The 72089-nt window shown below is 42.6% G+C and overlaps 3 protein-coding genes across 3 annotated transcripts in view; 2 read left to right on the top strand and 1 right to left on the bottom strand.

Moving 5' to 3' along the window:
- The window catches only part of LOC306927192 (E3 ubiquitin/ISG15 ligase TRIM25-like), a 9795-nt gene extending 2283 nt beyond the window's left edge, over positions 1–7512 (bottom strand). The window contains exons 1-5 of the mRNA XM_079506879.1: positions 7182–7512; positions 3166–3543; positions 2312–2407; positions 1692–1925; positions 554–713 (exon numbers count right to left, since the gene is read on the bottom strand). Coding sequence (XP_079363005.1) covers positions 554–713; positions 1692–1925; positions 2312–2407; positions 3166–3543; positions 7182–7406 — 1093 coding nt within the window. The 5' untranslated portion in view covers positions 7407–7512. The remainder of the gene's footprint in view (positions 1–553; positions 714–1691; positions 1926–2311; positions 2408–3165; positions 3544–7181) is intronic.
- A 3711-nt stretch (positions 7513–11223) lies between these two features.
- Positions 11224–12660, top strand: LOC306926306 (asparaginyl-tRNA synthetase-like; the record flags this gene model as incomplete). Its single annotated transcript, XM_079505574.1, has 1 exon — positions 11224–12660. The coding sequence occupies one exon, from the start codon at positions 11224–11226 to the stop codon at positions 12658–12660; it is 1437 nt and encodes a 478-aa protein (XP_079361700.1).
- Positions 12661–15898: 3238 nt separating this feature from the next.
- LOC306927124 (uncharacterized protein) lies at positions 15899–45137 on the top strand. Its single transcript, XM_079506789.1, has 13 exons — positions 15899–16546; positions 21904–22089; positions 24885–24947; positions 26382–26501; positions 29624–29703; positions 30356–30510; positions 32281–32624; positions 33255–33328; positions 35327–35540; positions 36397–36519; positions 37968–38098; positions 42040–42154; positions 44637–45137. The coding sequence occupies exons 1-12, from the start codon at positions 16468–16470 to the stop codon at positions 42118–42120; spliced, it is 1650 nt and encodes a 549-aa protein (XP_079362915.1). The 5' UTR covers positions 15899–16467; the 3' UTR covers positions 42121–42154; positions 44637–45137.
- The last annotated feature ends 26952 nt before the right edge of the window (positions 45138–72089 follow it).

Below are 72089 nucleotides of genomic sequence, written 5' to 3'. Positions count from 1 at the left end.
CAAAGCCAACAGCCCAGTTGACAAATCATGACAATAAACACATTTTTTGGGCGGAACAGAACATTAGAAAGACGAAAAAAGGGCAAGGTACAACACTTTTTTTGTTGTTTTTCTTCTTTCTAATTATTTGTTCGTCCCAAAAATATGTGTTTATTGTCATGATTTGTCAACTTGGCTGTTAGCTTTGTATGAGGCTTTTAAGGTTACGAGGCTTTTAAGGTTTTTAAATAAATACTTTTTGAAATGTCTATGGGGAAAATGAATGGGGAACTATTTCTGCGACGCTCTATAGACATACTTCCACCTTTATAAAATCCATTCAACCCTTAGAAATGTACTGCACAGTAGAGGGTGCTTAGAAACACTATAAACCCATTTAAATCTCATCTCTCCTTTGAGTAATATTCTTGCTTAATTCTTATTTTACTGTCCAATCTGACAGACAGCCTACTGTGTACCATCGGTCTGTTTCTAGTTCAAACATCTCCAGTTGCCTTCTGGCTTCATCCATCCATGTTTACTATGAAAAACAATAAACACTTTTAAATCTCACCTCGGTTTGATATCTGTGGCCAAGTTGTCGTCAGGAGGTTGTCTAGTTGGTCTCTCAGACCAGACACGACATCAGTCACATCTGTGAAGGACCTCAGAGGACAGACGACCACACTGGGTGAGACTGGAGATCCAGTGGAACTGGAGAGAGACTGGAAACTCTGGAGAGAGACAAGCAGAGAGACCAGTAAACCACTTTAGACAGGGATGATCAATGATGATCAATAGATCAGTGCATTGATCACAATATTGTAGAGTTGAGCTGATGTCCTTGTTGTTCAACCAGTTACTTAATGTACGGATTGCACACACACGCACGCACGCACGCACGCACGCACGCACAATAGTGGAAATAAGCTCACATGCTGATCATTTAGCAACTAAATGGTGGCGGTGGCTCAGGGGTAGAGTTTCCGGATGGTAACCACAAGGTCGCCAGTTCAAACCCGGGCTCCCCCAGAGTTAGTGTCGAAGTGTCCTTGAGCAAGACACTGAACCACTAATTGCTCCTGATGTGCCGAAACGCACCAGCGTTCTCAAATAAACATGAGAAATTGCATCAGTCTTGCATCTTTTATTTTGGGGTGCTGGTTTTACCATTTAGTTGGTTTATGAGTTATAAGTTATTTTAAAGCTGAGCTCCCACTGCCTTAAACAAAGGACAGTCTCCAGAGGAAGCACACCTGTTTTTTCTTTCTTTTAGGTCTGCTATTTTTGGAAAATAGTTTTTTTCAAAATGGAAACAATTATGCACTTATTGTGATTCTCATACATAAGAATAGTAATTAACAATATAATTTTACAAAAATTACATTTATGTTTTAATCTACAAACAACAATTGCTCAAAATTGCAATTATTTCATAATTCTACAATGCTAACATATACAAATTGAAATGTATAGTGGAAATAATAAGCTCACATGCTGATCATTTAGGTCTGCTATTTTTGGAAAATGTTTGATTTTATTTTTTATTTGTATTGTTAATTATTTAAATGTCAATTACTGTATACTAGAACTATATTATTATTAGTAACCACCAGCATGAATAATGTAATGTTATGTCATGTCATGTAATCTACTATAATGTAGCGATTTGTTCTTTCAAAACCAAAGTGTCAAAAAGCCATGTGTGGAACCTGAATGAATGTGATGATGTCCTCAGTGTTGGACAGCGCCTCCAGCTCAGCATGTCTCCTCTCCAGCTGATCCAGGGTCTGTTCCTGCTGTCTCAGGAGAGCCTCAGTCTGAGACACTGCATTCTGCTGCTGATCTCTGATCAGTTGTTTGAGCTCACCACGTCTTCTCTCAATGGAGACCTTCATCTCACTCAAGATCCTGTCACTGGCCTCCACTGCTGCATCTGCAGACCTCTGCTTAGAGAGAGAGAGAGCACACACGAGAGCACACACACACACACACACACACACACACACACCACACACCACACACCACACACACACACACACACACACACACACACACACACACACACACACACACACACACACACACACACTTCAAGTTCATATCACTTGGTGCCGCAATATGAGCTTGTAGATCTGCTATTTTCGAAACAATCTTGAAAATGTCTGTAAATCTTTGAATATATTTGTAAAGCAAACATTTTGAACTTAGATCTTTGCTTCTGGAGGTCCCTGGAACAAAATACTTTGAAATGGGGGTCCGGTCAGCGGATATAATATAATAAATCTCATTTTAGGGTCCTTGACATTAAAGAGTTTTGAGAACCACTCACGTTCAGGCCCTCCAAGACCTGTCTCAGGTCTTTCAGCTCCTTCTTTTTCTCCTGGATCTTCTGCTGGACTACCTCCTGACTTGTCACCAGCTGTTTCTGCAAGAAGCAGGAAGAGAGACAGTTTGGTTGGAAACATTGTGGACTTTTTCATGTCGGGACACCAATTCTATCCAATCAGGAGAGAGAACTCATACAGGATACAGGGTAAAACGGGGTGCGTACGCTTTTCCGACATGTCAATAGTCTGACATGCGGAAAACGACCGGATTAAGGTTGGCGAACATGCGCTGCTCCGTGCTTGCAGATATGGTTAGGTTAGGGTTTGAGGTAGGTTGTCGTTGTCGGACCAATGACTATTAATTGTGTAACTTCTCCAAAATACACTTTTGAAGGTCAAGATTAATGGACGTGAAATATGATTCTGTTTTTTAATTGGGTCCAAAATTAGTGTACTTCATCCTATAATTAAAACCGGGAAAGCATCTGTGCCATTTTAGATTTCATAACATACATCTTTTAGAAAACTCTGTTTTAGAACAGTGGTTTGGAACAAGTGGTTCTCAAGCAGATCTACAAGCTCACAGTGCGTCGCTTTGTGCCCTGCTGCGAGCTTGTTAATCTGCTACTTAAATTTTTTTATTTTGATTTACTTTCTTCTTTTCTGGGGGTCCCTGGCCCAAAACATTTTCAGATGGGGGTCCGTGGCCGAAATATATCTGAATTTGGGGGGTCGTTGGCACGGAAAAGTTTGAGAACTAACTACTGACACAGATATTAAGACTATATTTAGTCTTGCTTCCATCTTTAAAACATGATCCATCTTATGATGTGTCTTCAAGTGATGGTGGTGCTACCTGTTTCTCTGCCTTCTCTGCAGCAGCTGACACCGTGTCATGGCCCTTGTGTTCATCCATGGTGCACAGATAGCAGATAGACTGTTGGTCTGTGCGACAGAACACCTCCATCAGCTTGTTATGACTGGAGCACATCTTCTCCTGCAGTTTGTCGGTGGCTGGGACCAGCTTGTGCTTCTTCAACACAGGAACATTGTAGTGAGGCTGGAGGTGAGTCTCACAGCAAGAGGCCAGACATGTCAGACAAGACATGAGAGCTTTCCGACGTTTGGCTCCGGTGCAGAAATCACAGGCCACGTCTGCTGGACCGGCGTACAGCGGAGCAGCGGAGGCAGCAGGAGACTGCTGAACTGCTGTACTGCTCAGCTTCATCACCAGCTGGAAGTAAAGAGAAGGAGAGCTCACTCACTGAGGAGAAATACAACACAGCCATTTTGAGCTTCATGGTGATAAACGCATTGTAACATTATCTTATTTATTTTATTTGGCTTTTCTGCCTTTATTGATAGTATCAAGTGAACATAGACATGAAAGAGGGAGAGAGAGAAGGGGAGAGACACGCAGCAAAGATCATCATGAATGGGACTCGAACACGCAACACACTGTCAGGCCAGAGCCTACAGTATAAGTGTGGCATGCGCCTGCACCACTTGGCCAGCAGGCACCCACATTGTCTTAACATCTAATTATCTTTTTCTGAACTTTGCATTTCATAAAGTTAGAGTTGCCTTGTTAAAAATGTAGCCTACAATGTAAGCATTTAGCAGACATTCTTAACCACTAGGGCTAGAACTTTCCTAAAATTAATGACAACCAAGAATAGGGGCACTTAGGCTGTTGTTGAGAGATTTCGATAGACAGGAACAGCCAGGTATACGGACTCAAAGAACTCAGTTCTAAATGGTAGATCAGATTAGCTTAGTAGAGTTTATTGAAAAGCAATTACAGAGGATGAAGAGATGCAGCCTCCGGTCGCACTACCAAAAAGGAGCCCTGAGCTCTGTTTTTCTCAGAGCTTTTAGGGATGGCCAAACTACGGCCCGCGGGCCAACTGCGGCCCGTGGTCCATTTTTAATTGGCCCTTATCAAATTCTAAAAATATAATGGAATATGGCCCGCAGCCCCGCACATGAAACTTGCACTTGACTGTATTGTATTTCTTAGTTTTAACACTAGGTGGAGCTACTGTCTTCTTCAGTGTCTTGACTCTTGAACAAGGCAGCTCTACACAAAACCACACACGTGACACAAGCGATACCTAAGACACGTTTTCCCCGTTCCCACTCGAGTGACCAAAAATGGAAAAGAAACGCAAAATAGCTAGTGAGTGCAGAAAATATCAGACACGGTGGAAGAATGAATATTTCTTCATAGAAGTCAAGGGGAAGTGTGTCTGTTTGATTTGTAATTAAACTGTTGCCGCGATGAAAGATTATAATGTACGACGACACTACGAAACCAAACATCAGACCTACACATCCTACACTGGTGCCGAGCGAGACGAGAAAGTTAATCAAATGGCAGCTAGCCTGCTCGCTCAACAACAGCATTTTGTCCGTGCTAATAAAACACAAGAAAATGCCACAATAGCCAGCTACGAGGTAGCTCAACTCATTGCCCGACACGGGAAAGCCTTCTCAGATGGTGATTTCATAAAACAGTGCCTCACTACAGTGGCAGGAATAATGTGCCCGGAAAAGCTGCAGAAATTCAACGACGTAAGCATGTCCAGAAACACAGTTGTGCGGCGAATTTAAGACTTGTCAGCTAACTTAAAACATCAAGTGTCAGATAAAGCTTGTGCTTTAGATTTTTACTCGATTGCACTCCTGCAATCCTCCTCTCTCTCCCCTCTCTCTCTCTCCTCCTTCTCCTCCTCATCTCTCTCTCTCTCTCTCCTCCTCCTCTCTCTCCTCCTCCTTTCTCTCTCCTCCTTCTCCTCCTCTCTTTCTCTCCTCCTCTCTCTCTCCTCCTTCTCCTCCTCTCTCTCCTCCTTCTCCTCCTCCTCTCTCTCTCTCTCTCCTCCTTCTCCTCCTCCTCTCTCTCTCCTCCTTCTCCTCTCTCTCTCCTTCTCCTCCTCTCTCTCTCCTCCTTCTCCTCTCTCTCCTCCTTCACCTCCTCCTCTTTCTCTCCTCTCTCTCTCCTCTCTCTCTCTCCTCCTCTCTCTCTCTCTCCTCCTCCTCTCTCTCTCTCCTCCTCCTCTCTCTCTCCTCCTCCTCTCTCTCTCCTCCTTCTCCTCCTCTCTCTCTCCTCTTCATCTCTCTCTCTCCTCCTTCTCCTCCTCCTCTCTCTCTCCTCTCTCTCCTCTCTCTCTCTCTCCTCCTCCTCCTCATCTCTCTCTCCTCCTCTCTCTCTCCTCCTCCTTTCTCTCTCCTCTCTCTCTCCTCCTCTCTCTCTCTCCTCCTCTCTCTCTCCTCCTTCTCCTCTCTCTCTCTCCTCCTTCTCCTCCTCCTCCTCTCCTCCTTCTCCCTCTCCTTCTCCTCCTCTCTCTCCTCTCTCTCTCTCCTCCTTCTCCTCCTCCTCCTCTCTCTCTCTCCTCCTCCTCCTCCTCATTCTCCTCCTCTCTCTCTCCTCCTCTCTCTCTCCTCCTTCTCCTCCTCTTTCTCTCCTCCTCTCTCCTCCTCCTCCTCTCTTTCTCTCCTCCTCTCTCTCCTCTCTCTCTCCTCCTCTCTCTCCTCCTCTCTCTCTCCTCCTTCTCCTCCTCTCTCTCTCTCCTCCTCCTCCTCCTCTCCAGGTGAGGCGATATACCTCATCTCTAGTGGGTGGCCCAGCCCTTCCTATATTTTTCTGTATGTGGCCCTCAGTGAAAAAAGTTTGCCTTGAACTTGAATCAAGTTCAAGGCAAGATGTGGTTCAGAATGGTATAAAATTTATACCATTCTGAACCACATCTTGCCTTGAACTTCACCGAAACCCTTACAACTTTATTAATAAATTGTATCCACTGTTCTTGGTCATTTGTTTGGTAATTTTCCATTCTTTCCATTCTTTTGTGTTATTTTCATATCTGGCAACCTTGTGGTTGCACGATGGCTAGGAAAAAAACATGTCTCATTTTGTCCATCTGGCTCTGGGCTTTGTCCCAAACACTTCTCTATTTTATACATGTTTATTGTTCCGCTGCTCCCAGTTTTGATGATCTGTGTTTTAATAATCTGTGAATTTATGCTTGTGGCCTCAAACTAATTTGGTTGTAGACAGATGAGTGATCGCCTCTCCCTAGCTGTGTATGAGAGATCCCTCACTGTACTAGTGAATCACAGTGCGCGTGCATGTGTTCTCACGTGTGGGACACGACACACATGCATTATTTAGTGGTTGTCTTGCGGGTGTGCCTGGCCTGCTTTGGGAGGAGTTGATCATTTCTCTAGTACACGTATTGGTTGCCATCTTCAGAAGGGAGGAGTTTCAGACGGCCTTACGATGTAGGCCCAGATCATTCTTTTTCACCCCTACAAAGGCTTAATGATTAACCAGTGACTGACAAAGTCAAAGATCAGAGTAAATGACACTAGTCAACAAAATGACAGAATAAAGTACTAGAATACCATCAAACCTTATACCTAGCATCTGTTTAAACCAGTGGTTCTCAAATTAATATGCATTTGTCCACAGACTCCCCTCCCATCTGAAAATATGTTGTGCCACAGTGCCAGGGACACAATATTGCATATCATGTTTAGATGCATTGTGAGCTTGTAGATCTGCAATGTTCAAATAGCTGATGTATACTGTAGGTTTACAGTGGTTAAACAGACTGTGATGCTCTATAAACTATTTTTTATGGACCCCCTTTAACCGCCTCATGGACCTCTGGGGGTCCCCAGGCCCCACTTTGAGAACCTAACACATAATAAATAGTTATTCTTAATGGACAAACAATGTAGCCTATATCATTATCAACACAAACATACAATGTGAACAAATAGCCATATAGCCTACAGCATGTGCATATAGTAGAACTGCTGTGGCACTGGCAGAACATGTAGTTACTAGTTTCATGTGTGGTATCTTACCTCAGCCAGCAATGTGTTTTTCCTCAAAACAGGTTTAGGACTGAAGCTCTCTCTGCACTGGGGACAGCAGTAGACTCCAGTGTCCTCATGGTCCCAGTAACCCTCAATACAGCTGCTACAGTAACTGTGGCCACAGTGTAGAGTCACTGGTTCCTTCAGAATGTCCAGACAGATAGGACAGCAGAACTGGTCCTGGTCCAGCTCACATCCCTGTTGTTCTGACATTTCACTGACAAGCACCACATTCACACCAAAAACACACAACACTTTGGTTTACTCCGAGAACAAACTGGGAGAGAGAAAACACAGCTATGAGTTTCGTTTCTTCTGAACTGGGCGAGGCTGACTTCCTGGATATTTGTAGGAGGCAGGGGTTTTAAAGAGACAGTGCATGAATGTGTATAAGTTCATAAACAGGTTCAGAGAGAGAGAGAGAGAGAGAGAGAGAGAGAGAGTTAATATATAACACAGCTCTGTTTACACGTTTATTGTATTGTTTTATCTTGATTGTTTTGTTCCACTTTTGCTTAGGCAATGTAAACGTATGTTTTCTCATGCCAATAAAGCTCCGTTGAATTGAACTGAGAGAGAGAGAGAGAGAGAGAGAGAGAGAGACAGAGAGAGACAGAGAGAGGGAGGGAGGGAGGGAACGATAAAGAGGTAGAGAGAGAGAGGGAAGGAGAGAGAGAGAGAGAGGGAGGGAAAGCGAATGGGAAGCAGAGAGAGAGAGGGAGGGAATAAGAGCGTGCACTCTCTCTCACACGCGCGGCGCACACACACACCACAATGGAGAGAAGAAAATGACTTTGTTTTTGTTCTCTTGACATAGAATGAGAGTCACATAGTTGTCAGAGACGGAGGGTGTTTTATAATGGTTTTTATTGACTATATATTTGCACACTAACACATCATGAATAATAAAAATACAATATTTTAATATAATCTTTTAAGAATAGAAAACCGTCACTAAATGCTGTGTGAAATAACTCCTTGTTTAGGAACACTAATATGTATTGTTTAGTAAGCATAAAATGTAATAGTTTAGCCTCATAAATCCCTACACTCAGAAGACTACTTCCTGTTCCAGTGAGTCAGCCACAACAGTGATGTATGAAAAAAGAAAAAAAAGAAGAAACACACATGTTTGTTTTCTCCCTTACTTTCACAGTAGACTTAAATGGTCCAGTTGTGGTCATGTGTGTGTGTTGTGTCAATGTGTACGTGAGAGAGAGAGGGAGAAGAGAGGGGGCAGGGGTGAGGTTGGTCAATGTGTGATGGAATGCCTGGTTTTGTCTGACTATTATAAAGGCTGGTATGTTCAACAGGTTACATTTGACTCCCGGTATTTACACTTACAGCTTGTGTTGTCACGGACGGACGGACGGACGGACGGACAGACAGACAGACAGAATCACACGATCAGTAAGTGGTATTAATCGGCAAACACATCAGTATCAGCCGATTCTAGTTGTTTTTAGATGAATCGGCATCGGTTCGATTAATCAATCAGCCCGATTAATGAATCGGTCCGATTAATCGGTCTGTCTTTACAGATAAACAAGCCCAGCTTGAACAGATCTACAAGCTCACAATATTAAATATAAAGGTATTTAAATTAAATCTGACTTGCCTAAGCCTGCAGTGCAGATACCCTGTTACATGTATTTTTCAGAATGGACAACATTATTATAATTCTTTCAATACAGGATGAGATCATATCGACATCGTTAATATCGGTTATCGGCCATAACACCAATTCATTATATCGGATATCGATATCGGCCAAAATGTCTCATCATCCCTGACAACTGTCACACTGCCCATATAGGTTAAAAGATTTTGTGTTAAATATTTTATATGCATTTCCAATTATGTCCAAAGTAAGATAGATGGAGTAACAAGAATTACATCACTTGAGTGGATGAATATTTCTCTCAATTGAACTTTCATGGGAAGGTGAGGACAAAAGGTCTTAATCGTTTCAATATACACAGCTGGATTAGAGATTATTTGTATTGTGTTATCTGTGTAGTCCAAATTAAATTAATGATCTAGCATATTATAGTAATAGCCCATTGAGACAAAGAGTCATTGTTTTGCCTTCATCTCTTATTTATATTTGTGTTTTGTTTTAACTTGTATTCATGTACACATGTCCTCTAGGCCGGAGAAAACATGGTAGGCTACAGTAATGGACTGGTCTATCAACTGTACATTATAATGTTGTAATCACTGTAGCCTACTAGGGCATGTATAGCTACTGTAGGCCTATATGTGGTATGTGGAGAAAACATGGTAGGCTACAGTATTGGACTGGTCTATCAACTGTACATTATAATGTTGTAACCACTGTAGCCTACTAGGGCATGTATAGCTACTGTAGGCCTATATGTGGTATGTGGAGAAAACATGGTAGGCTACAGTATTGGACTGGTCTATACAAGACCATGATGGTAAGAATACATATACATGCAAAATGTATATTTTTATGTTGTAATCACTGTATGTAGCCTAGACTCTTGTTGTAAATACAGCACCCTTAGAGAGAGACAGTTGTTTTTATATACTGTATGTTTTTGTATTAAAAGACGGTGGATTGAGGCTGATATAAGAATGCTGAACAAAGGTCTGTAGATGTAAATATTAATAATGTGTGTGTGTGTGTGTGTGTGTGTGTGTGCGTGCGTGCGTGCGTGCGTGCGTGCGTGTGTGTGAGACAGTGAGAGGGCAGTGCCAATGAATGCACACCTCCTTAAATCTTTTGAAAATAATAGATCTACAAGCTCACAATGCTACAAACAGTATAGTATTGGTGACCCTTTGTCAGTGTGCCTTTGGTGTCAGTGTGTTGGCACAGGAAATATAATGTATTGTAAATTGTGTCTGAATATTCCCATAAGGGATGGGCATGTGAAAGGCAGCCATAAACTACAATAAAATACAATCATCATCATCATCATCATCATCATCGTCATCATCATCATCATCATCATCATCATCATCATCAATCAGATACATGACAGCAATGATGTAGAGTGGCTGACTAAGAGCCCCATATATATGGACATCTTTACTTGCCAAGCAGAGCGCGTAAGTACTGCGATCGGCTCGGTATGTCGGTGTTGTCCACCGGCCAATGGGTGTATGCATTTCGGTGTTGTCCACTGGCCAATAAGGGACCACCATTCTTGATGACGTAACTAAGGTGCGTTTGGTGATTGGCTGGGTATGTAGGCTGTGTGTATAGTCGGGGTAAGAATGGTGGTCCCTTATTGGCTGTTGATGGTGACGTAACTACGGTGCGTTTCAAACTTTCAAGGTTGGTATTTGGTCAATAACGGGTCAGAACAGCAGTTGTATTAGACATTAGTTAGTAGCAGTAGCCACTTGTGCGCTCTGCTTGCGCAGAGTGCAAGGCGCAAGCTGGCAACTCGTGCATTTCTAGTTCAGTCTAATCACTGAAAAAAAAAATCACACCCGTGTGAACTGAGGGGTGTAAGGTCAAAGGTCTTATATAGACTGATCAGCTGTGGTCTGACGTAATGTCTGATGTAATGAAATCACACCCGTGTGAACTGGGTGACCATAGCAACCGTGCTCATTTTTTGAGCACAGACAGACAGACTAACAAAGCCAGTTGTAGGAGTGGTTTACACCACTCAAAAACGGTCGTGCGTCATGCTGACTGTTTGTCAGCATGTCATCAGAACCAAACTTAACCGTGCCCATACGAATCATGACCATATATGGAGGTCGACCATTATGTCCGAATATGGAGTGCGTTTGGGTCTGACATCATAGACTGACACATTCATGGATATTACACATTAATTCTCCCAAATGGGAGAATGAATGACATCACTGAATGTCAATGTCGGCAGTCGTGTTGGACCTAAACAAACTTCTGACAAGCACAACGGGCACAAGAGCTACAATGAGAAAACAGAAAGAAAGAGTATAATACATTGTATTGATATATGGAAGGAAACAATGAGTCTGTTGAGCAGCTTCTTCAGATACAATGTTGCCACGTTTAGTTAAAATGTGCGTCCGTGCACCTAACGTGCCATCGCGTGGTATCATTCGGCATTACTGTAAGACGACGCCGAGAAAGATCAGGGTCGCCGAAGCACTTTCAGGGACAGAACTGGTGGGAACACGGGTCAAAGTGCAAGGCTGGGTTCGGTCTGTCCGGTCGCAAAAGGAAAACCTCTTCCTTCACGTGAACGACGGGAGCACCGTGCAGCCGTTACAGGTTGTTGCCGGTCCTGAGCTGAATGGCGCGCCGCTCACCTTCGGGTGTGCCGTGGACGTCACCGGCAGCCTCGTCAAAAGTCCAAGCCGAAAGCAGCCGGTCGAGCTTCGAGCAGATCACGTTCGAGTGGTGGGCCAGTGTAGCCCTCTGCAATTCCCCTTCAAGATCAAAGAAAGACATGGCCTCGAGTACATTCGCCAGTTTCCTCATCTGAGATGTAGAACAAATGTCTTCAGTGCTTTGCTGAGAATAAGAAGTGAAGCCACTGCGGCCATTCAGTCCTATTTCAGGGGAAATGGCTTTGTGCAAATACACACTCCGGTGATCACATCAAACGACTGTGAAGGGGCAGGGGAGCTTTTTGGAGTCGCGCCCCCTGGCCACGTCGCGGAGGAGGGAGAGGAGAGAGATGGCCACTTCTTCTCCGTCCCGGCCTTTCTGACCGTGTCTGGACAGTTGCATCTGGAGGTGATGTCGGGGGCTTTTCCCGGAGTCTACACATTTGGGCCGACGTTCCGCGCCGAGAACTCCCAAAGCAGACGCCACCTGGCGGAGTTCTACATGGTGGAGGCGGAGCTCTCCTTCACACGTTCCTTGGAGGATCTCACCACCGTCATGGAGGACATGTTCAAGTCCGCCACGGAACACGTCTTGGCTCGCTGTGCGGAGGACGTGGATTTATTTCACAAGCACATAGCCGTCGGACATGGGCGAAACGTGGATGCCATGTTGACCAAGAGATTCAATGTGATTTCCTACACAGAGGCAATAGATGTCCTGAACCGAAGCTCTCAGACATTTACCTTCAAAACAGATTGGGGCTGTGACCTTCAAACGGAACACGAGAAGTATCTGGTGAAACACTGTGGCGACATGCCACTGTTTGTCACCGACTACCCATATGACCTGAAGCCCTTTTATGCAAGAGACAACCAGGATCATCCCCAGCATACAGCTGCTGCCGTGGACCTTCTGGTTCCAGGCGTAGGGGAGCTTTGTGGGGGCACCCTGAGGGAGGAGAGGCTGGATGTGCTTCGAGCCAGGCTGGCACACGGTGGACTAGAAGACACATATGGATGGTATCTGGACCTGAGGCGCTTTGGCTCTGTCCCTCACGGTGGATTCGGGATGGGATTCGAGCGATACCTGCAGTGCATCTTAGGGGTGGACAACATAAAAGACGTTATTCCATTCCCTAGGTTTCCCCATTCATGCCTCCTATAAAACATATAGGCTACTAGCGTGATACAGTGTGATGATGATACACTTGAAATTACCTGAATGATATTAAAGCTGCTATAAGAAATAATATGTCAACATTTTAATGACCTTTTATTTTAATTTTATTTTTTTATTCAGACAGCCAGCAATGGGTAGAACGCTCTCAAACAAAATGTAGTCTCTGTGACGCATCTAGGGGCCACAATCTGCATTGAAAGATTTTCCTAGAAGCTTTGTCGTTGGTCCATTTGCCTGTCTGCTTCCTGATTGGTTAGTAATTGCGACCAGGTTTCTTTTCGACCAATGACAAAGCTTCTAGGAACATCTTTGAATGCAGATTGCGGCCCCTAGATGTGTCACAGAGACTATTTTTTGGGAGCGTTCTACCCATTGATGGCTGTCTGAATACCAAAACAATAAATAAAAATAAAGATCATTAAAATGTTGGCATATTATTGCTTATAGCAGCTTTAACTGTGACATATTTATTATAGCTCTCTTTGCAGAAAGGTTATATCGTTGTGTCGGGCAGAAACCTCTTATCTCCATATTCTAACCTTTTGTGTTTTGTATCAAAAGTAGCACAATTCACACACATGATGCTTGAATGCTTTGTGCCACGTTTCAAACTTGTGGACCTGATACTTTGGCTATTTTGTCATTTGAATCCTGAAAAGTAACAGTTTAGGACATAATGAGATTCACTGACTTACCAAAGAGCACTCTCTGTGTACTGACAGCTTTAACACGCATCCCGGCATAAAGTAAGGGAATAAAGCAATAAAGTTGTTAAAATAAGTGTTAAATAACTATATTCTGATAGCACTCATTGCTGTATAGAATGTTCAATAACAGATATCTCCATGTCCAGCTTTTTAATAAACAGAAAATGCATTTTCAGGTCTAGCCTGGAAACCAGACAAAAATGCCAGTGCAAAAGCACACAGTGAGTCACACACGCACGGCATGCACGCACGCACAAACAAATGGGGAATTAGAAAGTGGATGTGAAATTGTTGGAAGGAAATTGACTATTTATATATCATTGTCCTGTAATGTCATTCATGTCGAATGTCATTATGTTCTGCGTGGACCCCGGGAAGATTAGCTGCTGCTATGCACCAGCTAATGGGGATCCTAATAAAACTCTCTTATGCCAGGCTATTTCAGGACAGGATACCACTTGTATCCAATCAGGAGAAGTCCTACAGGACAGGATAACTAAGTGAAATAAGAAGTGAGGACACACAAACAAATGAGCAGACAAAATTGGAAGTGGAACACACTATAAATTTGAAGCTGATAAAATGGGTATACTCTCTCTTCCCTGATTGTATTTTCATCCATCCAGCCATCTTCAACCGCTTATCCGTAGTCGGGTCGCGGGGGCAACAGCTCCACCGGAGAGCTCCAGACTTCCCTCCCCAGAGCAACATTAGTGACTCCAGACGAAAACATCAGCATTTTAGGAGACGTCTCCTCCCAGTGGAACGTGCCTCGAGGACCGGGCTATAGGGAGACGCCCAAGAGGCAAACCAGATGCCCGAACCACCTAAGCTGGCTCCTTTTCCGCATGCGAAGAAGCAGTGACTCTACTCTGAGTCTCTCTCGCGTGACTGAACTATTTTCTGTTTATTAAAGAGCTGGACTGAATATGGAGACTCATGTTACTGAACACACATCATAGCAATGAGTGCTATCGAAATATAGTGCTTTAAACCATTTTACAAAATATTGATACTCATATCACTTATACCTTTAACGTCTTGATTCTGACCCCCAAGCTTCAAATGGACCTTTATTAGATAACCGACATGCCCAAGGGAAAGTGCATTTGTATGGATGATAGCACAATTAAAATGCTGATGTTCACCACATTTAAATTGAATTAAAGGTGGAGCTGAAAGGGGTGGATTGTGTGTGTGACATGGCTTCTGCAGTTTCAGTGGTAATGAGAGTCACAGGGTGGAGAGAGAGAGAGAGAGAGAGAGAGAGAGAGAGAGAGGGAGAAAGAGTTCTGGTATGGACTGTATGGGAGATACTGAGATACTGTATCTAACAACTTCCCTTATAACCAGTGGTGGAAGAATAATACAAAAAGTAGGCTACTGCTCTGTTATGGTGCATCAGGGTGTCACACCAAAATGTAATTCTGCCTATGCAGGCAAAATGGGCATGATGACGAATTGTTCTAATTCACTGGGAGTTGGAGCCTCCAACTCTCAGTGAATTGTCTTTACCTCCAAGTTACCTCCTCCAACTTGGAGGTAAAGACATTCCACAGAAAAAGGAAGTTCAGATCTCAAGAAGGGGAAGTGTACCAGGTTGCCTGGTGGAGTCATCATTATAGGGAAATACTGTATAGGCCTATATTGCATGTGTGTGTGTGTGTGTGTGTGTGTGTGTGTGTGTGTGTGTGTGTGTGTGTGTGCGTGCGTGTTCGATTCTCATACAATCATGCAGTAAGCAGTTTAATAAAATGTCAGAATTAGGTTAACCGTGAGATAAGAAGTGGTTCTCCATCTTTTTGAGGGCCTATACACACAGGTTTAATGTTTGTCTTTATTTCAATGTATGTTTTGTAAACGCCATTGACAATGAAGGGAAAATTCACGTCATAATGTGCCTCATTACGTCATATTGCCTCTTTATTGTTAATGGCTTTTAATGTTTGTGTTGGTACCGTTTCTTTTATATCACCATTACATCACCTAATCAACATGATTTAGACTTTAATATATTAGTGCCCCTCACTTCACACAGGTGTGATTTTTTAGCTCAGGACCACTAACATATTTCAGTTAAATAATGACTGATAAGGGCCTGATATGAATCTGTTGCACGTACTACATAAATTGTTCATTTTCGAGCTTATTTAAACATAATGTAAATTCATTTAACAAAAATATTTTATTCATTTCCATTTTAAAACATTTCCCCATGGACCAACAATAAAATAAAATAAAATAAAATAAAATAAAATAAAATAAAATAAAATAAAATAAAATAAAATAAAATAAAATAAAATAAAATAAAATAAAATAAAATAAAATAGAATAAAATAGAATAAAATAGAATAGAATAGAATAGAATAGAATAGAATAGAATAAAATAATCTCTCTCCCTCTCTCTCTCTTTCTCTCTCTCCCTCTCTCTCTCTCTCTCTCTCTCTCTGGGACGATTTGCCAACCGGAAGTGATTCCTGGTCGCCTGGCTCCTGCCTGCCTGGGCGGATCGGATGAGCGTGACAGGAGGAGTGTGCATACAGTGCTGTTGTCCGTGCGGTGCGTGCGTGTGTACTGTGTAGTTGGCTTGGCTAGCCTGCAACAGATCTCGTCGCGTCCAGTCCAGTGGCCGTGCCGCCGTTCATTTGCTATTTTGGTTAATACATTCAGCCTCGGACGGTTCTTCTTCCCGAGTTGTTTGTTGAAGGTAAACGCCTTTAAAATATTAGTTGCCGAAGCTGCGGCTGCTGGACATGGTGCACCTTGAGGAATTACAGCAATAATAACACAGGGACAGAAGTGTAGAAGAATGCACAGCGACAGGGACAAACAATTCCTCGCGCGGTGGACTCGTTGAAGATCATCTCTCTAGACATTATAATTTATAAATGATACGAATATAGTTTAAATCAGGACCAGTACGCAGTGTCACGGAGGACTTCTAGCAGCACAAGATGATCCCGCGGTGGGATGTAATTGAACGCACCATTCCCTGGATTAGGTTCTTATCTGCGTTCGCCTGGAGGACATGACAACAACATTATTGTTATTATTGTATATCACAACGCTGTAGGCATCGTCAAATATGGTGGACTATCGAAAGAAAAAGATTTTGACATACTTCACAATTGGACTCATCTTCCTTCTAAGTGGCATCGAGTATGGTGAGATTAGTCAAATCACTCAATACCTTGTTTATGTTATGTAGACTTCTTATGTTAATTGAATGATGACAGGGATTTAATTATCACTAATAAAATGGCCATGCACACCCATGGCATAATCCTTCACTATGCCACAACGGCTTTAAACCCTTAAACAAATTAACCAAGCCACAGCCCACTATTCAGGAGTCTGAATGGAATGAACGATTCATTCATTAGAATCCAGAAGACAGAAGTGGGTTATTATTTAAAGAGCTGACATGCTGTGACTCTCCCATGATCTATCTAACCAGAATCAGCACCCTGTAGGCTAATTGATCTCAATAAGAAATACACTAGTATCAAAACAATTTCAGAGGTGACGTTGTGCCATAAATATTGAGACAAAACTCGGATACAGAACATGATACCTGGAAAAACAAGTTGTTCATTTGTAGGCTACACTGCAGAGTTACAGACCCATAAGGGTCCATTTGGTTCCATTTGTACACTGCAGAGTTACAGACCCATAAGGGTCCATTTGGTTCCATTTGTACACTGCAGACTTGCAGAGTTACAGACCCATAAGGGTCCATTTGGTTCCATTTGTACAATGCAGAGTTACAGACCCATAAGGGTTCATTTGGTTCCATTTGTACACTCTCGATCAGAGTTACAGACCCATATGGGTCAATTTGATTCCATTTGTACACTCTCGATCAGAGTTACAGACCCATAAGGGTCCATTTGGTTCCAAGCTATCATTTAGCTGGGGACCCCTGGAACTCCCTCAAGGACCCCTTGGGGGTCCCCGGACTCCACTTTTTGAACCACTGCCATTGTAAACTCAAATTGACACAGGCCACACATACACTTCTCTTGTTGGCAACTTGCAGTGTCATCATTGACCTGCTGGTTAAAGTAATGGCTCCTACAGTATGTAATGACAGCCTGCTTTATTTCCATAAGTGGGTCTCCATTTATTCCATTTAAAGTTTGTGGCTCAGCAGCACTCTCCTCCTTTGTCCACGAGAAACATTGTCATGTGAGAATCCCCAAATTAATTTGGTCGTGGACCCAAATCTGAAAATTATTTGTAGGCTACCAGGGACCCTCCCAGAAAGAGAAGATTGATGTTAAAGAATGCAAAAACATTTTCAAACTTTTATTTTTTTCCCCTTTTTTTTGAGGGGCGCTAGCCCCTCTTTTTGTCCTCACACGTCTCAATATTTGCCATTGACAATGAAATGACGTAAATTTGTGGCAACACAAACATTAAATGCCATTGACAATGAAGGGAAAATGTACGTCATATGTATACGAGCACATCGGCTAACCAATCGGCTAGAGTTGTTCGTGAGATGATGTATAATGATAAAAGCACCCCTCACTTCACACGGGTGTGATTTTTATTATCAAACTGTAGCAGATGACACAAGCTTGCAGTATGCCCAGCTTTGAGGGTTTGTGTGAACCAGAGTAATCTAGTAAGAGAGTGGCAACACTCCCATTGTAACAATGGAATGCAGAAGTGCTCATTCTATCTCAATGGGATGGTTCCAATGTTTGGAACTATAGCAAGCCCATAGCACCCGCTTTGTGGTGAGATCAAAGCGTGTCGCCACTCTCTTACTAGATTACTCTGGTGTGAACACAAACATTGTCTGATGATTGGCTGATCACCCCATAGCAAATTTAGCAATGATTTGATTGGCTGAGCAGTACATATTGAGGATAAAAGTGAGGGCAGAAAAGTGAAGACATCAAAAGTGATTGGCCGGAATGACATTTGTGATGATTTGATTGGCTGACCACCACGGAATGTGATGTATGATGATGTATAATGATAAGAGTGCCCCTCACTTCACACAAGTGTGATTGTAAAATACGTAGTGACAGTGAAATAAATGTAGATTGATATTTACCAAAGTTACAAACTCCTGAAAAGAAGTTCAGAAGTTCATACTCACTCACAGGACTGGTTTTAAGAGGAGGCTGGGGACCCAGGAGGAGTTTAGAATCTCAATAAAAGACACCGATGCCTAGTATAAATACCACTTTGACAGTGCAATTCTGTACTCTGTCTGATGACCTTATGACCTGTAACCATTGACCCAACATTGTGTACTAGTTTGTCACGTGACATATGTGGTGTCTCGGAAGTCACCTTTTCGTCAATCTACGCTCTTAGCTTCTTAGTTCAGTTTCATGTGTGCTTCTCTGACCACAGACGGTCCGCGTCCTGTCCCACAGAAGCAGGGTGTAGTCCGAAGTTTGTGGCATCATCTTTTGAAGGGCAGAAAGCCAAACTGAGGGGCAATGACTGTCATGGCGTTCATGGCTTGCATGATATTCAATAGCACGCACGCACGCACGCACAGTGCTGTTTTTCCTGTTTTAACCCATTCGGTTAAAACAAAGGTTTTGCCCCTGGGGTCACTGCACCTCCTCTTTTTGTGTAGAAACAGGAACTCTTCTTTGGCTCCTCCCTTTTCTTAGTCCATTTCATCCCGGGTGCGTCTGTGTTTATTCCTACAACAATTCCAACAACAACACAACAAGATTAGGGCAGTGGTGCTGACAGAATCTGCTGTTGTTGCGCAATATGTCTGGAGAGATTTGTTTGCTTGTCATTCACTCACACTTGTCAACAGGTTTGTGCAGTTACTAGTGTACGTTGGAGTGGCATGTTCCACATACTGTGGTAAAAATGACAATACAACAACAAGTTAACTATGCTAAGTACGTGTATACACGTCTTTTCTAATCAAACCGTGGGGGGCCTTGGAAGTGTATACATGTCTTTAGGTCCTTCTAATGATATCAAACGAGATCGCTGTAATTCAATTTATTATTATTTTGTTTTTGGTCCTTTCCTCCTTCAAAACTAAAGAATATTTTGTTATCGTTGGGTAATATTTTGGCCACAATTCGGTGCTGTTATATGATGTGGTAGAAAACAGGCAAACATTGATCAAAATATTATAATTGTGTAGACTTCTTGTAAATTAATTAATGCAGATGTTTAACAATCATTTATGATAATGTAACTCTTGAGTAACCTGACTCATCTGACCATATGCATGGTCTCTCTCTGGCAGAGACGATGCACTCCGAACCAGTGCTGATCGGAGCGATATGTGGCCGCTATGTGTCCGCTAGAGGCACGATCAACGCAAGACTGGTGACATATTGAAACTGTGACACAGCGCACATGTAAACACAACCTAACAAGACTACGACTTTAAATGATTGTGGAGATATCAGATTTTCATCGGATTTATCAGAGTTTTTGTCCCACTGCTTCGGGTTCATCGTTTCTGCCCGAGAGAGACCAGCAGGAGGAGGGAACTTGTGAACTCAATACTGCCGCAATCTGGCGGAGTCGGGCTAACTCTTGAGAGCGTAAAGATGAAATCCAGTGGACCCGCCGTAAGGATCCATTTGGTTTCATTTTACACTCTCAGGAGTTAAAGATGTAGGGTCAATTAGATTACCAACTCTCCATCATTTAGCTGGGGACCTACTGGAACCCCCTCAAGGACCACTGATGGTCCCTGGACCACTGGTTGTAATCCACTGCTTTAAGAGAGTTACCAAATACCATCCATCTTCAACCGCTTATCCGTAGTCGGGTCGTGGGGGCAACAGCTCCACCAGAGTGCTCCAGACTTCCCTCTCCAGAGCAACATTAGTGACTTCCTCCTGGGGAATCCGAGACGTTCCAAGGCCAGTGAGTCGATGTATTTCCTCCAACTGCGCCTTGGTCTGCCCCGGGGTCTCCTCCCAGTGGGACGTGTGTCGAGGACCTCCCTAGGGAGGCGCCCGAGAGGCATCCTAACCAAATACCTCTCAAATGAAATAAATAAATAAACTAATAATAAGACCATTACTATGTCAAAAGTAACCAACATACAATCCTTAAAAAAAAAGAACAAACATTGGCCAAATTGTGAAATACCAGAGCGGTGCCCGTTTGGCACTAGCGATGCAAGTTGGAAATGCATGCCCCACCCAGTCATTATGTCTGTGTCCCTTTTATGCCCATATATGGAGTTCTTTGTCAGGCATGCCCAAATATGGAGTCTATGCAGAAGATGTCGGAATGATGTCAGTACAGGCCAGCTCCATATATGGAGATATAGGGGTGATCTGGGTCCAGAGCCCGGGGAGAGGCTTTTGTGCTGGTTCTGGACTATCCAAGCGGACGCGACACCGGGCACTGCACCCCCTGTGGTGGGGTGGAACGCGCGCGTCGAATTTGAAGTCGGTGGGGCGAACGGTTCTCGAGTTACGTGGTTTACAGTCGTACAGACGTACATAGACTTGGTGCACTAATCGATTACAAAAGAGACGGAGGAAAAACAATTGTGAAAATAGCCGTTTTGACATATATTTATCTGTGGAACCGAGTCAAACTAAAATGTAATGTCTCAACTCCTACAATTCCAAACAAATGTGGTTATTTCGGGGGAAATCGCAGCCTGGAAAGTTTGGGAACCCCTTTTGCTTTTGAGACATTTCTGTCTGGAGTGGAACTTATACTACTGTACAAAGTAGCCAACTGTGTGCTGAATGCCATAGTGGAGTCACAGGGTTGCAATCAACATGATTGCTGCTGCTGACCCAGTGGAACCACTTGGATGCAATAGGGACATTGTGGACAGTGCTGTACTGTGGCTTTCTGTACTAGTGGAGCGCACAATCAAACTAAAATGCAGCTTCCAGGAAGACATTATTAGCCTCTTAACAAAACTAATATGAACCGTGTTCCTGTTTTCCAGTGGGGGAAATTAACTAAACTACTTTTACTTAAGTACTGTACTTAAGTACAATATTTTGAGGTATTTGTACTTTACTTGAGTATTTCCAATTTGCAGTACTTTTACTTCTACTCCACTACTGTACATCTCAGCGGCAATTTTTTTTACACACGCTTGTAGATCTGCTGTTTTCAATAGATTTTGTAAACATTTTGAACTTGTGAAATGGCACATTCTGCACAATGAGTACTTTTACTTTTAGTACTTTAAGTACATTTTGACGCCGATACTTTGGTACTTTTACTCAAGTACATTTTCAATTCCGTACTTTTACTTGTAACGAAGTAGTTCTAAACCCCTTTTGGTGTTAGCATTATGTTATGCTTTAGCTATTGAAAAATAGCAGATCTACAAGCTCATAGCGCGCCACCGAGTGGCGCGCTACGAGCTTGTAGGTCTGCTATTTTTGAAAAATCGAGGAACGACTGACAGAAACATAGCTTTTTCAGAAAACTGTCAGGATGTAGAAGACACTTTTAGAATCTGATCTCAGGTCAAAATGGGTTAAGTAAAACAATTGGTTTTTCCCTGTCTGTCTGTGGTGTGTGTGCACAGCTGTGATCCTGCCCACCATATGGAGGTACCTGCAGACTCTCGGCGCCGCGCCCTACTTCCTGGGTCTGGGCCTATCAGCGTTCAGCCTGACGGGCCTGCTCTCCGGGCCTCTCTTTGGCCACTGGTCCGACAAGACGCGGACCACCAAGAAGATCATTCTCTTTGCCAACATGTTTGAGATAGTGGGTAAGTTTTTAGGCTTCCTAATTAGCCCTGTAACACCCATCGTTGCAATACTATTTGCAACATATTGCATATTTTAATTAATTAATTAATTCAAACTTTTTTTAATGTTCTTTTTTCACCTAAACGTCATCATTGATGTTCATTGCAATGCCATTGGTCCTGATATTTGCATATAAATACCCCCCACAGAGGCTGAAATTCACACAAATTAAAAATCTCTGGACTCAATTTTTAACCTATGACTTTTGACCTTTAACCCTAATAAAAGTAAGTAAAATAACTAATATATGTTTTTTTGTGATCATTAGAATGTCTAGAACATGTTTTATTTATTATTGTGAAAGATATCCCCCAAATGTAAATTATTAATTTATTATTATTTTAATATTTATTATAAATGTGCATACAATTTGCAAAAAATAAATAAATATATATATATATATTTTTTTTACATAATTTCCTCTGATAATTCCTAGTAGTAAAAAGTAGTAGTAAGGTTGAAATCGTTTTTTTGCAAGTAGAAATTAATCCGGGTTTTACAGGGTTAGCCCTTCACTAAATCCCACCCCAAAAAAGCGATTGTCCAATGCCAATCCAAATAGTTTAGCAACGGTTGCTATGCAGGTCAAGCTTTCTTCGCTGCTGACGTGCCTATTGGACAAGGATGGGTTGGGGAGGGACTTAGTGAAGGGCTAATTCCACTCGTTTTGCCAAAAACAATATAATCGTCGCTGTCGGGCAAAAAAAACGGAAAACTACATTTTTGTCTCCACCAACTGAAGGATGCCAACGACGAACCTCTGCCCCGATGTTTCCACAACGTCCTGTAACAGCGCCGCCATGAGGCCGATTTTGGAAAAAACACGTCTTTACATTACTCGTACACATTACATTTTATCCATAAATCACGCACATCGGTATACACTATCTCTATAGTCATGTGATCAACACGGACCTGTCCGCTTCCCATTTTCCATCCCTATTGCCTTCCAAAGTTTGCAGGGTTCGTCCGTTTTGAACACAATGCCTCAAATCGTGATGAACGCAGCGTGTGATTTCCGTGAAATTATGCACATACATTCCCCACTAGGCCGAAGAAGAAATTAAAGTTAAAAATCACACTCATGTGAAGTGAGGAGTGCCTTTGTTTGCTTTTGTATGTCACAGGGGGTATGAATAAGACAAACACTAAAAGTCCATAGACCTAGCTGGCACATGACGTCGCAACAAAAAGCCGGATGTTGGAGGGGGGATAGCACCCCTCAAAAAATATTGAACCAATGAAAAGTATTAAAACCCACAAAACCAGCTAACTCTCCATAACTCGTCCATCTGTCTGCTAAACCAGCTACGTCCTCCACCATATCCAACATAAAACAGGGCAATATACGCGGCCGTGCACAATATAAAAGTTTTCTGGAAATGAAATCACAAGCTTGATTCAGATTTCAGAATTTTATCAACTGTCCAACAAGCGAGTGTTTTTGGGCGGGAACCCCTTTTGGTGTTTTAAAGCATTGTTATACTTTAGCTATTGAAAAAATAGCAGCTCTACAAGCTCATAGCGCGGCACCGAGTGCCGTGCTATGAGCAATCCTGGGCTCTGCACTCCCTCTGCCAACCTGGGGAGATCAGTGAACGGACTGCCCTCATGCTTCCTCTCATGCATGAGTCCAAGCCACTTCTTTATCACCTGGCAGGGGGGGGGGTTCCCTGGTTGGGCTATTGATCTTTGTCAATTTTCCAGTAGATAATGAGGCAAAACAATTAGGTCTAATCAAAAGGTTTATTTGAAGATAATACAAAAATGAGAATAAGTCCAAAAGTACAACGATGAATCCAAAAAGAATAGCTGTGCAAGCAGCCGATGAACCGTACAGAAGTAGAGTCGCACTTGTTCCTCGGTTGTTAGTCTGGCATATTAGCTCCCTTCACTTTGGCTGCCCTCAGATTATATAGAGGATGATTTCACAACACAGATGATTTCACAATATCACCGATACCGAGCCGGCACACGAATATTCCGTAGCCTTTCCCAAGTTTCTACCAAAACACATTAGTCATCCTTTTCTCAGAACCTTCCAGAACATTTGGATACTGCCAGAACATTTGGATACTGCCAAAAGGTCGACTTGACATGACAACAAGTTATCGTACCGCGCAAAGCATCATACCATATTCCCCACCCAACCAGTTCTGATCTTGAGGGAGTAATCAGAATATCTGTGGTGTTGCAACACTGTACTGGTTCAGATGGAAACCACATGTCACACAAAGGACACAGTGCTGGGACCACATGCATACACTCAGTCAGAGAACAAATTGAAGCATACATAGGTCAAAGGGTTAATAGAATATACACCTGTTTATATAGAATGATACGCCTCTATATGTATGATTCCTATACAGGGCGTAGCCCGTGGAAGGAACACGTTATTCTAAAACCAGTTCCTTTCCCCTCTGTCAGCATTATTTTGCACCTCGTTGTTCCATTACGGAGTGTTGTTACAAAATACAAATTGAAATGTATCGTGTAAAAGGGAAACTTAGTAATCATTAATAGCGGGGTAACGTTTAAATCCTCTTATAGACTGCATACTAGAGGTCTTCACGGGTCCAATTTGACCAACCCGTAACTGAATGGAATAGAATTCTAGCTCCGAACCGAAAACCACAGAGAGATGTCGGAACTGGAGCCAAACGGACCCGGCTATTATAATAACTGTACCCATACAAAGCCCAAGGACCCGAAATGACTTGACGTGTTTCTCCTGCCTGTCTCACCCTCCCTCCAGGTAACTTCATGTACTTCATGGGCTACTCCAAGTGGCTGCTGTTGTCCAGTAGGCTGGTAGCAGGTGAGTCCACCATCTGAGGCACAACCAGTGTTGTTTTTGGCAGCAAATTTTGATTTTAGTCCCTGGTAACCTCAGTCGTTCTTCGATTTTTCAAAAAACTTTGACTGAGTGTCGAGGGCCACTATATTTCCACACTCACTGCAGAGGGCCACGTTGCATATTTCTGTCGTAGCAAAAATAGCCAATCTACAAGCTCAAAACTTGTCGCACTGCGACACTTTTGAGCTTGTAGATCGACTATTTTTGCTATATTTTAATTGAAATACTGAATAATGTTTTGTTATTTTTTTAATTGGAATCCTGAAAAGTAACCTTTTTGTATAATTTAAAATGCATGTAGTTATAGTTATGTTAATTTTATGAACTAAATACAAATTATACATTGGACATAAAAATAGTAAGGGCATTTTATCAGGTATTTGACAAATCTGGGAACTAAATCGTTACCAAGAAATTTCTTCACCAATGTGTTTCTAAAGGTGTCTAATAACATGTACTAAAAGTTTGAAATTCAACTCCCGTGGGAAATTTGAATTATTAGCATAATATGTGACCATACCCATAACATCCTATATAAGGCAAAAAAGTCCAAATTTCATCATTCTTTAAGTAGCATGTGACATATGAAACTAGGGTGTTTGCATGATTCTGAATCCATTCCAAGCATTAGTTTTGCACAAAAAACACTCCTTGGGCTAAATTAGGCCATATCCACTTGACCAAATGTGCTGACCTCATCACGTTTGTGTGGCCGTTTTCCTCCCAAGGAGTGTTTTTTGTGCAAAACTAATGCTTGGAATGGATTCAGAATCATGCAAACACCCTAGTTTCATATGTCACATGCTACTTAAAGAATGATGAAACTTTTTTGCCTTTATATAGGATGTTATAATTCAAATTTCCCACGGGAGTTGAATTTCAAACTTTTAGTACATGTTATTAGACACCTTTAGAAACACATTGGTGAAGAAATTTCTTGGTAACAATTTAGTTCCCAGATTTTCATAGATTTCTCTTACTAAAAGTGTTAACCTGCATGCGGGCCGCATTAAGTGATGGTGGGGGCCGCATGTGGCCCCTGGGCCACCAGTTGCCCATAGATGGTGTGATGATTGTAGTGCACAGTTTTTCAATCTGGGAAACCTAAGAGCCATCTTTGACTAACCACGATGATTGCACCTCAATATGATCCGCTCTTCTTTATGCTGCAATATCATTCATGTCGGGTGTAAACCTCAGTATGTCCAAAACTGTTACTTTTCAGGGTCCTTAATTCAAAAGCATCAAAAGTAGCAGATCCGGAAGCTTGATATACTCTTGTGTGACACTAGTGTAGAATGATGATCTTGTAGGCCGTTCATTTACGACAAAAGTGAGCACAAAAAAATAAAACGTGGAGATTTCATTAATATTATTATTCCATTTTCTTTTTAGGGATTGGTACGGGTGCTGGCTCGTCCATCTTTGGTTTCCTTACCAGGAGCACCGCCACGGAGGACCGTGCCACTGTGTTCGCTGCTGTCATGGCCTGTCGGCAAGCTGGCCTGCTGATTGGTCAGTGCCAATACTCCCGTCTGTCTGTCTGTCTGTCTGTCTGTCTGTCTGTCTGTCTGTCTGTCTGTCTGTCTGTCTGTCTGTCTGTCTGTGTCTGTCTGTCTTACGTTGTGCCTTTATGTTTGTACATGTATTATGATATGTGGACGTTATTAACACACGACCAAGCACACTAAGTAAGTAACTCACTAACTAACTTTTTCGCTGTGGGAATTATAGGGCCACTTCACTCCTTTTGCAACCAGATCTTATTGTAATGATGTTTAGAACACAATAATCACTTCCCTGGGTTTTTTATGTGTGTAATATGTTTTTGTTTTTGTTTTTTTTGTAATCGACGCCATGTTCATGACCAAAATTTGTCATGAAAATGTGATCTCGCTTCCTGGACTACAAGTCACACCTCCACGTAGTACCCCCCCCCCTCCACAAATTAGGCAGTGCACCAAAGCAGCATGGTCATTGTAGGAATTCAGCAATCCAGTCAAACCCTAGTCAGACACACAGACTTCAGTATTTTTCTGGCCATAGGGTGAAAATTTCAAATTGTGCTACTTGTTATCTACTACAAATACTATTAACCCATTTAAACATGTTTCTGTGTCAGTTGTTCTCAAACATATTCGTGTCAAGGAACCCCAAATATATACGACATTGGCCGCTGACCCCCATCTGAAAATATGTAGTTCCAGGGACCCTCTCAGTAGCAAAGATTTGAGTTAAAAACTCGCTCTGAAAGAACATATATTCAAAGATTTCAGGCACATTTTCATGATTTTTCAAAAATAGCAGACCTACAAGTTTGTAGCGCGTCATTCGGTGGCGCGCTATGAGCTTGTATATCTGCTATTTTTCAATAGCTAAATTATAACATAATGTTTAAAACATAATACCTGGCTGAATGCCTGGTCACACAATGGTCCATTGTGTCACTGTGACCTGTACTGCAGCTGTAGGCACAGCTGTCAGATATTCAGATATATCAGTCCAAATACAATGTTTGGATAACCGTGGCTTCACAAACTAAATTGAAAGGTGACGTTGGCTAGGTAAATGCACGTGACAATGACAACACTAAAGTAGAGATGTGCCGATGAGACATTACCAATACCGATATCCGATATAATCAATTGCTGTTATAATTTACAATTTACAATTTACAATGTACAATTTACAATTTACAATTTACAATTTACAATTTACAATTTAGGCATTTAGCAGACGCTCTTAATCCAGAGCGACTTACATTTAGCAAGAACAAAAGCATGGGAATACATCACATATATAAAAAGCATTTATCAAGAAACATGCGTAAGCTAAGAACGTAGCTAGAACATATCTATATAATGACACTGTACATATAAACTATACATATATACTATACTATGCTGTACATATATACTATGAAGTGCTATGACTACATACAATGCAATTATTGTGCTGTCTACATAACATGCTATAAGTCTGTATCAAATGCTATCTAAGTCTATCTAAGTCTATCTAAGTCTAAGATAGACTTAGATAGTTATGGCCGATAACCGGATATTACCGATGTCGATATGATCTCATTCTAGAATGATTATTTTGTCCATTCTGAAAAATACTATGTAGTAGGCAAGTCAGATTTAACTTAAATACCTTTTATATTTAATATTGTGAGCTTGTAAATCTGTTCAAGCTGTTACTTTGGGCTTGTTTATCTGTAAAGACAGATGCTGATTAATATTTTAAAAAAAATCTAAAATCAGCCGATGTGTTTGCCGATTAATCTCCCATCACTACACTAAAGTATTCCCATTTTATGCAAGTAAATAGAATAACATTGTATGTATATTGAGGGTTAATAAATATGCCTACATATTAACACATTCCGAGCCATTCCAAAAACCCTCATTTTAATGCCACTGCACGTGTTAGAACGTTTTAAGGGCCTTGCAAACCGGGAGCGATAAAACGCGCCTATAGTTCATTTTCAATGAGACCTGTGTTTTTGCTTGGTGAAGTCGCTGTGCGACAACGCAAGCGTATTTACGTGAGCGCGGTCCCGTGAATTTTGTTTGCGCGCGTGCTCGTTTCGTGCACACGGCCCCCGCGACTCACCAGACCTGGATTCGGTTTAGCTTTCTTTTTTTACGCTTGCGTTGTCGTCGCGCCCCTCTTGGGCAGACCTGTAGCAGAACCTGTCGTTGATTTGCAAGGCCCTTAAGCGTGTAACTGTACTGTAGCCTCCTGTTAGCGGTGCCCCACGCCTAGAACCGCCATCCATCTTGGAACGGATACAAAAAAAAAAAAAACTTCTCCGCGCTCCATACACTCCTGTAATGTCGATCTTTAGCCGCTTTTATCTCGGAATTGAACCTCCGATCTGGTGATATGATAATGAGATAAAGTATGATCTGCGGATGTCAATAAAAAACCTAGCGCGTCGCTCCGGTTAGCAGATTAGCGCGTTGCATGCTAGTTTAGGGCCGGATTGAGCGACGGACCACATGCGCTTAATACTTCCGGTTCAAGATGCCGTGTCACAGGACCCGTGATTTGTATTTTTTTGCGTGGCAAGGTCTACTGAGGTGCCCAACAACATGCCAGCATGGAATGTGATTTTAAAGAGGTTATTTCGTGAGGTAGCACTCCACTGGTAAAACATATCCATGGTCCACCATTGGACATGTCCCTTAAAGGACCACTTCACCACTTTTCAACCTATCTTCATATAATAGGTAATAATCATGATAAAATGGCACGATTGTTTTCTACTCAGTCTGTGTCTCATAGGAGGGCTGTGGGCAGTTTAGAAAACGTCTTCCAGGGACATCATCATTGGGCAGATTTTTTTTAAACAAGATTTTTTTTACAAAAATGTTTAGATTTTCATTGTCGTGAGAACGATGGCTTCCATTTTCGCATTGCAACTTTTCAGGACTAGAAAGCCTGCAGTTTCTATTAGCTTGGATTCCCCATCGATGATGTCACTGGAAGACGGTTTCTGAACTGCCCACAGCCCTCCTATGAGACACAGACAGAGTAGAAAAAAATTGCACCATTTTTTCATGATTATTAGTGAGGACCTATTATATGAAAAGTGGTGAAGTGGTCCTTTAACTATCTTTTGTTTTTCACAGGTCCAGCATTCAACATTTTCCTGAGACTGTGTGATTTCAAAATCGGTCCTTTTGTGGTCAATAAATACACTGCCCCCGGGGTAAGGACTGAGAGGGTTACTCTCATCACATCCATTTATTATGAGCTATTAAGTGAACACCAGTGAATGAAATACAACTGTTCCCCTTTGAGTTGCATGTGTCATTGCTGCCCCCTGCTGTTCAAAAATGTAACTGACTGAATGATTTTATTTCACTGCTGTGTTTGGCATAGTTGCACCTTGTCTCATGAGGTGAAAACACCAGAGCTTATAGATCTGTTTTTTTTTCTGTCATATTTTAGTCACCTGGAATGTTGTAGTGTAAATCTACAATTGATTTTTTTTTTTTTTTGTCGGGCCTTGATCCTGTCGTAATGACTGATTTTACACTTGCTGAAAATAGCCGATCTACAAGCTGTGAGCTTCTAGATCTGCTATTTTCAGCATGCAACCAAGTGTAAAATGACTTATAGTGTATCTCTTGTCCACTAGTCCCTTCCTAACATTTTAGTCTAATTTTTATATGTTGATGAAATTGATCATATATTGAGTCTCAGTTTTAGTCACCATAGCTTAGTTTTAATTTAGTTTCCATTTAGTTTTCGTCAGTAGTCAACAGGTAGTCGACAAAAAAATTGTTTTGGTCATAGTATTAGTCGATGAAAACAACACCGATATGGAGTCCTATTGTGACTGTCATGCTGTTCCTCAGCTCTTCATGTGTCTGATGTGGATCCTGCTCCAGCTGGCCGTGGTGTTCATGTACTGGGACCTGCAGCCTCAGGAGATGAGGCCCGAGTCCCGGGCCAGCGGCACCAGCGTCACCAGGGCCGACGGCCTGGCGCCGGAGAGCGGCGGGGAGAGGGGGTAGGTGCTCGTAGCTATACGAGCTTTGTACATCTGCTAGTTTTTAAAAACCGTGACAATGTGGCGCAAATCTTTGAATACTGTATATATTCTTATATGCTTCTGGAGCCCAACAAACCTTGGTGAGGCCTTTAGGAGGGCCATTATAATCCACCACTCCTGAATGGAGTGCCTGGTACTGGAAGTCTGGTGCAATGCACAGGTCCTGGGCCTGGTGAGAGCAGGAGTGGACCTGGTGAGACGTAGGAGGGGCCCGGTCAGGAGTCAACCCACAGAGCCTAGTCCTTCCACGCGCCAGATTTTGGTTCTCCCAGTACCGGCAGAGTAGTTCCGGAGCAACGGATTGTGTGGCCTTGCTCATTCCCTGATGGACTGATCGAGGGTAGCTACTGGGACGTAAGTCGGGATTTGATCAACCCCGGCTGGGTTGCCTGAGTGAGGGGTATGATGTCGGAAGACCCGAAACCCTGATGACCTCAGGAAACATCACTGAAGATACGTCCCAGGTGCATCCATGCGATGTATTTTTTAGTTATGGGGGTCCCTGGAACAACATATTTTCAGATGCGGGTCGGCGGCCAATTGGGCAATTACATATATTTTTTGGGGTCCTTGACATGAAAATGTTTGAGAACGAAAACTGTCAGGATTTAGAAGACCGAATCGTCCTCGGGTCTAAATGGGTTAACCCTTTAGATCTGAGGATGATTCTTTAAACGGTTTTCTGAAAAACCTATGTTTCTATGTCAGTGGTGCTCAATCTTTTTCACGTCAAGGACCCGCACAAGTATCTGTGTTTGACTATGTATGGACCCCCATCTGAAAATGTGTGTTTGAGTTAAAAACGTTCGCTCTGAAGGAATATATATTCAAAGATGTGTGCCACATTTTCCCGATCTTTCTAAAATATAATCTTCAATAGCTAAGTATAACATAATGAATCGGTTGATCTTTTAAGTATACGATTATTAAGTATGTCAGTAATTATTTTATAAATAAATAAATAATGTAAGTTATTTGTCACATCTGCCCTGCGCAACTTCTGTTTACGAAGCCTAAATCCCAAACCACACCAATGGGTCGCCATTGCAACTCCTTGCAACCAAACGGTTTGCGAGTAGACCCATGTAGTTGCAAGCAACCATTGAATTGAATCACTTGAGTCGACTTGCGTCACCAATCCACCATGCACCGACAACGTGCAACAGGACATATCGCACCGTTGGGACGAATGCTAAAACCGTTTTGTTGCGTTGGTGCCCATTGGTGTGGTTTGGGTTTAATCCATTCTGAACAGGAACTCCTTTTGGTGTTTTAAAGCATTATGTTATACTTTAGCTATTGAAAAATATCAAATCTACAATCTCATAGCGCGCCACCGCCACTCATAGCTTGTAGATCTGTTATTTTTTGAAAAATTGTGAAAATGAGCGCGCAAATCTTTGCTTCTGGGGAGGTCCATGGAAGAGCATATTTTCAGATGGGGGGGGTCTGCGGCCAAATTAATTCTGGGGGTTCTTGACATGGAAAAGGTTGAGCACCACTGACATAGAAACATGAGGTTTTTCAGAAAACTGTCAGGATTTAGAAGACTTTTTTTTTTTTTTTTTTTTTTACGTCAGGCCTAAATGGGTTAAAAGGCAAACGGAAAGGAATTTCTTTTTTCAAAATTATTCGCCCCCCCCCCAAAAAAAAAACAACACAATTAAATAGCAATTATGAGTGTGACAAATGACCGGTCAAAGTAAAACGTCATGTCACTGTGCACAGCCCCGAGGAGAGGGGGTTGCTGGCCAAAGAGGAAGGCGAGGAGAACCGTGACGATGAGGACGAGGACGACGCCTACGACGAAGTCAAGCCACTGATGGGAAGCAGCCGGGAGCGACTGGGGTCCTACGGCAGCGTGGTGGCGACCCCCGACGCGCCCCAGCACCCCCAGCCCGACCCGTCTCAGGAGCAGCAGCAGCACCCCGGCACCGCCGTCTCCTCCAACGGGACCCTCCCTCACATCTCCCCGCTGACCTCCTCCCCCACCCCGCCACAGCTGCCTGTGTCATCAGAGGAGGAGGAGGAGGGCTCCCCTAGTCCGTTGAAGAAATTCAGCCTGGGCAGAGGTGTGTGTGTGTGTGTGTGTATGTATGTGTGTGTCATTGTGAACTCATTGTGTGTCATTGTGAAATAAATATATGGTCTTGTGTCTGGTGGAAACCTCATATGTCCATAACTGTTACTTTTCAGGATTCAAATTGAAAAAGTAGCAGATCTACAAGCTTAAAGTGCGTCACTTGGCGCCACGTTTCGAGCTTGCGGATCTGCTACTTTTGATGCTTTTGTGTGACGCTGTAAAAGTATGATCGAGTAGGGCGTTAACCCATTTTGGGCGGGAACCCCTGTTGGTGTTGGCATTATGTTATGCTTTAGCTATTGAAAAATAGCAGATCTACAAGCTCGTAGCGCGCCACCGAGTGGCGCGCTACGAGCTTGTAGGTCTGCTATTTTTGAAAAATGACTGACATAGAAACATAGCATAACAATCTGATCTCAGGTCAAAATGGGTTAATTAAAAGATAATCAAGGTTTCTGCCTGACGGCGACGATATTGCACAGGCAATTGGTCAATGCGATAGAAAGTGCATATTCCACATTTTTTCACCGCTCTCAATTTGACTTCTATTACTGTTTTTCTTGTCTATGTTCCGTCACTCTCCCTCCTTACTGTCTCTCCTTCATGTTTGTTCGTGAAGAGTTCCTCAGAGAAGATGTCGTCGTGCTGCTCGCTGCTCAGTTCATCACACTCTTCAATCAGACCGCACTGGAGGTACAGTGCACGGCACGCACGCACGCACGGACGCACGCACGCACGCACGCACGCACCAGTGTTGTTTTCGTCGACTAAAACTAAGACGAGAAATGTTCGTCGACTACCTTTTTTCACTGAGGAAAACTAAATGGAAACTAAATTAAAACTAAGCAATGATGACTAAAACTAAGACTAAATATATTGACAATTTCGTCAACAAATGAAAACCATGTTAGGAAGGGACTAGTGGACAAGAGATCCAGTGTAAGTCATTTTACACTTGGTTGCAGTCGACTAAATCAACTGTAGATTTAGTCGACTAAAATCTTATGACATTTAGTCGACTAAAACTAGACTAACGCTAGAACATTCCAGGTGACTAAAATTGCTGCCAAAAACAACACTGGCACGCACGCACGCACGTACGTACACACACATTCAATACCTTAATTTGTGTTCACATCTATCGATCTATGAATGCACCACGTCTCCGTACGTCTGTAGTAAGTGTGTACGGCTGTAATCCTTGTAACTCGGGAACCGTTCGCCCCACCGACTTCAAATTCGACGCACGCGTTCCACCCCACCCCAGGGAGTGCAGTTCCCGGTGTCGAGTCGGTCGGACCCACGGTTGTCCAGAACCGCCATAAAAAGGTCTCTGGCCTGCCTCTGACATCTGCGTGGGCATGCGTGACAAAGAAATCCATATATGGGCATAAAAGGGACACATACAGTGAATAAAGTAGTCCGCACACAGGCTTTGCTCCAGTAGTGTTTTATGGTATTTAAAACACCATTAGTAAATACACGACGTTTCGGCCGTGAACGGCCTTCATCAGGTGATAGTAGTTAGTATGTGACAACCTCCCTTTTATCAAGGTCGTCACGTCACGTGACTGATGTTGACTGGGTAGGTGATTTACAAACACCAATGAGTGACATGTAAATTGTAATAAATATGAATAACCACCACAGCAAGCACGTTTACAATAATGCAACACAGTTTCAAAGAAAAACAATTTCAAGAAAACTTTTTTTAGCTTTTTACAGACTGTTTTCATATTTTTTAAATGTTTTTTTTTAAATATATTTTCCCCATAAAAGGGACACAGACATAATAACTGGGTGATGCATGCATTTCCAACTTGCATCGTTCCAAGTAGGCCAGTGCCCAACGGACACCGCTCTAGTGTAACAAGAAATGCTTGAATACAAACGACAATCGATGCGCACGGTTGGATACAGGAGGCATTGTCTCCTCCGTAGTCCATATGCGGCGACTGCCACTTATCACGCTGACTGACACTGAACACAATTTATAGCCAAAATGCCTCGTCAGCTCTTGGCTTGGGCATTCCTGCAATCTGCAGGCCTCGAATGTTTAACCCATTTTGGGGTGGGAACCCCTTTTGGTGTTTTAAACATTATGTTATAATTTAGATCTACAAGCTCGTAGCGCGCGACCGAGTGGCGCGCTACGAGCTTGTAGCTATTTTTTAAAAATCATTAAAATGAGGCGCAAATCATTGAATATATATATATATATATATATATATATATATATATATTTCAGAGCGAACATTTTGAACTAAAATATTTTCTTCTGGGGGGTCCACTGGAACTACATATTTTGAGATGGGGGGGGGGGGGGGGGTCCGTGGCCCAATAGAGATAATTCTGGGGGTTCCTTGACATGAAAAAGGTTGAGCTCCACTGACATAGAAAACATAGGTTTTTCAGAAAAATGTTGGGTGGGAACCCCTTTTGGTGTTTTAAACATTATGTTATAATTTAGCTATTGGAAAATAGCAGATCTACAAGCTCATAGCGCGCCACTCGGTGGTGCGCTATGAGCTTGTAGATCTGCTATTTTTTTTTAATCGTGAATATTTATTTCAGAATTTTTTTAAATTGAGGTCAGGCCTAAATGGGTTAATCGACCTCAGTTTCAAAATGGGTTAACATTGTTTGCTTCCCCCCCCCCCACCCAACCCCCCCCCTCCCCTTCCCCCCCAGACCATGGTGACCCCCATGACCCAGAAGTACTTTGACTTCGGGGAGCTGGAGAACAGCGTGATGTACTGCATCTGCGGCGTGGAGGTGATCGCCTGCTTCCTGTTCGTGCGCTGGCTGAGCACGCGCGTGGCGGAGAGGATGGTGCTGGCCGTGGGCCTGGTCCTCTGCAACATCTCCTGTGTGTGGTGTCTCATCTTCCTGGCCAAGCCCCTCGGTACGGTGGTAGGACCCCCCCCCCCCCCGCCCAGTCCACACATGTAGTGTCGACTCAAACTATGGCGGAAAATGCGCAGCTATGTCCGTCTGTCTGTCTATGCACCCCGATTGGCTGAGCTTGGAGTGTGATAAGAGCGCCGCTCACTTCACACGAGTGTGATTGTTTTAACTGACGAAAAACGATGACTAACTGTTAGACCAAATATGCTGACAATTTCATCGACAAATAAAAACCAGACTAAAATGTTAGGGAGGGACTATTGGAGGAGAGATCCAGTGGAACTTAATTTAAAAGACAAGTCATTTTATATTTGGTTGCATGCTGAACATGGCATATCTACAAGCTCATAAGCTCTCGTGAGCTTGTAGATCGACAATTTTCAGCCTGCAACCAAGTGTAAAATCAGTAATGTGATTTCCCCCCCCCCCCCCCCCTTTGTCTAATGTTTAGCTCCTTATTTGCCGTAGCACTTGCCACGACCTTGCAGGCTTAATATGCAACGGTTAAAATGGAATTTACTATAGCAGCATGTTATTTAGACAGATGCCAGGTTAATTTGTTGACCTGGCATCCCGTAGTTTTCAGTTTCAATGTACAGATTATGTATTCTTTGATATTATATTGTTTAATCCATGATTAACCCATTCTGGACGGGAGCCCCTTTTGGTGTTTTAACTAAGCATTATGTTATACTTTAGCTATTGAAAAATAGCAGATCTACAAGCTCATAGTGCGCCACCGAGTGGCGCGCTACGAGCTTGTAGGTCTGCTATTTTTGAGAAATCGTAAAAATGCGGCACAAATGTTTGAATATATATTAAGATTGTCTGCATACTGTTATTCCTGTGGGTAGGAGGCTACCAGTGGCAGTTGACGGAGTTCATCATCGGGGTGTTCCTGCAGGTCATCGGCCTGCCCTTCGTAGCCGTGGCCCAGGTCTCCCTGTTCTCCAAAGTCACCGCAGAGAAAACGCAAGGTGAGCAAACAAACGGCACCATCCGGTGGACACGCTGTGACATTGCTTCCCTTAGCCTGGCTCCAGCCCCCTGAATCGCTATAGCCATGGCCATTAAAATAAATAACCTTCTGGTGAAACAAAAATGAAAATGTCAGGCTAGCCTGTGGTTGTTTTCACTCAACATTATACCCGTTCGCCTAATTGACAAAGTTTTCATCCATCCGTCTTCAACCGCTTATCCGTAGTCGGGTCGCGGGGGCAACGGCTCCACCAGAGAGCTCCAGACTTCCCTCTCCAGAGCAACATTAGTAACTTCCTCCTGGGGGATTCCGAGGCGTTCCAGTGCCAGTTTAGAGAGATAGCCCTATATATTGCGCCACCCCTTACCCCTTTATCCCTAAACTTATTTGCCAGTTTTTACTATTTTAAAACATTTTAAAATAGTTCAAATAGCTGATCTACAAGCTAACAACGTGTCGATGTAGATTGGCTAGTTGAACTATTTTTAAATTATTTAAAATAGTAAAAAATGGCAAATAAGTTTAGGGATAAGGGGTAAAGGGTGGCGCAAGATGGAGCCCATAATCCCTCCATCTGAACCATAGTCTGCCCGGGGGTCTCCTCCCAGTGGGACGTGCATCGAGGACCAGCAGTTGTTTCTAAAAGTTTTATAAAGATTAATGATGTTTTGGATGAACATGGTTCGGGTAAGATTTATTGTATCTCTCAGATTATTTTGTTTCATACTGCAATGTCCGATACACAGCACAACAATGTCAATATAAGTCAACATATAATATATATAAGTATAATCAATTAATCATGAATCTGGTATGAATCTTTGAAGAGGTCTGATAACAAGCAGATTGTTGTTGGCCAATTCACTATAATGTTTTTCTGTCTAAGTCAACTCTTTATTATTAATAATTAGCAAAGTATGTTTTTTTCTCCATCATTTCCGAAGTCCTAATTCATCTGCCTTTATTTATATCTGCCTGATTCGATCTACTCTCCCAACACTGCTGATTCACCGCACATTATTGCCCATGTCCTCATGATGCTTTGTCGTTACATTCCAAAATCACATATCTGCCTAAAAGTAAAACTATGGCGATGTGAAATTAAATGAAATGAAATTATTACTATATTTACCCAGGGTATCTGGGCTAAGCTCAAGAACTTGTTTCCAGCCAGGCCCTGCTCATAGAACATTTCATCGTAGTGGTTCAATGCCTTGTTCAAGGGCACTTCAGCGGTGGTAATTTTAACGTGTCGGACCGCTGATTCGAACTGGCGACCTTCCGGTATCAAGACCGCTCCGCAATCCGTTCGGCCGATCTGACACTCTTCAGCTATTTTCAATGCTGTCTTAAATGTGTTATGTCCACACAAGTATAGTAATGCGTGTGTGTGTGCATGCGTGTGCGTGTGTGTGTGTGTGTGTGCGTGCGTGTGTGCGTGTATAGGATTCAGCCAGGGTGTGCGGCGCTCTGTGGGGGGTCTAGCCACCATCCTGGGTCCGCTGTGGGCCGGAGGCCTCACTGACAACATGTACATCATGCTGGGAGTGATGATGGGCCTGCTGGTCCTGCTCACAGTAAGTGGCCGGGCCTCATGTATCAATGGACTGTACATTTAAGCAATATTACACGAGAGGGGGTGGTTTAACGTCATTAATGCACGCTAGGGCATTAAGCAACTAGTCGACTAGTTTACTAGTCGACTAGTAAATCCACTAGTCGACCTTGTTGGTACTAGTTGACTAGTTGATAAAAATAAAAAATAAAAGTTTATTTTTTTTATTTTTTATTTTTTTCCCGATTTTGTAGGCATCAAGATCAGGTAGATCAGGTAGGAAAAAAAAGTTTATTTTTTTTACATAATAGGTAGTTAAACAACTAGTCGACTAGTCAACCATCCCCTCGAGTGTAATATTGCAATTATACAACAGTTACCCTTAAAACTAAGAAAATCGCTGAAAAAACATATTCTTTTTAATGACAGATGTAGTCACTACGACCACAAATGTCCCAAGAAACTAGCTAGCCTATAGCCACCGAGTTTGCTGCGCTCTTGGAGAACAGAGCAGCTGAATTCTTTGTTTTGATTAGGTGTGGAGTGGTGCTCGTTTGAAACACGGATCAGATTGCTTCCTCGAAACGACCTGTTGTATAATTCACCTTAAATGTGTGCTTAGGAATGACCGTATGTACCACATGGTCCACGTGAGATTCATCAAGTGATCCTACACAGCCTACTGATTGATGCATTCATGTATAAACGCATGGATGAAGGCTGGTGTGTGCTGGGTTTAGTCTCTGAATGCTATATAGAGTCTGGAACTACAGCTCCCCAAATCCGGCAAGAAATCTATTTATCATTTCCGTTCGCAAAAATATATTTAAAAATATCTTTAGAGCTTATTTTTTTTATTTCCATTTCTGCTAAGCAGCAAGCTATATTATGTTTAGATGATTTCTATTCATATTAGGATACATTTGCGCGACTGTAAAGACGAAACGGAAGTGGGGAGGAGGCTCCACTTTCCGCTTTATGTTTTACTCATGATAGAGCTTCCATTGCTCCAGACTGTATGACGGAGGCATTTATATGTTACTCATGATAGAGCTTCCGTTGCTCCAGACTGTATGACGGAAGCATTTATATGTTACTCATGATAGAACTTCCGTTGCTCCAGACTGTATGACGGAAGCATTTATATGTTACTCATGATAGAACTTCCGTTGCTCCAGACTGTATGACGGAAGCATTTATATGTTACTCATGATAGAACTTCCGTTGCTCCAGACTATGACGGAAGCATTTATATTTTACTCATGATAGAACTTCCGTTGCTCCAGACTGTATGACGGAAGCATTTATATGTTACTCATGATAGAACTTCCGTTGCTCCAGACTGTATGACGGAAGCATTTATATTTTACTCATGATAGAGCTTCCGTTGCTCCAGACTGTATGACGGAAGCATTTGAAAAGTGTGAGAGGTAACAGTCTGGCCACATAGAGCGTCGCAGTCCCGCCCCCTATACCAGGGCCCATGAAATGATTCTCCGTTAATTTTCCTCATAGACTTTTCAAAAAGTATTTATTTAAAGACCTTTTAAGCCTCATACAAAGCCAACTCTTGTCGTGACAAATCATGATAACAAACACAATTTTTTGGGCCGAACAAATTGTGTTTATTGTCATGATTTGTCACGACTCGAGTTGGCTTTGTCCGCGGCGTAACCGTCTTTAAATAAATACTTTTCGAAATGTCTATAGGAAAAATGCATTGGGAATCATTTCCTGGGCCTGGCGTCTCGGTGGCCCAAATAAATCCACAGCCTGAAGATTTCACCTGCACAGCACTGGGCCTCAGGTTTGGAATCGGGTTTCTATCCTTAACCCATTTCAAATGTCTTCTACATCCTGACATTTTTCTGAAAAAGCTATGTTTCTATGTCAGTCGTTCTTCGATTTTTCAAAAATAGCAGACCTACAAGCTCATAGCGCGCCACTCGGTGGCGTGCTATGAGCTTGTAGATGTGCTAAAGTATAACATAATGCTTAGTTAAAGCACCAAAAGGGGTTCCCACCCCAAAAGGGGTTATATAAGTTTGGAGACCACACTATCCATGAAAAGATTGAAACAGTCTGTCTGCTTTTTATTCTCCATTTTTATTGAACCTATATTTCCTGTATGTTTTGATATATTTATTTTCTTCTCTTTGGGGTGATAATTCAATCTGTCAATTAAAAATGTATTATTTGATGGTATAGTACCAACTTTGCGTGTCAGCCGAGTGTGACGTAATCCCGTCATCGCCTATTCACAAGTCGCTGCCCCACACGGCGAATGTGGAAAGTGCAAAGGCAATTTTAGGTGGGGGGGGGGGGGGGGGGGGTTGGATTTGTAAAAAAGAAAGAACATCATCCCGCCCCACCCTCAGCTAAGCTGCCAGTAATGCTATCCAACGTTGAAGCTGCCACTACCCACTGGCGAAAAGTGGAACTGCAGCACGTTCATGGCGTCATGCGCGTAACGTGCGTCGTCCCAGCACCTCACATTAAAGGCTTAACTTCCGCTCACTCGAGCCATTGAGTTATAATTGTACTTCCGGCAGTCTTCCGGGTGCTTCAAAACACCACTGAGCGACTTCCATCGAAATGCATAGAGGGGGTGCAGGGCTAACGCTCCGGTTCGGTCTCTATGCTTGTATTACTCTATGCCCTCAGCATGTGACATCGGTTGTCTTGTTTCCATTTTTGGTAATGGATTTCTACTAGATTTAAGGCCCAACATCTTGTTCCGCCTCATGCCGCTGAGCTCGGAGGAAGCTGGCTTTCTTCTGGGCCACACGGTCCTTCCTCTGGGCCAGAGAGAGCTTCTGGCGGTTCCAGTTCTGCTGGACCCCTCCTCCTTCTTTGGGGGGCTTCTTCTCGTGGACAGGGTTCTCGCGGATGGCAGCGTGAGCTTTCTTGAAGTCAGGTTTCATCATGTCTCCGACCTGCTGATGACTCGGCTGCTCCCGGGCTGTCTTGTTGTCGGACATTTCTGAGTTCACCGTCGGTATTGGAAGTGTTAGGAGGTCTTGAGTCTCAAGGGTTCAGGTAGCCAAAGAGATGATGAGAGAAAGGATATAGCGGCCAACCTTTATAGAGACTGGCTGGGTTTTCGCTTGTGTCCGCTTGTAGTGACGCGTCATCGATGTCCAAACATGGAATCCCAGGTCAACTATATGTCAGGGGACAGTGTTTTTTTCAGGCCATATATGGGGTCCTTGAAGAGTCATCAACTATTGTGTCCAAATTTGGAGCACATGAGGCCTGGACTCACTTCAAACTCTCGAGTGACCGTGACGATCTATGTGGTCAAGCCTGCCAAGCTTAAAACACCAATTGGAGTTCCCGTCCAGAATGGGCTCGGTGACATCAAAGCCTTTCCAACACCACTTCTGGCTGACAAGAAAACAACCTTTTCTTGTTTTTTTTTAAGGCAGAAAATACCATGACATATTTCTTTCTACCTTTCATTTTATTATTAACCCTAGAACACTAGCGTTGGGTGAATTTTGCCAGAACAATAGCAATTATGTGATTTTCATAATGTTTGAGGGGGGCGGGTCCGTGGGTTCACCCATCCTTAGTGATGGAGGGTAAAATAAAATCCCATACTCCCACAATGGGCCGTTGATGCAGATGGACTGTGCCTTCATTGGGCCATTCTCACCAAAGGAGAAGTTCACAAGTCACAATACATGCCCAAAATGTACAACTTCCTGGTCTCCACCAAGGACTGTCTAAAGAGGACGAGACGCGAAGACTGTACGGGCGACTCCATGGTGCTCCATGGAAGGAAAGAAACATGCATAGTTGAGACCAGGAAGTTGTACATGCACAAATGTGGGCATGTACAACTTCCTGCTCTCAACTGCGCATGTTTTCTTCCTTCCATGGAGCAACGTGGAGTCTTTGCTTCCTAACCTCTTTCAATTAACCATGCCAGAGTCTAACATGTCTTCCTCCGTGCTTCAGATCATGGTGTTCTTCTCCTACGAGCGGCTGGTGGAGCCCCCTGTGGTTGAACATCCAGACAACAGCGATGACTGTGGTTAAAGCCATGTGTCTGCACAAAGGATGGAAGTACAAGGTACGTACTGCATGTGTATTATGTACAATACAATAGAATGCAAGGTATGTGTGTATATGTTTATGCAAGCCAATGTGGCTAATAAAATCACTCCTGTTATCCGTGATTGAAACAGAGTTATTGACGTTTCGTGCGGTAAAGGCTTTTTCAGATGTTCTATTCCAATACGTTCCGTCCATATTACATGTGAACTGACAAAACAATCAATCTATAGACTATAGTCTATAGACTTTATTGTCGGGGGAAGTTGTCATGGACAGTACGTGTCCATTGGACAGATACAATATCAGTTCTTAAAAGTACAATTACTACAGATTAGGGTACGATGATTTCAAATTATGTTCATGCTATATCAACTAATTTAAGCCACACAACACACCACTTTGAGAACCAGCGCCTTATAGTAAACCAGTGCCTCTCCTCTGTTCATTACTGGAAGCTTTAGTTACAGTGACCTCTCCTGGCGAAGTTGCAAGACCGCAGTCATTTTAGGCAGGCCAGTTGGTTGAGGCTTTTAATAGGAGACAGCTAAAGAACGATATGTATATGTGTTGCACCTTTCAGATTTTCTTTGCAAAAAAGATACTCATTGCAGTGTGTTTGTGTATAGGACAGGGTGCGATTATGTGTGTGTGTGATGGGGAGAACTCGGAAAGAAAAATGCAGTGGCGTGCACAGACATTTAGAGGGGCAGGTGCTCAAGTGAAAAAGTGCACCTTGTGCAGCGCGTGGAACCGGCCGGTTGCCTTAATAGTGTGAGATTTATAGATTTGGGGGCCTAAATAATATATTAGAAGCTTTTTATCAAGAATTGATCAATGTCACCATGGTCCACATACTGTACAGTGTACACTGTACAAAAAATAAACAAACAAACATATATATACAATATATATTCTTTTTCAAAAGGGCACATTGCTGTCCAGATGAGTGGAGTGCTCTAGCACCCCCTAGTGTCTATCTGTGCACGCCACTAGAAAAAATGGGTAAACAACAAGCAAAATAATAACATGTATAACGTGCAATTCACCAAAGTGTTACTTGCACAGTACATAAAGTACCATGGTGCAATCCTTTAAACAGTTATACCAGCGCACGTAGGCTCTACATCCTCCCGGTGGGGGCTCCTCACTGGCAGGTGAATCAGTATAGGATACAACAGCAGTGACAACACGGACATGTGTGTGTGGAGAGGAATTAATTGGCATAATGGCTACATTGTTGGGGAAAAATTATTGGCTACTCTTAAAAATGTTTTAAAAATCACACCCATGTGAAGTGAGGGGTGCTCCTGTTATCATGCATCATCATACATCATCTCATTCCGGGGCCAATCACAATTAGGACAATGTTTGTGTTTACACAAACACTCAAAACTGGTCATTGTTATCAACATAGGAGGGGCTAACGCGCCCCTCTAAAATTATAATAATAATCACACTTGTTTGAAGTGAGAGGCGCCTGGAAGAAACTTGACTTTTAGAAACTTGCACATAAAGTCACTTTTACTCATTCAAATCAGTCACAAGATGTATTTATATTGAAGGGGGCGCAGTCTGTAGTGCTGTCGCCTCACAGCTAGAAGGTCCTGGGTTCGATTCCCGCTGGGGGCACTGGGGGCGTGTTCTCTTCTCCGCGTCATCAGTGCCCATACCTGAGGCGGGGTTGGCGAAAGTAGCCTGGCTAATAAGCCAGACTAATATCACACAACACTGTCGCGGTATATTAGTCTGGGCTGGCTCCACTTGGATTTCATTTCCCGGGGGGCGGGTTCAAACATTTTCTCTTTGACGCAATTGGTCAGAGCTACTGTCAGTCAAAAGTCTCAAGCATTGAACGTCACTGTACCAAAGCCCGCCCATATTGCATACCGTGTCCCGATTGGTCCGACCTGTTCTCGGTTGTAGGAAAGAGGCGTACTACTGAGCCTCGCCAGACCGTAATCCGCTGGTAGGCTATTATTTTTTGCCAACGGCTGATTCGGTCTGGTTTATTAACCAGGCTATGGCGAAAGGGCCTTTCTGTGTGGAGTTTGCATGTTCTCCCCGTGTCCCCTAGGGTAGGTACTCTCACAAAAACATGCAGTAATCCTGGTCTCTAAACTGCCTCCCCCTGGCCAGCCGGGGCGCCTGATGGAGGGGGAAAGGAACTGGTTGGAATAACGTGTTCCTTCCACGCGCTACGTCCAACCAGGGAAACTCCCCCCTGTCAGGTGTAAAGGAGCAACCTGGACACTCGGGCATGAAGGTAGCATGAGTTCAAGTCTGTTGCTCTCCCCAGGTTGGCGGAGGGTGTGTAGAGCCCAGGATCACATTCGATAATTGACACAGGGGTGAAAAATGGGTTACAAAATCGTGGGATTAAAAAAAAGACAGGAAAGCTATACCAGCACAGTGTGGTAAGATGATGTAGTGCTTACATGCAGTACGCCACAAATGCTGATGTTGCTTGTGGACCTGTGTTCTTGCTGTCTCTGTCTCAGTGTCAAATGGAGGCCGGTGACGCCCCCTGCAGGGCATCAGCGGGACCACAGGCTGAGCAGCAGGACTACATGGCATTGACGCAGCACCTCACACACTTCTCACGCTGTGGTGGACAGTAACTAACTACTTTTACTTGAGTACATTATTTTATTTTTCAAGCACATGACTTTATGTTTCAAAAAGATTTTTTTTTTTTAAGATATTTTTTTTGACTTTTTCCTGCTTTTATTGGATAGCGTACAGCAGTGGTTCCCAAACTGTGGTGCGTGCACCCCTTGTGGTGCGCGAGCGCCTTCTAGGGGGTGCGCGACATGAAAAGTCTAAGGGTGGTGCTATGGTTTTATTTTAAATATATTAACATATTATGCCAATATATGGCAAGCCATGCAGAATATAGCCTATGCTGCATATATTATGCCATATTCAGGTTCATATATGTGCATATAAGTGGATAAAAAGGAAATATAGTCTATATAGCTTATGGAATTTATATTTCCATGTTGGGGGGGTGCATCAGCTAGGTCAGGAGGTAACAGGGGGTGCATGGCCAAAAAGGTTTGGGAACCGCTGGCGTACAGTATGGTGAATGGGGGGGGGGGGGTGTAGAGTATATATTAATAGAGACGGCACCCGGAGGAAACTCACCCCTGAGGCGAAATGGACATAGTGGCCGAATTTGTCATTGCAGCTCGAGCCAGCGCTGGTCCGTTGACTAGCATTGCGCACGTTCATGTTATTGGGCCCATGACACGTGAACGCGCACAAATGGCGCAATGATAGTCAACGGCCCAGCGCGTTCATGTTATTTGGGGCAATCCATCCCAGAATGCATTCTGTTCCTACCCGGAAGGAGGAGTGATTAAATCGCCTCATGCGCTTTTGAGCAAACTTAATGCAAGTGGATGGGAGGAGAAATCCGGTGCCGTCTCTATTAAAATATACTCTAAGGTTGACACATGGCAAAGGTCGTCGGGATCGGGAGTTGAACCCGCGACACGCCGTCAGGCTGCCTTAGCAGCCTACTGTAGGTGCCCGAACCGCTACACTAGCCGCCCAGGCCTGAAATGTAGGAAAAATATATATATTATTATGAATTAACCGCTATAGAGAAAATAGACGATCTACCGCTATTTTTTTGTATTTTACATTGTTTTGGGGGGGGGTGGGGTGGGGGCCACTGGGGGGGAATGTTCTACATTTACATACAGCAATGTCTTGATATATTAAAAATATATATAATGTACTTTCGTAATATGTACTTTTGTATTGACTTTGTACTGTTACTGGACTCACAAGTGCTTCCAGTGACCTTCTATTCTCCTGGGCTTTGTGCACAGAACCTCTCTGACATGATTGTACTGATCGTGGTATGTATGTCTTTTTTTAATATAGACACTGTGTTTCCCATGGAAATCATAGGATTGTGATGGCGGTGATAACACATAAATATGTATTTCAACCACCCTATAACCCAATTGGTCTCCACTGGAGCTGCGGGCCATATACGGACATTGTGTTGATGATATTGTTTTGAGACGATAACAAATTATTATTAACAAACAGCGGATCTAAGAGCTATTTGAACTTTTATTCAAGTATAAAGTAGGATTTATGGGATTAAAACACTTTTATGGTAAGCAATATTTTTTTGGTCAAATCTTGTTTGTTTTCTGATAAAAGTAACTGTATCAAAATGTTGCTATATAGTGTTTGTTCTGTAACTTGGGTCTACTCTACATAATGACTATTGGATCCATAGTGTTGCAGTCCCCGCCCCCTTCGAGGGCAGCGGAAGTGAATTTCTCATTCATTTTTCCCATAGATGTTTCAGAAAGTATTTATTTGAAGACCTTTAAAAGCCTCAGACAAAGCCAACTCAGCTCCTGACAAATCATGACAATAAACACAATTCTTTGGGCCGAACAAATAATTAAAAATGAAAAAAGAGCACTGTTGGATTTTCTTCTTCTCGAACAACGTATTTTCAGATGGGGGTCGGCGGCCAAATACACATATTTCTGGGGGTCCTTGACATGAAATATTGATATACTGATATAGAAACATGGGTATTTCAGAAAACTGACATTTTTTAAATTTCGACGTCAGACCTAAATGGGTTAAAGATCTTTAAATAAATACTTTTTTAAATGTCTATGGGAAAAAAATTAATGGGAAATTCTCTTCTGGTGTGTCCTCTTTGTTCTGTTAGCGGTGGCGGGACTGCGACACTCTTTTGGGGAACACAGATGATGTATTTATTCCATTCCCTGTAAAACAATGGTTTTGGAGGTGAGGTTTTAAAACACGTGTTTAATTGGGATGGTTGGCTGGTGAACGTGAACCTCGCCTCTCCCTGAAGGGACTTGACCAGGGGGGCATGTGGTGGACATTTTTGTCAACATTACATTTTTGCCACGGACATACAAAATGAGTAGACCTAAACATTTAAAAAAATTCTTCTAAATCCTCCAGTTTTCTGAAATAAATATTTTCACGATTTTTCAAGAATAGCAGACCTACAAGCTCGTGGCGCGCTATGAGCTTGTAGATCTGCTATTTTTCAATAGCTAAATTATAACATAATGTTTAAAACACCAAAAGGGGTTCCCACCCAAAATGGGATAATATTACCCGAAACACATAAATCGATAGCCCATTATAATGGTGTGTAAAACAGAAAATCAAAAAAAATTGCCACAGACATGACCAAGTCTGTCCTTGTACGGACATGTTGGTGACCCCTGGACTTGACCTGAAGGGACATTATTTGTATGGGCTGCCAGCGACCTTGTGTAGTACTCATTTTGGACACTAGTGGGCACTCAAGGTCTTTAATCATTTTCAGTAGAGTTGTCCTTTTGAGAGCAATGGTCCTCAAACTTATTTGTTTTGTATTTATTTAAATTACGGACCACCACAACTCTTGAGACTTAACAACAGACCTGTAAGGGTCCATTTGGTTCCATTTGTACACTAGTTACAGACCTGTAAGGGTCCATTTGGTTCCATGTGCACACTATCTGAGTTACAGACCTGTAAGGGTCCATTTGGTTCCATTTGTACACTAGTTACAGGAACCAAATGGACCCTTACAGGTCTGTAACTTACAGACCTGTAAGGGTCCATTTGGTTCCATGTGCACACTATCTGAGTTACAGACCTGTAAGGGTCCATTTGGTTCCATTTGTACACTAGTTACAGACCTGTAAGGGTCCATTTGGTTCCATGTGCACACTATCTGAGTTACAGACCTGTAAGGGTCCATTTGGTTCCATTTGTACACTAGTTACAGACCTGTAAGGGTCCATTTGGTTCCATTTGTACACTATCAGAGTTACAGAACTGTAAGGGTCCATTTGGTTCCATTTGTACACTATCAGAGTTACAGACCTGTAAGGGTCCATTTGGTTCCATTTGTACACTATCAGAGTTACAGACCTGTAAGGGTCCATTTGTACACTCAGAGTTACTGACCCCACTTTGAGAACGTCTGGTTTACATGCACGCGAGCACACACACACACACACACACACACACACACACACACACACACACACACAGTGTATATCAATTTATGTATTAATAATCATATTCCACAAACAAAATAGAATCTGCATTTGTGAGAATTGCGTCTGATTTAAAAGCACTGGTCACACATGACCTTTAGAGTGAACAAGATGGACACATCCATTTTTATTATCACTGCTGTCAGGCATATTGTATCACCATGTTTTATGTTTTGTTTTGTTTTTGTTTTTTTTGGGGGGGGGATAACGCCCTACTTCATACAAGAGTGTCACATAGAAGTATTGAAAATAACAATTGTTAAAGGACCCCCAGATTGATATGTATTTGGCCGCGGACCCCCCATCTGAAAATGCTTTGTGCCAGGGACCCCCAGAAGAGAAGCTTTATGTTAAAAAAATATAAAAATGATGATTCAACAATTTCCAAATATTTTTGATATTTTCCCAAACATTAAAAAAATAGCGGATCCTGTTACTTTCTGGAACCCCCTCATGGACCCCTGGGGGTCCCCGGACCGCACCTTTGAGAACCACTGATCATACAAGACAAATGGTCTATGAGGCGTGGCGTGCTGTGGGCTTGTAGATCGGCTATTTTCACTATTTGAAAAAAAATAATTGTACTGACTTCAACAATATGCTTTTTTTTTTGCTGTGACAAATATTGGTAAAGAAAAGTTACTGTACCTCTACTGGGGATCTGCATTCTGAATATTATTAGTGTTGTTGGGATATTATTTATTTCCTATTTATTTTTGACATTTTCTGTGACCATCTAACCTGTCTCTAACCCTACTCATTACGACATTATGATTAGCTGCCACACATGATATATGATTATGCTGAATAAATGTTATAACTTAAGCTTCACTGTCTTTCTTTTGTGTGTGTGTGTGTGTGTGTGTGTGTGTGTGTGTGTGTGTGTGTGTGTGTGTGTGTGTGTGTGTGTGTGTGTGTGTGTGTGTGTGTGTGTGTGTGTGTGTGTGTGTGTGTGTGTGTGTGTGTGTGTGTGTGAAATAAAATTGATTTATTTCCGTATGGATGCTGCATTGTTTCAAAATGTAAGATTTATTACCATGATGCGAGTAAAAAGGAGGGGGGGGGGGAAATAAATCACAACCATGCAATGGCATTTCTTTGTTTTAAAATTATATATTTGTTTTTCTTTGCTTTGTGTATTATTTTATAATTAAAATAAATATAAAGACAACTTTATTGTCCATTACATTTACATAAAATGTAAATTTGTCTTTGGTACACCGGCGGCAATCAGTTTAGAACAATAAAACATTACATAAAATGCACAGATGCATTAAAATACTACATAAATGCACACAACGCAGCAACAGTGATCATGAACAGTGGGGATTAGGTGGTTTAAATATATATTGCAGTTTAATTATTAACATTTATTATTATTAACATATTAAATATAATATTTGCCTTGTGTGTTTTATCCTAGTCCGTTTATATTTAACCACTTGAGCCCTGTTTTCATACTTCATCCTATGGTGGTGTTGCACGCAATTATTTGAGACAATCACAATTATTTTTGCACAATTATCACGATCATTTATTTTGAAAACTTGAAATTTATTGAAAAAGATTTCCAGCACATATAATAAAATCCTCTATGCCAGACTCGTAAACAAACAACAATATACATGTATATTAAAATTCATTAAAAAAGGTTCATGTGGACTTGCACACTTTTTTCTAATACAATAATATAGGCCTACAATAAATGTTCATACATTTCCAGATATTTTTGAATATGGTGGAAACAGCCGATCTATATAGGCAGATCTGCTTTTTCCAATATTAATGTTTTAAATGTTTTAATGTCATTAAATATGGCATTATCTTTTTCTATATTTGTATTCATATTTTCCAGTGTTCAACGACAATTATATCGCTAATCGCGTGACAATTTAATTGTCCTGTAAAATGTCATAATGACGCCAATACAAGTACAGTACAGAGCGTACGTGTTTAACATATGATTATTGTAATAATAATTGTTATTGTTACTGTTACTGTTATTATTATTATTATTATTGTATTTATTGCAATGGATGTTTTTCAGATTTGGGGAAATTGCTTGACTTTTCTTATATATTTTGTTAGCTAGCTTCTTTATTTAAGAAAATCAACTCAACCAAATGTTAATTAGTAGAAAATAATTTCATATTGAAATTACCCTTTAATTTGTACCTTTTTAGTTTTTATTTAAGGTAGATCTGGTTATAATTAAAGTGCATGGTGGTGCATTTGTTAAAAGGTACGCAGGATCTCACGTTTGCCTGTTAAATTTTAAACAAAATGCATGCAGGCCAATTATAAATGAAATACCCCAGTGAATTTATAAAACAATGCTGTAGATCTCTTAAAGTCAGTTTCAAAGTTTCACCATGAACTTGTGAAGTACACTTATACCAGTGAAATGTATCTTCTTTCTAATAAATATAAAAAATAATAATCACTTTGTCTTCATGCATTTCATTATGCATACTGTGTTGTTGTACCCCATGTTGTCTGCTGGTATACACAACGAAGAGGCTAACACTTTCTTTGACACCTCAAGTCATGCATTTATCATGAGATATGAATCATTGATATGCTGTATTAGTGTTCATAACACACTCTTAACACCCATGCTGAAGTGAGTTCTGTATGAATAAATAAACTGCACACCCTTGACCACAAAACAGAAAGTAATATAAAAAGTGTCCCTCTAGTCTTCTACGCCACTAAATCTCTGAGGCAAATATTGTTGCTTTTTACTCCAATACAGCTTCCGTTCATTTGTAAAATATTTTTTGCAAAATGTACATTAAGCAAGTGAGCCCTATTTTATACTTCAGCTATTCTAAAATAGCTGATCTACAAGGACATGTCGCACTGCGACACACTCAATGCCTATACATACTGTGTAGACTTCTGAAATAATTTGTGAAGACGGCCATTCGTAATTATTACTTTTACTTGGACATTGGTGTATAAGTGCATATATATATATTGATGCCAATCCTTTTGTATACTTGTACTAAAGTGAAAATATAGTAACTTGGTATTTCTACACTATTGCTACCTAGCACTTACGGTATGTAATACAAAAAAATCTGAGTACCTCTTAAGTTCCAACACCATTGAAATGTAGCCTATACATAAAATCTGAGTACTTCTTCCAACACCATTGAAATGCAGCCTACACTCATTGGATCCTCACTTGTTCCGTGTATGGAGTGTCAGGGTGAGCCCCGTAGGGGGTGCTGTGACCTCGCATACTATTCCCGACAGAAATAGCGCCCTGCTGGGCAACACAAGCACGCAGGGATGGCGGGGCGGAGTCGGGGGGTGGTCCGTCCCTCGTCCACTCGTCCACCCCCCCCCTGACGGTGTCTGCTCTGACATGCCGGCGAAAAGGGCGGAGCCTCTGCCGTGAACTTTAGATGAACCGTGGGAGGGAGGGGAGGGGAGCTGATGGGAGGGAGGAAGGGAGGTCGGCGCTGGAAATGTTGAAGGCACGGAGCCAATGACACACATCTTTGCCCAGCGGTTGTTTTTTTAGTTTTTTTGTTGTATTCTCTTTTTTTAGACTATACCGACTGTCACCCTCATTGTCCCCGCCGGCATCGGTCTGACCGCGCGCCGACCCCGATGATCATCGGGGGTCGGAAGTTTACAGGGACTCACGTGCCGCGTTTGTAGGAAGAAAAAAATAAAACGTGTTTGTCGGGACGTGTTAACCCATTTTGGGCGGGGACACCTTTTGGTGTTAGCATTATGTTATGCTTTAGCTATTGAAAAATAGCAGATCTACAAGCTCATAGCGCGCCACCGAGTGGCGCGCTACGAGCTTGTAGGTCTGCTATTTTTGAAAAATCGAAGAACCACTGACATAGAAACATAGCTTTTTCAGAAAACTGGATGTAGAAGACATTTTTAGAATCTGATCTCAGGTCAAAATGTGTTAAACAGCATGCCGTCCTCCTCACCCACCATTGGGCATGAATGCCAACTAGATGCCAACATTAGACGGGCTACTGTGTGTGTAGTTGTAGTGACCCTGTGAACTTCACTTGAACCGTGTTTCAGATCTTTTTTCCCCCAGTGTTTTGCAACGTGACGTGTTGTGAGCTAGATTTCTTTCTGTGTTTAGTTACAAAAAAGGCCGGCCTTAACCCCACATGAACCAGGCTATAGCATCCCTATTCTGGCGGGGCGAACATTTGATTGCAGATCTACACAACCTCACAACCCCCTCCCCGCCACAATAGGGATATAGTCTTGATGTGGCTTGTAGATCGGCTATTTTACAAAATACTTTTTGTGCTGAGGGGGGAGGGGGGACAAATGTAGACAGGGGGTTAGTCTTGCATGTTCAAAATTTCGTCGTACAGTCTGGAGCAGGAGTGGGCAACTGGCAGCCCCCACCTTCACTTAATGTGGCCCTCAGGTTAATGTCAGAATACTGATTATAATATTGGTTTCAGCTGTTACAATTCCACAACATGCAAACATGACCCGCTTTAATTACTTCAGTCTAAATTAGTAGCTCAATGCTCAACACAAGTATAATTAAAGGCATTTGAAATTACATAATAATGTTAATTTTCAGGATTCCAATTCCAAAATAGCAAAAAATGATTCAAGATTTCAATTTGAATATAGCAAAAATATTTTTGCTACGACAGTAATATATGGCCCTAGGGAGTGAGTGTGGAAATATAGTGGCCCTCTCCATCGTCAAAGTTGCCCACCCCTGGTCTGGAGCAACGAATGCTCTGAAAATGAGTAGCAGATGTGAACCCATCAATGTGACCATCCATGGACCAATGTGGCAAATTCTAGATGGTTTTTACACACCATTATAATGTTCTTATTTTGATCATAAGACCCGAAATGGCATGTCTCCATGGTTTTCTTCAGAATACGTATGACACTTACTACAACACTAAATGGCATATAGTATAGGAGTCCAACTAGTACTAGTGGTTCTCAAATGTTATATTAACTCTGAGAGTGTACAAATGGAGCCAAATGGACCCGTAAGGATCCATTTGGCCCCATTTGTACAAAGTTACAGACCTAGGGCTCCATTTCCGTCACCGCTAAACCCCTTATCCCTAAACTAATTTGCCTTTTTTTTTTACTATTTTGAAAAACATTTTTGAATAGTTCAACTAGCCAATCTACATTGACACGTTGTGAGCTTGTAGACTGGCCATTTTAACTATTCAAAAATGTTTTGCAAAATAGTAAAAAAGGCAAAGAAGTTTAGGGATAAGGTCTTTAGCGGTGACGGAAATGGAGCCCTTATTATGGTCATTCAGGGTTAGCTCTTTGTGTGTTTTCTATGTCCGTGGCAAAAATGTAACTTTTTTTGTAACCCATAAAGAGCAACATTTTTGGCAAGTTTTCTGACCCTTCTTTGTTTTTCAAAGATACCCTTTTAAAAATGTAACTTTGACAGAAATGTCCAGCATGCTGATTGATGACCCCCTGGATGTGAAGTCTGTACTCCCTGCTTCCGATTAGTCTTTACAGTCGTGCACAATTGATTAAATCAAATTGTCGAAATGCAATGCGTACAGTACATGTGACTTTAATATGGTCCGAAAGGTATATACGTAGTTGTAAAATAGCTCGAACCAGTGCTGATTATTTCGTTAGGACCCACTACAGTGGTGTTCGATACGAACTTAACCGGGATGTGGAAACCTCTACTTCAATGCTCTACGAGTTGCTTAGCCGCATTAGCCAGTTATTCTGTCTCATCTAGAAGACTCGTACCCAAGGTAATACAAGCCATTCAAGGTATATGGGTTGTAAAGCCAGATACCTTGATTCGTATATGTTGACCTGTGGGAGATACAGCGTGCGTTGCCTGGAATCTCAGGTTTAGAAGCCATGGGAGCCGCCTTTTATGCTGTGCAAGTCTAGTGTTACGATGATGTCACCACTGTGTATATCCATCTTTGGAGTTTCTACATTAATCTGATGTCAGCGCTGGATATCGCTGTTGTCTCCATATATGGGACTATGGGTTATCCCATATATGGAACTCTAAGTGAAAGCCTTCGCAACAGTAGTAGATGTACAGTATAGTTGGCCCTTGGGGTGTTCATATTCATATTTTAATAATGTGGCCCCCATTTGGAAAAGGTTAGGACAACCCCAGCTGTATGCCATTCCAGTTCAACTGAAGTTCACGCGGTCAGTACCACACAGTGTACGGTACTGTACTGAGCCGGTGAACTTCTGCTGAACTGGGTTTTCTTCGACCTCCTTTTTTTTTCCTTCTTGTCTATTTTGGCTTTGTTCAACCACCTGGCTGGTAGGCTATAATTGGGGTCCGTTATAGGATTCCAACAATTCCGATTCCTTAACCCGTTCTTCTTTCAAAAATAGCATATCTACAAGCTCGTAGCATATCTACAAGCTCGTAGCTGTAGCATATCTACAAGCTCGTAGCGTGGCACCGAGTGCCGCGCTACGAGCTTGCAAGATCTGCTATTTTTGAAAAATGTGGCACAAATCTTTGAATTTATATATTCTTTCAGAGCGAACGTTTTTAACTCAAATCTTTGCTTCTGTGGGTGGGGTCCCAGCTGGAACAACATGTTTTCAGATGGGGGGGGGGGGGGGTCCGCAGCCAAATAAAGATAATTATGGGGGTCCTTGACATGAAAAAGGTTGAGCACTACTGACATAGAAACATTTCATTTCGAGGCCATTTCTTTAAATCGGCCTCGGGACTAAATGGGTTAACATTCCCCCCATTCTCACTACTATCGGCGGTTAGAGTTAGTCGAGGACAACATTAGGATCATCCTCAAGCAATTCCACATAGACAGCACACGCTGGGAGGACCTTGCTCGAAATAGAAGCACATGGAGGAAAAGTCTTTATGAGGGATCCATGTTCCACGAACGCAATCTCCGCCGGGATGCCACAGTCAAGAGGCAGCAACGAAAGGAGAGAGCAGCAACCACCACCATCAGAGAGGCCGTTCCACATCCCACCCCCCAGCACCTCATACACCCATGGTGCCCACACTGCACAAAAATATGTGGTTCCAGAATCGGCCTTCATAGGCATCTGACGACCCACAACAAGGACCCCCCCAGGAGGACCATCATACTCGACACAGAGTGATCGCCGATGGGTCGATCGCGTGGGGGGGGGGGGGGGGGGGGGGGGTGCGGGATGTTACAGCAGTACCACAGGAATGAAACACATCAGGACCGATACAGAAAAAGAGATGGAAAAAGTAATATATTTCAAATAGACATGTGAGACAACTACTCTCCTCCTACTCACACCTATGGTCATGAAGTGTGGGTCATGACCGAAAGAATAAGGTCGCAAATACAAGCGGCCAAAATTAGTTTTCTTTGACGGATGGCTGAGAGATTTGGTGAGAAGTTCAGTCACACGAGAGAGACTCGGAGTAGAGCCGCTGCTCCTTCGCCTGGAAAGCAGCCAGCTTAGGTGGTTCGTGGCATCTGGTTAGGATGCCTCTCGGGCGTCTCCCTAGGGAGGTCCTCGATCGAGGCACGTCCCACTTGGAGGAGACCCCAGCAGGCAGACCAAGGCGCAGATGGAGGGATTACATCGACTCACTGGCCTTGGAACGTCCCAGGAGGAAGTCACTAATCTTGCTCTGGGGAGGGAAGTCTGGAGCTGGAGCTCTCTGCTTATCGACTACGGATAAGCGGTTGAAGATGGATGGATGTGAGACAACAAGACGGGAGTCGGATTTGAACTCGGGTCGTTGCGCCTCACAAGGAAGCTATAGCATATGGTCTGTGTTGCGGAGCCACCAGGCACCACCACTACTATATGCACGGAAACGTGTGCACATGTACAGTATATGTTATAATTAGATAAGCATGTTGTTCGGACAGATGCTATGGGTTAGATGTTCACATGGTATCCTGTACTTCTTTGCAGCGCTTAACAGTAATTGTTCTGTCTTTGCACTCTGCTGTGTACAGTACGTGACCTTAATGTTATATTTGCAAGGATATTTTTCTCGCTCTTCTCGGTGAAAAAAGGTAGTCTGCAAACATGTTTCTCCATAACACAGTTTGAAGTGGACTAAATCAACAGTGTCCTGAAACGACCTCTCTGTACTAGATATAGAGTTCACGCCATTTACAGTATCTAGGCTATACAGTGTTTAATAATCCCGCGGGGGGAGGGGTTTGGGTGGGGGGGGGGGGGGGGCGTGTGCCATATTGATCCATTTTGAGCTTCACGTGGAGGGGGGCTTGTTATGGGTCAGGTGTCTCTCTCAGGGGACATGCATGTCAACACATAGACGTGGGCGGGGCTCAGGGCCCGGCGAGGTGAACCGGTGACCTGATTGCCAAACGGCGCCTCTCTCGTCTCTCGCTCTCTCTCTCTCTCTCGTCTCTCGCCCGCCACTCGGGCTATGGCGACCCACGCACAAAGCCCCCCGTGGTCTAACAATCGCGATGTGACCAGATGTGTGTCATCGTTGGCTCAGGCGCCGCTAACATTTTCACAACGTCGCCCCCCCCCCCCCCACCCACCACCACCCCCTCCCCCCATCTTCCCCCCCACCCCACCGTCTCCCGCCTCCCGGGGTGATCAGATGGGGTTCATCGAGAGTTCATCTGGAGTTCATCTGGAGTTCACCCACAGCACAGGCTCCTCCCCCTTTCGGCGAGCACGTCATGGAGCGGACGGCGGTCGCTCGCCGCCAACCGGCCGTCCCCCCGCTAACTCCGCCCCTCAAGATTCCGGCGCACACGCGCTCGCTCGTTCCCGCCCTGATCCTGTCGGTCGATCTTAGCGCCCTCGCGCTCGCTTTTTGACAACTTCCTGTTTTTTTGTTTAGTTATTTTTGGCACAACTTGGCGCCAACGGGGGTGTGGGGGTCGGAGGGACGTGGGACGAGCATTTGTCCCTCTGTCAATCACCCTCCTCCTCAATAGACTGAGGGTGTAGACGGAGGGGTAGGACGTTTGGAGCTGCTGGGGATCTTGTGCGAACGTGTTATGTCGGCTATAGAGCAGTGGTTCCCAAAGTGGGGTCCGGGGACCCCCAGGGGTCCTTGAGGGAGATCCAGGGAGGTCCCCAGCTAAATGATATAGTTTGGAACCATATGGACCCTTATGGGTCTGTAACTCTGAGAGTGTACAAATGGACACGGGTCCATTTGGTTCCATTTGTACATTTCTCAGAGTTACATTAACATAGATTTTTACAATATAGATTGGGTATAGTGTAGTGTAGTGTAGTGTAGTGTAGTGTAGTGTAGTGGAAGCAATCTGATTGGTTGAAGCGTGACTTTGATGCCGCTTACGGAACTCTGCAAAAGCCTCGTTCCTGCAGCAACGCTGTCGTGCTACAATATAGTCACGGAATTAAGCACACCCTCTCGTGTATAATATTGCTTTAGTATATAGTGTATATCCTTGTCTCCAAGACGCATTTCTCTCCGAAGTCCGGAGACAAAATAAAGTAACCTTGAACCTATTTCCAAGTGTGCGTGTGTGCTTGCGTGCGTGCGTGCGTGCGTGCGTGCGTGCGTGCGTGCGTGCGTGCGTGCGTGCGTGCGCGCGTGCGTGCGTGCGTGCGTGCGTGCGTGCGTGCGTGCGTGCGTGTAGGGATGTGTGGCTTGTTTTCGTACACCTGAGCTGTTGTTTCCCTATAGCTAAATCTGCATGACCCCTGCCCTGTCCTCGTCGCGATGACACACTCACGAAGGTAACGGAGAGAGACGCCGAAATAAGTGGAGAGGAAGAGCTCTTTTCTTCCAACACTGAATTTCTGAGATTTGCACCCAGGGTTTAGGAGGCTGTGGTGTGGTGTGTACTAAATATTTAAACTTGTACCATTGTCCGGTGGGGGGGGGGGGGAGTCTCTCGGGACGTCTCTGTTAAAATCCTCTTCCCATGCAGTCACGGTGAAGTCAACACGGCGGCGTTGTCGGGAGTGTCGCGTGCATGGAAAAAAAAACCTGTGAGACTTTGAGTGTCCCTGCAGTTGGATGGATGGCACTCGAGCCGTCTCTTGAATAATGCATGTGTCACCTAAGAGCTGTGAGAGACGCTGAAAGTGTTACACCGTGGAGAAAATGCACGAGACAGCGTGTCGTTGGGAGTAATGGCTACTATAGTGCCGTGCAGGAAGGATCCCATGGTTATATCCGAGCTTTAATCCATTTTGGGCGGGAACCAAATATAGCTAAATTATAACATTGTTATAATTTTAGCTATTGAAAAATAGCAGATCTACAAGCTCATAGCGCGCCACCGAGTGGCACGCTACGAGCTTGTAGGTCTGCTATTTTTGAAACGTCGTGAAAATGTGGCGCAAATTTTGGAATATATATTTTTTCAGAACGAACGTTTTTAACTTAACTCGTTGCTTCTGCTGGGGGGGTTCCTGGAACAACATATTTTCAGATGGGGGTCGGAGGCCAATTACATAATCATTTTTGGGGTCCTTGACATGAAATATTGAGCACCACTGTTACAGAAACATGAGGTATTTCAGAAAATAAATACATTTTTTAAACGTCGACGTCGGCCTAAATGGGTTAACGGAAAGGAGAAGAAAAAAAAGGTGGAAGCTCAAAAAGCCAAATAATGCACACACACACACACACACACACACACACACACACACACACACACACACACACACACACACACACACACACACACACACACACACACACGCACATTCAGTCAATACCTTCCATGGGTCAAAGGGTCATCTGAGAATCACGGCTTCATTTATCTGGCAGTTTGCCTCACGTTTGGTGAAGCACTCTCGAACCCCTCAAACAAACCCCTCAAACAAACCCCCCCAAACCCAGCGGATGTTTGACATTAATTTTGAGTCTCTCTTTGGATGCTTTTCTGTGACACTGTGGTGTGTATGGCGTTAATAAAGAGAGAAAGAAAGAAAGAAAGAAAGAAAGAAAGAAAGAATACACTAGCTAGCCGATAGCGCAGCACAGATGGCCCTCGCCAAATGGGTCAACATGGTTCATTCGTTTCCCCAGAGAAAATGCTCTACAAATACACCCCCACGCTCTCTGGTGTGTTCTGGTGTTGAACTCTGATGACCCTCGATAAACCCCCCCAACCCCCTACTGTACCCCACCCTCCCCCCATCTCGCCCATTCGCCTGAACGAACCGCTCTGTTGTTACAGTGTGTACTGTACACATATCACTTGTTCCCAAACACTGGGTCGGGATATAGTGCATATACTGTAGAGATATTTAATCAATCAATCAATCAATCAGCTGTCAACATAAGAAAAATCCCATATTACATAACCTGGGTCCCGGGGAGACGTCAAATCCAAATCAAATCAAATCAAACTTTCTTTATAAAGCGCATGTTTGCAAAGACCAAAGGTCAACCAAAGTGCTACTTTGACGATGGAGAGGGCCACTATAGAGCGTCGCAGTCCCGCCTCCTACCCTGGACCAGGAAATGAAACCCAATGCATTATTCTCATAGACATTTCTTAAAGTATTTATTTAAAGACGGTTACGCCGCGGACAAAGCCAACTCGAGTCGTGACAACTCATGACAACACAAACCATATTTTGGACCAAACAAATAATTAGAAAGAAGAAAAAAACGGCAGGTTACAACACTTTTCTTGTTGTTTTTCTTCTTTGTAATTATTTGTTTGGTCCAAAATATTGTTTGTGTTGTCATGAGTTGTCACGACTCGAGTTGGCTTTGTCCGCGGCGTAACCGTCTTTAAATAAATACTTTAAGAAATGTCTATGAGAATAATGCATTGGGTTTCATTTCCTGGTCCAGGGCAAGGATAGTCTAAGAAGGATGAGACGCGAAGACCGTACGGGCGACGCCATGTTGCTTATGGTGCTCCATGGAAGGAAAGAAACATGCGCAGTTGAGACCAAGGAAGCTGAACGCGGAAGTGTTGGCTGCATATAGCCCATTGCGCATGTTTCTTTCCTTCCAAAGCAACATGGCGTCGCCCGTACGGTCTTCGCGTCTCATCCTTCTTAGACTATCCTTGGTCCAGGGTAGGAGGCGGGACTGCGACGCTCTATAGTTCCACACTCACTCCCAGGGGGCCCACATTGCATATTACTGTCGTAGCAAAAATATAGCCGATCTACAAGCTCAAAACGCGTCGCACTGCGACGCGTTTTGAGCTTGTAGATCAGCTATTTTTTGCTACTATTTTAATTGAAATCCTGAATTATTATTTTGCTATTTTTTAATTGGAATCCTGAAAAGTAACCTTTTTATTTAATTTAAAATGTATTTAGTTATAGTTATGTTAACTTTATGAAATAAATACAAATACATTGGGAATACAAAAAAAGACTAATAATTGTAATACTTAATTTTAATTGTATTTTAATAATTTTAATTGTATTTTAATAATTTTAATTGTATTTGAATTGTATTTGAATAATTTTAATACTTAATTTTAATTGTATTTTAATAATTGTAATAGTAATTAAGCTACTAATGCAGACTGAAGTAATGAAAGTGGGTCATGTATGCATGTTTGGAATTGTAACAGCTGAAATCAATAATATATCAGTATTACCTGAGGGCCACATTAAGTGCAGGTGTGCTGTACAAATCACATCACAGGCTGAAAAGTTTGACAACCACTGGTTTACAGTGTATTTGTTTTTCTCACCCAGGTGCCTCTCATGTCTCTAATACGATATTTATTATATCGGGTAAAATATACCCGGGTTTAGTGTTCTACCTAAGGAAGATACACAAAGTTAGCTAAAGAATTAATCAAAATTACAGCGAGAGAAAGAGAGAGAAAATGAATTGAAAGGCATGCAGCAAACAAGCATGTTTTCCCGCTGTGATTTAACCCCTTTTGACCTGAAAAAAACCTGAAAACGCTATATTTCTATGTCAGTCGTTCTTCGATTTTTCAAAAATAGCAGATCTACAAGCTCGTAGCGCGCCGCTACGAGCTTGTAGGTCTGCTATTTTTCAATAGCTAAAGCATAACATAATGCTAACACCAAAAGGGGTTCCCGCCCAAAATGGGCTAAAAGAACTAAGAGTAGCAGAAGACCTGACAGTTTGTTCCACATATGCGGTGCATGGACAAAATTATTGTTGCCGCGTCTCCACGTTTAATTTAGATTCTTGGGGACAGAAAGCAGACCTTTCCCCAAGATGACCTGGGAGGTCTGGAATATGGTTCACGCTATGGCACGAGATCAGAAATGCATGGCTGACGTAGCAGATGTACGATTAAGCTTACAAGATGTCACATTGCGACACGTTGTGAGTATACGTCTGCTATTTTTGCTATACTCCTCATACAATGACGTTCATAGGGCTTAAAGGCTTTCTGAAATGATCTCATATTATTAAAAACCTGCGTTCCACGACAATTATTCTATTTTCTTCCCCTGCCTAATATGCTAAACCCGCTATTTGTTTTATGTGTTTAATTCGCAGTTTTTTAATAACTTAAAAGAAATAGCGGATTTGTCGCGGACCTGGTGACGAGGCCGACGTGTTATGATGACGTATAACCGGAAATCGATCCATGCACTGAGCTGCAAGGGCTTCTGGGAAAATGAGTTCAATGCAAGCGAACAGGGTTTTTTTCACTGGATCCATGCGCCATGCGAGCATACTTCGGCGTATGCTCCGATTAAAGTCACGGTATATATGTCTATGTATATGTCATATTTTAATATAAAGCGTGGAAGGTGTTAAATCCTGCCGGTAATTATAAATCAAACGTCAAGACCAATCTTATCTCTCTGGCTTTTAAGATCATTCTGAGGTTTATGTTTTTTATGTTTTGTTAGTTGTTTCGTGAGCACTGAATTAATTTAATTTAAATCGTTTTTTAAATACTCTTTTACAATGCTTGAATCAGCTGCTTAGTGTTGATTTGATGATTCTACCGTAATTTATGTGCATGTTTGACATTCGTTTTTGGTTTGTTTTGTCATCCTTGATTGGAAAGTAGGCCTACTTTAGGTCAGCTCATGTTGTTTTGAAAATACTATAAATAAATAGGCCTACTATATTAAAGTATAAGTGAAATGTTTTGGTTAAAACAAAAGGTATTTTGTTAAAATATTAAATCACTGTATTCTGATCCATATATATCCATATATATATATATATATATATATATATATATATATATATATATGGATCTCATGGGGGGCAAAATTGCTGAAAAACGTGGGTATTATTTTGAAGGAAGGAAGGAAGGAACCTCGCCTTTGGGACACAGTCCAATTGCATTAACTGCCCATCATGAACATTAATTGTGCAAATATATTAATATATTTATTTTAAAGCTTTTTTTTTTTTTTACTGTTTCTTGGGGTCACAGGTTTGAGCATCACTGCTGGTCTCTACGGTATATAAGGTACCATAGCCACCTAAACTAAACACAGGGCAATAATATCAGCCAAAGAAAGTGCATATAGTGCAGTTATTGTACATCCACTTGTCACTATGTCATTGTCTCCGCGGAACTCAAACATTAGACTCAAACTTAAACTTTTCAAGATGACTATACGGTCAAGGTCAAGTTTATTAGCATGTCACAAGCTGGGGCAATTCATTTAAAAAAAAATTGTGAGTGAAACAAAATGACATTTTATTCAAAAGACTTGACTGAAACGAAATGACATTTTATTCCAAAGAAACTCAAATCAAAAATGTGCTGTCAAAATCCACACACTACCACCACCACCACCACCACTGCCGGCCTTCCTCTGTACGCCGACGGTCCACCATCCCTTCGCCCCACCGCCCTCCCACTCCTCTCGGAGGAGGAACAGGGATTATTACTGAAGCCCATCTGCACTGGCAGGCAGCAGCGCTGCCGCGGTGTTTATAAGCTCGTTGTTAACCCTGATTAAGTTGACGTGGCGTTCGGTTAGAGGGGACAGTGTGAAAACCCACCCGGGTGCCGTGACCCACTGGCCTGCCACTGAACCAAGAGGGAATGGGCCAAATGTTGTTCAGGGGGAGGGGGCGGGGACGGAGAGCCACACAGAGAGGGGGGGGGGGGGAGAGGGAGGGAGGGAGGGAGAGAGGGAGGGGGCGGGGAATGAGTATCACACAGGGAGGGAGGGAGGGAGGGAGAGAGAGAGAACCACACAGAGAGGGAGGGAGGGAGGGAGGGAGGGAGGGAGGGAGGGAGGGAGGGAGAGAGAGAGAACCACACAGAGAGGGAGGGGAGGGAGGGAGGGAGGGAGAGAGAGAGAGAGAGAGAGAGAGAGAGAGAGAGAGAGAGAGAGAGAGAGAGAGAGAGAGAGAGAGAGAGGGAGGGCGGGGAATGAGAATCACACAGGGAGGGAGGGAGGGAGGGGAGAGAGAGGGAGGGGGAGAGAGAGGGAGGGAGAGAGAGAGAGAGAGAGGGAAGGAGGGAGGGGGCGGGGAGTGTGAACCACACAGAGAGGGATGGAGAGAGAGAGAGAGGGAGGGAGGGGGGGGGGAGTGAGAATCACACAGGGAGGGAGGGAGGGAGGGAGAGAGAGAGAGAGGCCGTTGATAGAGCGATTCAGGGCAAGAGAGAGAGAGAGAGACGGTTGGTGACTCTGAGTCAGCTGAGTAAGATCAAGAGAGAGACAGAGATAGCGAAAAAGAGAGTGAGACAGAGAGCGATAGAGTGAGACAGAGAGAGCGATGGAGAGAGTGAGACAGAGCGATAGAGAGTGAGAGAGAGTGAGACAGAGAGCGATACAGAGAGACAGAGAGAGCAATGGAGAGAGTGAGACAGAGCGATAGAGAGTGAGACAGAAAGCGATAGGGAGAGTGAGACAGAGAGTGGAACGTTGGACTCGGAATGGCGATTGGCGAGAGAGTGAGACAGTGGAAGGTGAGATAGGGCAACAGCGAGAGAGCGAGACAGTCGATGTCGTGCCGGGGCACAAGAAAGTGAGACAGGAAACGTGAGAGAGAGGTAGTGGATATGAGAGAGAGAGAGAGAGAGAGACAGACAGACAGACAGACAGACAGACAGAGAGGATGGTGAGTCAGAGACAGAGTGGGGACAATAGAAACAGCTGCAGGCTTATTCCGCTAAAGATTAGACAGGAGCACACACACATACATTTTATTAACAAATGCCGCAGTCAGCTTTTATTGCATGCTAAAACCCAGAAGATTTGCCCTGCCATGTTATATATTCCGACGGTGAAACATAAATTGGTGTGACTTTCATATAGCCGCGGTTATGAGATGCCGGGGAAAAGCATCTCGCTGTGGCAGGCAGGGAGGGAGGGAATGTGAACGTTAAAAAATGCAATAACGCGTGATGTGGTGAGCGAGCGCTGCATGCATGGGTGGAACGGAGACCACACTGGAGATCTTCTGCAGTGCAGTACGGCGTGAAGTGGAGCATGGGCTGAAAGGGAAATATGTAACGCATCATATCTGCACACTGTTATCTGGTGAATGAGCAGTGGTGGAAGAAAGTATTCTAGTAAAAGTATATCAATAACTGCAATGTAGAAATGCTCTGCTACAAGTAAAGGTATTGGCCTCAAAATGTACTTCAATGAGAATTTCGGACTAGAATAAGGCTAGGTTGTTACGTCCCCACCAAAAAGGTCCAGGTGTTATTTTGTGCAAAAACCCATTACCTATTTCCCCGACCATAAGCCCTCAATGGGGCGGTGGGTTTTAGTGCTAATTTGCCTATTTCCATCGCTCGAAAATCTTTTCTTTTTTTGTATATAGTATCCCGATCGGCACAGTTTACTACTTATTTCGATGGAAATAAGCAAATTAGCACTAAAACCCAACGCCCCAATGAGGGCTTATGGTAGGGGAAATAGCTAATAATGTTTTTTTGCACAAAACCTCTTTGGTGGGGACGTAACAACTACAAATAAAGGTAAGAAAGCATTCTAGTCCGAAATTCTCCTTTAAAGTAGGACAAAAGTTGAAAGTACTCAATATGCAGAAGGTGCCATTTCACAAGTTTTCAAAAATAGCAGATCTACAAGCTCACAATGTGTCGCGATGTGGCACATTGTGAGTTTGTAGATCGGGTATAGTAACTCAAGTTTTCAAATAAATAGCCTAAATGTACAATGTTTGGATCCGAGATGTAGTGGAGTAGGATCAAAGGTATTGGAAATTGGAGTAAAATGTACTTAGCTATACTTTCCAACCGCTGTTATCTGGCGAATAAGCTTTTCTTCCATGTCTCGTCCAGTTTGCTAATTCACTGGGAATTGTGGTCTCTATGAAATAGAAGTGTGTGTTGCCGCTGCATAACTTACTCAGTGGGCCTTGCATTGCTATCAAAGGCCTTCGTGTCAAAAAAAAACATGCAGTAATCCTGGTCTCTAAACTGCCTCCCCCTGGCCAGCCGGGGCGCCTGATGGAGGGGAAAGGCACTAGTCGGAATAACGTGTTCCTTCCACGCACTATGTCCTACCGGAGAAACTCCCCCCCGCTGTCAAGTGATAAGAAGCGGTCTGCTCACTCCTCATGCATTGAAGGAAGCATGAGCTCAGTTCGGGGCTCTCCCCATGTTGGCAGAGGGATAGTAGCCTCTCGGAGACCGCAGGCATTTTGTTTTTGAGGGAGAGTGGCGCCCAGAATTACAGCTTAGGCAATTGGCAGCGGGTGAAACATGGGTTACAAAATCGTGGGATAAAAAAAAAGCCTTTGTGTCGTCGTTAAGCACTTTCAACCTTAATGTTCTCATTTTGAGCATAATTATCGTCGTCAGGCTTTTATTTCCATATTTCAACTTTTGGTGTTTTTTTTGTAAATGAACGCTCTGCTTGATCATAATACATCATACTACACTGTCGTATTATCAAGCAAATCGCTAATTTACGATGCTGTAGTAAGCTAGCGTCACACGAAAGCAGCACAAGTAGCAGATCCACAAGCTCGAAGCGCAGTACGAAGCGGCACGTTTTGAGCTTGTAAATCTGCTATTTTAGCTGGGGTTTTTTTGCTGTTTTTTTTTCTTCATACAGTATCTCCAGTTTTGGAGATATGAGGCTTCCACCCGACAGAGACGACATGTAATTAGGTGGGAGGAAAATAAATAAATAAATAAATCAAATAATTTAAAAAACGCATGTGAAAGAAATTTCAAAGAATAAAAAAAAAATAGTAATAGCAGATGTCCAAGCATGTATAGGTACATTCACTGTATGTGGTACAACAAACTAACCTATAAAGAGCTAAAATGCAATTATTTAGACACAATTCCTTATCACTATTTAAAAGGGGAAAAAATATCACGAGCAACACTTCAAACATTTAAATGAGATGAAACAGCTCAAAGTTGGAACAGGATAAAAAAACATCATGAACTTGAACTTCATCTAATATTTAATGTAGACTCATTGCCAGGACATGCATGCTAGGCTGCTGTCAGCTATGATCTCGTCTATATTTATTAAATGTCCTCTGGTGCGTCTGACTTCAGAAGAGCCCGGAGTCACCACTGATCTTCAAGTCGAGTCGGTTTGGTGTACGAAGCACAGTAATACAAACAACCACATTTTGACCAAAGCGCTGCACAGCATGCATTAAAGTAAAATAACATTCCTAGGATATAACAGACAGACAAGAGCAGGAGATTAATAAAACAGAACTAGGGTATTATATCTGTACATTCACAGAGTTTGAGTTTACAGCATATGAGTCAGAACCACATCAAATGTAACGGACAGACCATGACATAAGATTAAACAAAAAAGAAACTAATACATGCGTGATATGCAGAACAATAAAAACAAAACAGAAAGATTCAAAGGCCTGACATGCGGCCCAGGGACAGAATAAGGCATGCTTTTAGTTTGGATGTAAACATATCCAGAGAAGGGTTAGACCTCACAGGGAATCATCATTACATGGAGTGGTGGAAGAAGAAAAAATATAGTACTCATAAAAGTATAGATGCTGTGAACGTCCGGAATTCAAAATGTATGAATATGCTGCCATATGACGTAATCTTCCAAACAGGGCCAGATCTACCATATGGGCACTTTGGGCACGTGCCCAGGAGCCCTTGGGCACCAGGGGCCCCTCAAAAAAAAAAGCTCCACAGAAAATGTTCCTGCCTATCCGAATTAAATAAATGGTGTCTAAAAAGATTAGTGTTTTATTGTTGGTGAGAAGGGCAGCTGAAAAGTGCAATTGTGTGTAAAGCAGCAACAATGCGCTAGATTGGCTGTCACTCTGGGGGGGGGGGGGGGGGGTAGGCGACCGGAAATTGGCCAATATAACGGCATAAAACTGCCCCAAAACGGCTCCGAAACAGCAAAAATGTTGCACGCGCGTGAAGGGGGGCCCTTCGAGCTTCAGTGCCCAGGGGCCCTCAGAGGTGTTAATCCGGAAGAAAAAAAAAGTACTTAAGTAGTACTTGAGTAAATGTGTAAGGTTTTTGGGCTACGTGCAATAAGGACTATGTGCAATATGGACAATATCTAATGTTTATTCTTCATTTTTCTCCTACTTACTCTGCATTTATTCATTTACGGTACTTATTAATGTATCACTTACTGACATGTTTGCAATCTGGTGAGATGTGAAATTACTTTTCGCTGTACTGTACTGTACTTGTACTGTGCATTGACAATACATTGAATCTCATCTCATCTCATGTACTTCACACCATTCATGGGCAACTGGCGGCCCGGGGGCCACATGCGGCCCCCACCTTCACTTAATGTGGCCCGCAGGTTAATATCAGAATACTGATATATTATTGATTTGCAAACATGACCCTCTGTAATTACTTAATATTCTAAATTAGTAGCTTAATTGAGCAGTATTAAAAGGTTATTGTCTTTTTGGCATCCAATGTAATTGTAGGCCTACCTATACCTACCTGAAACTATAGGTGATAAAGGCATTTGGAAGGCATTTGAAATTAAATAAAAATGTAACTTTTTGGATTCCAATTAAAAAAATAGCAAAAAATAATTTAGTATTTAATTTCAAACATAGCAAAAATAGCTGATCTACAAGCTCAAAACGTGTCACAATGTAACGCGAAGTATACAGGCTATTCCACAGTTTTGTGACAATAACAGTAAAAGCACCGATCGTCCTTCAACTGGACTTACGGGACAGAAAGAAGCATCTGGTCTAAGGTATAGGTAGTCTAGCTAGGTACCCTCACAAAAAACATGCAGTAATCCTGGTCTCTAAACTACCTCCCCCTGGCCAGCCGGCCGGGGCGCCTGATGGAGGGGAAAGGAACTGGACGGAATAACGTGTTCCTTCCGCGTGCTACGTCCGGCAGGTGAAAAGAAGCGGCTTGAGCTCCTCATGCACTGAAGGAAGCATGAGGTCAGTCTGTTGCTCTCCCCAGGTTGGCGGAGGGTGTGTAGAGCCCAGGATTACATTAGATAATTGACACTGGGTGAAAAATGGGTTACAAAATTGTGGGATAAAAATAATATATAAAAAAGAAGCATCTGGTCAGACCATGTACAGTGGTGGAAACTGGAAAGTATTAACTACAGTATGTACATTTACAGTACGCTACTGTAAATGGTGGCTCAGGGGTAGAGTGCCTGGATGGTAACCGTAAGGTTGCCAGTTCGAACCCGGGCTCCCCCAGAGTTACTGTCGAAGTGTCCTTGAGCAAGACACTGAACCCCTAATTGCTCCCAATGTGCTAGTTGGTGCCTTGCATGGTTTCCGCTGCCATCGGTGTATGAATGTGTGTGTGAATGGGTGAATGTAATGCACAATCTATGTAAAGCGCATTGGATAAAGGCGCTATATAAATGCACCATTTACCATTTACTTACTGTATAGTTTGAGGTACTTTTGCTTTACTTTTGAGCATGTCCATTTCTCGATACTATATTATTAGGCTACTTTTTACTACAATTATTTCACAGCATTTAGATACTATAGTTACTTTCAGATTCAGATTGTTTATACAAAACAGACGTTAAGTCCTATTTCATACTTCGGATAAAATATCCGATCTACAAACTCACAACAAATTTGGAATGGTCTAGGAACATTTTAACAACACAAATATTATTATGTGGGTCCCTCCCTGACAGAACATATTTTTCTGATCAGTTCAGGTCCCTGGCCAAATATATATAAATGTCGGGGTTCTTGACATGATTTTCATCTCATGATATTGAGACTTGATATTGAAATAATATATCAATATCGAGCCACATTATTGCTTGCACACAGGGACGTATCGGCACAATTTTGGGTGACAACACATAGGCGTCATGAAAGGTTGAGTCGGCCCACGTGGCAAAAGCAATTCCATCTTCGATGTCTTAATTTTTTTTTCAACTTAAATTTTATTCATTTTTCATGAACAAGAATAGACAAAGACATACAGAAAGCAATAAGACAAACAGTTGGACATTACAGTATGTGTTGCCAAACATCAACTCAGGAAATAAAAATAAGAATAGTAGACAAATGCTATAATTGCTGGAGTTCACACACAGACAGGATAATAATAAAATGGAAATATATGAACGCACACGCACGCACGCACGCACGCACACGCACCCACACAATGGAAGTAATTCGGTGTCTTAATTTTGACACACAGTTGGGCCTGGCTGGCAGCACAATGCAGGATACCAGCCTTGCTGTCTTCTATATCATTTGATTTGTTGTGTACAAAGTCTGGTTTTATTGGAAAGACTCCTGTAAAATCCGAACCAGGGTGTCTGGGTCTGACTGAGGTACAGGCTGCTGCTGTAAACTTCACACTTTCTGTCTTTTTGCCTTTTAAAATTGGTCAGCCGAAAGTTTAAGAGCTATAAGAATTTATATACGAAGCCAAAGCTGCAATAACTGTCTTTCACACATACTGCAATACTAAATAATGCAATACATTTGGAAACATTTTAGGCAACTATTCAGTTAGTTTTTCCCTAAAATAGCCTTATAATATAATCAAACTTTCCTAAAGAAGTGCAATTTAATGTAATCCCTATATAAAATTGAAATCGCCAAAACGGCCTTCCGCCTCTAAAAAATGTAAACAATGCGAGAAATTATTTTGTTGCAAATTTATTTTGATAAATACTTTTTTATTATGAATATAAAATGCACACTGGGGAAACAAAGTAAAACAATACAAATACAAATGTGCTTATTATTTTCACATGTTACAATTAACATATTTGACCGCTTCTGACCGAGGCTAAGTCATTGAAACAGAAACATTTTTATTTTTTGTTTGTCATGTCATGTGAAAGCAGCTGGGAATCATAGCTTCACATTGAATTGGTTGTTCAGTTTGGTCCACTAGTTTTGGAGATATGACTTATAGAGTAATGTCTTGCAGAAAACAGCGAGTTGAGAAAACAGGATTGAAAGGTTCACTTCTGTGGTCTCTAACATTACACCTAGATACATGTTTAAGCATTTATTTCAGACATGCTCTAGTACAGTATGTGAAGAGTCTGCCTGTGCTATTAACTCAGTTTGGATAAAAACAAATATATTTTCTCCACAATTAACATTAATCTCAACATGAAGTAAAAAACATGCATAGTCTAGACTATAGAGTCCTGGCTTGTTAAACTCAATATTCTCTAAATGTATTTGTGGTCATTTTTGATTGTGTGCTAATCCACGTGTACGTTGTGGGGTCTACGCAACTAGGTGGAAGACGGTCTGTCAAAATGTAAAATATAATCAAAAAGTTTACAATATCACAAAGTTAATTTATTGTGGTTACACAGACCCCGCCCCTCAAAAATAGCCTATCTAAGCTCACAATGCGTCTGACGGTACTCATCTACAAAGCTTGTAGATGAGCTTTTTTCACCATCATTTGGAGCTTCAATCATTCATACATAATGTACTTTTTTCCCATCTTATAAATGTAGTCAAAAGTACAGGCTTTGAAATGTGTGTGGAGTGAAAGTCATATAGTATTAGTATCCAACAATACAAGTTGTCTCTATCGGGTGGAAACCTCATGTCCTGTTTACTTTTCGGGATTCTAATTCCAATTCAAAACGCGTCGCTTTGAGCCGTGTTTCGAGTAGGGCGTTAATTTACAAAAAAAACACAAAATGTGTGTGTGTCACGCTGTAACACCACCCGCCCGCCACCGGAGGGCGCAGCTGTATCACACACAAAAACACACACATGCACGCACACACGCATGCACGTGCATAAAAAAAAATAATAACAAAAAAGAAAAGAAAAACAAAATTAAGAGGAAAGAAAAGCTCTGTGTGTTTGTGTCAGACTGCCACAACAGCTGCGTTCGATTCCCGCGTTCACGCGTCTTACTTGTAATATATAGTTTCTTCCCAACAGCAACGATATAGGCCTAGTATTCAATACTCAAGTAAAAGAGTGCATGAAGTACTCAAGTAAATCATGTACTTTGTTACGTGTCAACTGCACTTTTTTTTGGGTTAAGCTTTCCAAAAACAACGGACACCTTTGAACAGCGCAAGGTGATAACATGTTGAACTCTGTACCGACCCCTGGCCCACCCCGGCCGCGCCCCCCTCCCTGTGTCGGCCCGCCGCAGCCCCTTTCACCTCATAATTAAGCTGCTTTTGGCATTACAAGTTCAGAAGCAGATTTGCCAACCTGGTGCTAGTAGGGACAAATCTGTCTTAATTGAACTACCGCTCCCCCCCCCTCCCCACCCCCACCCCTTCTTCTAACGCTTGGACGACTCCTCTATCTTTGCGCCACTCCGAAAGCTTTTATCATCGTGATGAGAAAATAATCCCACTCTTGGATTCACTATAAAAAAAAAGAAGGAAAATAAGAAGAAACACTTCTTCATGCCACTCACTCACTGAAAATGCCCTGAAGCTCAGAAAGTGTTTCATAACTAACTATACACCCATTGCATTTAATATATGAAAAGTATTCTTTAAGCAAAGTTTTATGGGTGCAAAACATGGTATTTGTGGCATGCA

The sequence above is a fragment of the Electrona antarctica genome (genome assembly GCF_951216825.1).
Source record: "Electrona antarctica genome assembly, chromosome: 7".
NCBI classification, from domain to species: domain Eukaryota; kingdom Metazoa; phylum Chordata; class Actinopteri; order Myctophiformes; family Myctophidae; genus Electrona; species Electrona antarctica.
This window is presented reverse-complemented; position numbering and strand designations above follow the sequence as displayed.

Bases quoted from the DNA above. Each gene is read 5' to 3' on its own strand.
- LOC306927124 (XM_079506789.1), top strand. From the start codon at position 16,468: ATGGTGGACTATCGAAAGAAAAAGATTTTGACATACTTCACAATTGGA. The intron at 30,511-32,280 runs GTAGGTGCTCGT...CACTGTGCACAG, and splicing joins GAGAGCGGCGGGGAGAGGGG to CCCCGAGGAGAGGGGGTTGC. The intron at 36,520-37,967 runs GTGAGCAAACAA...GTGCGTGTATAG, and splicing joins CACCGCAGAGAAAACGCAAG to GATTCAGCCAGGGTGTGCGG.